The following is a 72089-nucleotide window of genomic DNA, read 5'->3' on the forward strand; positions in this document are numbered from 1 at the left end:
CGATCGCAAAACAATACATAAACGATAGACAAAGCATTAAAGCTTCAGAATAGGACAATCAGGTACGAAAAGACAAGTTTTCGAAAACGAAAAACTCCCCCCCCCTTAGGAAATAGCCCACGGCCATAAGGAGAAAAGAGCTTCGGCTCTTTTTCTTCGATCAAATCAGTTTACAAGGTAGTTTTAGGGTAAAACTAAGGCAAAGAAACTGTCAGAACAATTTTCGGACAATCGGGCCGAAATACGACTACGCAGGGGCATTTTGGTCCAAAATAAAGGCTCAAAACTTCAAAGTTATCAGTTCTGAAAACAAATTTGACAGCAACGATCCTCATGACATCCGTGACAACAAATCCTAAAGGCACGAAGTCAGATTAAGTCTTTTCGACAATAAAGTTTCGAAATGTGAGACAAAAAGAGTTTTGAGTCAATTTTTCAGATCCTGAACAACTGAATCGCAATCAGAGTTTACTGACAGAGGTTTTAGACTCAGGGGAACATAAGGAACATAACCCAAGCGAGAAATCAGAGAAATCGGACAATTTTAGAAAAAGCTCAAAACTTAGAGCACAGAAACGACTTCAGAAACGCAACAGAAACAACAATCAGAGGTAGGAATCGTGTTAGTTACCTTGATACCTAGAAGTAGGGACGAACTGCACGAAGATTGGTCAAGGTTTCGCGAAAATCTCTCCTCTCCCTCTCTCTCTACAAACCGCGGCCTTGATGGGTGAAAATGAAGAGGATTTTGCTTTTTCGCCTATTTATAGGCAGGCGAAATCGCGGGAAAATGAAAATTTCGCGATTCCGATTTTTGCAGCACGATCACCGTGGAATTCTAAGAGAGATTCTGGCGTCAGAATTCCAGAACTCAAAACAAATATCTAGGATTTGGGAAAAACGATATCGAAAAACTCAAAAGCGGTGTCGGTTAATCTGCCCCGAAAAACTACTTTTTGCTGTGATGCTCGAACGACAAAACTTCCAACGGAAGAAAGATTGGAAACGTCGAAACAAGTCTGGCAGCGCGGACGGAATCTTCGTTAGAAGTCCCGAATAGAAAAAATCTTCATCCATTGCTCGAAAATAGGGTTTCGAAGCAAAGAAATTAGCGTCGGCGGACATCCGAAAAGTGAAACCTATCGTGCGTACAGTCCAGAGTTCCGAAATGAAACGCTGGTCGATGGAAAAATAAAGAGAATCTTTAAATTTTCCGAGAGTTCGAAATCTCACTCAAAACGTTGCTTTAAGAGCGAAATAGTCTATTCTGGACACGCTCGCCCTAAGGCAAGTGTGCAGACGACTCGCACTAACTCCGAAAAAAACTACGCAACATTCCTCAAGCAATTCCTGAACTTTCTTCTTCATTAATCTTCCTCAAATATCAAACTCCTGTCACGCTTACACTGATTCTACGCGTGAGTCGGAAACTAGCTTGTTCTGAAAATCCAGGTCTTACAATCTTCGCTTAAGCCGAATGTAGCCTCGCTTAAGCCAAATTACAGGGCAGTAGCAGTGGTTCTGGAAGACAATTTGGCTTAAGCGAGAAATGGTCTCGCTTAAGCTGAAAGACCTTACCTGAACATGAAGAAATCTCCTCGCTTAAGCGGAACCTTTTTCAGGTTAAGCGAAACTGTGCCCTGTTTATAAAAGGCTCGACCAAGATCAGAAAGAGATAATCTTTTGACCTATTTTGGACTTTTGAGAGAGAAAACTTCAGAGAGAAGAAGGGAGGAACTTTGGGAGCTTTGATTCACCATCCATCAAGCTGGAATCATCACCGAGGACGGCACGGATCATAACTTTCATCTTAGTTCTTCTTGTAAGCATAGCATCCATGTCTATGGATAGCTAAACTTCTCTTTGTTGGGATTGGGTGTAATACTTGACTTAAATGTATCTATCTTAGTTCTCTTTCATATGAATCTATTCTATCTCTTGATTTCAATGATATGATCTTGATTTTAATGCTTGTTTTAGCTTGATCAACTAGAACATGATTTGAGATTTGATATGTGAGTGAAAGCTACATATTTGAATTAGATTTAGGTTGTATCATCTAATTTACCTGATTGCTAGACATAGGGTTAGGTTTATTAGTCGCTTAACATCTGAACTCATTACGTTTTGCTTCGTTAGTTATGCGAGACATCGATAATTAGAGAAGTGAATCGTTAATCTGCTCATGTAAGAAATTAATGAGATAGATAAGAACTGATGTGATGAAATCAAGGATAAAATAGGTTGTATGTGTTGAATTATAGGATATATGAGAGTTGATGTGTGAACCCCAATCCCAACAGCTTTCTCAATCTGTTTTTAAACCCGTTTTTATTACTGTTTTATGTCCACAACATTTCTCAAAACAATCAACCAAACGTTTCTTGAACTCGTTGCTTAAGTAATTTAGCTAAAGAACGGCGTTGTATTTCCAATTCCCTGAGGACGATAAAAACCCTTTACTATACTACAATTGAATCTTGAAAGGGATTTGAAAGTAGTTGTGGTAAAAACCTTTCAACATCTGCATGCATGTGCACGAGCATTTACTAACAATAAACTATGAGATAGTTCCCTATACTTGCGAAACTTAGAATTATGAGATAGTTCCTTATACTTGTGAACCTTAGAACTAAACATAGTTCCCATATATGTGAATGATAGCTTAGTGAAGAACTTGTGATTGATAGGGTAGTATACCCTACTTATGATATGTGTGTGTTAGAAGTTGACCCTTGCTTGTTTGCTTGTTTGCTGTTTGTTGTTTGGGGCGCTTAACGCCTAGACAACAAGCATGCGTGTGATCAGTCGAGATGCGACCCTATATCTGCTTGATATGGACGATGGCAAGGATCGAGACATCGACTGCGCGACTGATGGTTCAGCTATGGGATTGGCGAGAGCAGAGGATGCGAGACGATATGATGCGAGCATTGGAGGAAGCCTTGGAGGGCACGCGGTCTATGAGTCGGGTATTGAGTGTGATAATTGAGTCTGTACTTGGGGGGTGAGCTGAGTTTTGGTTATAGGGTTCGAACCTAACCTAGAGACCTTCTTGTCGTGTTGGCTCGGGAGCGGTCGAACACTAGTTTAATCATTATGTTTTAATTTGAAAGAATCATTGTACGCTTCCAAAGCTTTTATTAATAAAATGAAGTTTATTCAGCATTTATTCTATCTTTTACTTACTGTCATTAAAAGGTTTTATTTCGACGAAAATTTACACACGTTTTTGGAAAAAGGTTACTAAAGTGACCCTCGAGAAATCGGGGCGTTACACAAACCATATGGATGAAGAATCATCTGGAGGACTATGGTCTGTCTCTGAAGAAGGTTCCTATTTACTGTGACAACACAACTGCTATCTCACTCAGCAAAATCTCATTCTACATTCAAGAACAAAGCACATAGAGGTAAAGTATCATTATATTCGAGATCATGTTCAGAAGGGCACTCTCTCATTAGAGTATGTTGATACTGACCATCAGTCGGCATATATTTTCACTAAGCCCTTAGCAGAAGATAGGTTTTTATTTATTCTTGAAAATCTGAACATGGACTTTTGTCCAGAGTAAGGTTCTCTTCAGAACTTCTGACCATGGTGCCTCTGAAATCATCAGATGTCACCTTTTCAGAAGGTACTCGATCAGAAGCACTTAACCCACTGGTTAAACTTCTGTGGTAGGCAACAATACACGTGTCACTTCATTTGTGACATAGTTCCTTGAGTCGCGTGGTGTATCTGCTATAATGATGATGCCTACTCTCCTCCACTATGCTATTTTCAGACTAATTATTTTACAACCGTTGATCTTGCTTTTACTTTTTGCCTCTTAAAATCTCAACGGTTACCATTAAATCCACTATACGCACGTTTCACACACGATCTTCCACACACTTACACAAACGGTTTTCAAAACGCTTGTGTGCATTGATTTTCATTTACTCTTCTCCCTCCAATATTCCCCTCTCTCTGAACCCTAAACCTCGCATCACTGAGAATCATGGGCAAATCAAGGAAATCAAGAGCAAGTGTTACTACTTCTTCCAAACTAACTGCCGAAGATCAAGAAAAGCAAAGATTTGAAGAAGCTCAGCAAATTCTGAACACGGCCAATGTGGTCACCTGCGTCAAGAAGGCTGAAGAACTGGTTGTGTGCAACGAAGCAAGAGTGGACTTCGACAACCTGGCTGATCATGGGTTTGATATCAGGGATCAAGTTGACTAACAAGGTTGGTCTGGCTATTTCAATAGGCTCTGTGGTCCTATTTATTACAAGTTAGTTGTAGAGTTCTGGAAGAATGCAGTCTGCAACGACTACTTTGTCGTTTCTCATGTATTGGATAGAAAAATTGTTATTTCTGAAGAATCCATTGCAAAATTGCTGGGAATGGAGTTCCAACAGGGCAAGAGGATCAAAAATGTAGATGCTAATGTTCCTGGCATGAGGAAATTAGTAAATAAAGCCATCTATGACAACTGGTCCTTGGAGAAGACAAAGTATGGCATAAAGGATTTGAAGCCAAAAATGAAGATCTGGCAGAAGATTTTCATCCACTGCATACACCCCAGAACGGGAGGAACTGATTACCTTAATGCAACTCAAAAGGTAATCATGTACTATATTTCTAAGGGTGAGCCCGTATGTCTTCCATTTCTGCTCTTCAATTATCTGAAGGAATGTGTTGAAAAGTGAAGAACTACTGGAATTGAGACCAAGAGGTCTATCTCCTACATTCCGTATGGCAGGCTGCTTTCAGATATCTTTACCCAGAATAAACTAGTCAAGACCTTGTCCGACCTTGGACTTCATGAAGATCTGGCCATGTCCATTGGAGATGCTCTCAATGGGACTAAGTAGAAGAGAATGCAGATCATTGACAAAGTTCAAGTTGAACCTGTTGAAGAATCATCTGATGAGGTTTGTCAGAAGAACCACCCTATTGATGACTACGCTCTCTGGTCCAAGAAGGATAATCCAGCCAGCATTCTGGAATATGTGAGAATGCTCAGAAGCAAAGGAGATCCAATCACTCTTGAGGAATTCATCAAGAATCTTCCTGATAGTCCTCCTGAGGTACCAACAAGGAGGTCCAAGAGAACAACCAGCAAGCCCTCTGATCGCAAAGGCAAAGGGATTCTGATAGAGAAGACCAAGAAGATAAAAGCAGCATCAAAGTCTGTAGTCATCAGGGAACCAATTCCAGAACCCTCTCCTGAAAGAAATCCAGAGGAGTCATCTCAGAAATCTCAATCTGATAGCTCTGAGAGCTCTATGGATTCTTCCTCTGGAAGCCAAGAAGAAGAAGTTCCACCTAGAAAGGATGTCAAGAGGAAAGCAATCATAGAAGAATCTTCTGATGAGGAAACTGAAGATGATGATGTTCCTCTGGTAAAAAGGCAAAGAATTCAAGCAACCCAAGTTGAGGAAGAAGTTGAGCAGGATGACTGTGAGATTATTGAAAATGTGCTCCAAGTCATAAGGGAATCAGCAGAAGCTGAAGAATCCACCGATTCTGATGTAGAGCCCATAGGCAAGAGGTTGAAACTGCCTCTAAAGGGTCCACTTCAGAAGAAGGAGTCAGAACCAAAGCAAGCATCTGAAAATGTTTCAGAGGTACAAAGAGAAAGGAGATCAAAGATAGCTTCAGATCCTACAAGGACTGCTAGACCCACCAAATCTACCATACTCAGAGAACCAAGTAAGGAATTTACTAAAAGCATTAACTTAGATTCTGCTTTAGTAGTTATTCCTGAACAACCTGTACCTATATCTACATCCCTGCCAACCTCAACCCAAACAGTTCTACCTCAAACAGAACCTCAAACACAAGCTCCCCACTCAAACATCCAAACTGCTACCACTTCCATTCCATCCATCCCAATTCAAACCACTTCCACATCCACCACGACTGAGTCTTTACCCCTCTTCAATTCATTCATCAAGGGTATCGCTCAGAGTGAGGCCACCTTGAGGGACTTGGTTCACCAATTCACACCCAAACCTTCATCCACCTCAAGAACCCTTCTGATTACAGAATCTGGAGAGATCCCTGCTGAGAAAGACGATGAAGATGAGGATGTTCAGATTCTGGAACCTCCCTTCAATGTGCAACCTATCCAGCAGGTAGCCTCCTACTTTGAAGATGTGCTCCCAGATGTTGTTGCTGAATCCTCCTATGTGTCCTTGTCTCACTACTCCAATGTAAATTCAAGAGATCTGAGCTTTACCTCACCTGAGAAGACAGCTACATCCAGGCAAAGGCAAGAGACAATTCCTGAGATTGAAAGGATGGATGAATCTGATCATTCAGGACAAGGACCAGTTCATGTGGATGAATCAATGCCTTCAAGGCAAATGAGAACTGAAAGCTCTAATGCATCAAGCTCTAATGCAGCCAACTCTCCTCAGCCTATCATGGATCTAGCACCTTCCTTCAGGCCACAAAATCTCATTCAGCTCATTCAGGAGTTCTCTGATGAAGCAACCAGAAGATTGCAATGGCTATATCAAGTAACTGATAATCAATTTGATGCATCCTTGGTTGATGGTTTGTGGTCTGCCTTCGGACGATGGTCAGAAAGTCGAGCTTCTGAGATTGAGAAGCAGCTCAGCAGAGAAAAACGTCTGAGAGTTCATGATGCCTCAGAGAGAGCTTATGAGCAGAGGCAGAGGGTGTTACACAAAGTGTGTGAACCCATGAAAGAGCAATGGCTGCAAGAACTCATGTTGTCTCTGAACGTACCTCAGAAGATGCTGATATGATTTCAGCAGAGGTTGCAGAGGATAGTGCTGAAGAGATCATTATTCATGAGGCTGCAAAGGTTGATGAAGTTCAGATGGAAGTACCTACTCAAGCTGCGGCAGAAGTTCAGGCACCTACAGATGTTCCTACTCAAGCTTTAGAACCAGCTCCACATCCAGAAGTTGCTATCATGGCTGCCAGAATTGATAGGATACAAGATGATCAACAGAGGTTGTTTCAGATGGTTGAGCAACAAGGACTTGTTCAGAGTGAACAAAGTCGGCAGATTCAGGAATCCTCTAGCAGAATGGAGACTATGGTGAAGTATCTGATCGAGAATCTTCCTTCTTCATCAAAGCCTTGAACCACTCTCATCTATCTTTCATGCATTTTTTTTTATTGTCTGTGTATTTATTTCATGTTTGACCATGTTTAATTCTGATTCACTTATTCAATGCACCGTCCATTTCCTTTAGTAACTCACATGCATTTATGATTTGATGAGTTTTATGCATGTTTTTCTGTTACTTCTCTTCCTTATAATCTGTTGCCTTCCTTCTTCTCCATCACACCTCAATTCACTTCAACTCAGTCAATTCATTCTCTTCTCAATCCAAAAAAATGACTTTTGTTGAATTGATCTTTGAACTCAAGACTCTGGTATTTGACCAGGTCTTTCCCTGGAGTGTTAATCTCTCTAATTCTCAAATCTCTCAAGCTCTTGGGATGATTGAGAATCTTTTAGACTGTTGGCTGACATCCCATCAAACTCACTGCCTTCAAAATCTTCAAGAAGTTCTGAACGACCTCCTTCGCCTGGCCTCTCGCTGGAAGGACCTTGAAGCTCAGTTCGAGGGCATCTGTATGCTTCTTGAACATGAAGAAGATCAAGAAGAAGAAGGTCAGGATGCTGCCTCCACTCCTGCTATCCGTGAAAGTGAAGCTCTGAAAGAAGAACTGGCTACCCAGTTAGCCTCCATCGATCAGGACATTCGTCCTTTGCATCTTCAGCTTCTTTCTATGAAGGAGTCTCGTGCCTTCTTATGTATCTAGGCCTTGTTCTCCTAGTCTTTTATATTCTCTGTACTCCTTCTTCGTTTATTAATAATAACAAGCGTCTTATCTGCATTACTATTTGTTGTTATTGTTTGCGTTTTTCACTCTTTTTGCTTATGACAAAAAGGGGGAGTACATAAAATGGTTTTTGATAAACTTTTTTCTTATATTATATAAAACTAGTAGAGGAGAATAAGTATCAAATACTTGTAGCACATAGATATTGCCAAGCGTCCTAAAATAAGGAATACATTTTGTTCAAATTTCTGAACTAATTTGCTTCTGACGCCTTATTCCAATAATACCGGACAATACTCTATGTTCTCATGTGATCTACGCCAGTTCGGAATCATCAATTTCTGATGAGTACACATCCCTCTAAGCGTATCTTCTGATCACATCACTAGACTCCGAATCTAGACTCTTCATCATTTCATCAAGTCATAGATTCAGGGGGAGTCAGGGGGAGACCCCAGCTCAGAATCAGGTGCTATCCCAGATTCAGAAGGAGCAATACAAACCGTTACACAAGGATAAGTTTAAACTCTAATCTCTTCTCTCTTGTGTATTCACTTTATTGATTAAGAATTATTCATCAAAATACTTGTTTTGTCATCATCAAAAAGGGGGAGATTGTAAGATCAAGGTTTGATCAGTGGTTGCATCTCTATATTTTGATGATTACATTTAAGGTTTTTGAAGATGAACAATTATGGTACTCTAACGTTTGCCTCTTATAGTTGTGACAAACAGGTTCTGATTCTGACCCAAGCCAATTCAATCAGAAGACGAAGACCCAAGAGTAGCCAAAAGAGAGTTGAAAAGCTTACCATGTTCGCTTAGAACAGTGGCAAATCCTTCAGAAGTTCTAAAGATAGAAACTCTCAAGAGGTATTGAAGAACCGAAGTCAGAAATTCTGAAGACCAGATGTTCCAGCGGAACGGTTCAGAAATAGAAGACTCAAGTTCTGAAGACCTGCAAGAAGTTGGCTCTGAAGACCAAAGCTATTCTAGCTCTGACGTTCAGAATTTCTGAGGAACTTGTTCAGAAGTAGAAGTTGCAAGGTCAGAGGATCCAAGCTTTCGTCTGACTCTGATCAGAAGCTTCACCAACGTTCATCTGAAGCACTCCAGATCATAAGTCAGCTGGTGAAAGGACAGGTAGCTGTCATAGTACAAATCGTACAGCCTTAGTTTGTCCACCACCTACCTCGTTCAGCCTAGCAGTCTGATATTATAAGATTGCCACTCCAACGGACAAAACCCTAGCAACGGCTACATCATATGCCTTGGAGTATATAAGGGCTGAAGATAGAAGAAAGAAGCTAAGAAACTTTGCTGATATTATCGAATTCATTCTAACCAATCTCTTAGCATTATTTCTTCACTGTTCTTAAACATCTGAGTTTACCATTAGCTTTTCAGAAGCAATTCTTGTAAACCCGAAAGCTTTTACAAACACTTTGTAAGTTCCTTGAGAGACCAAGGTTGGTCGGATATTGAGAATACTGAATAGGTTTGATTCAGTGTTTAGCTAGTCTTGAGAGAATCGTTAGATCAGCTTCTTGAGAGTATACTAGTGAGAAAATCAGTGTATTGTTAGTCACTTAGCAGGTTGCAAAGTTTAGTTGTAACACTCATTGATTTTAGTGGATTGCCTTCATCAGAAGAAGGAAGAAATCACCTTCACGGGTGGACTGGATTAACTTGAGCTTTTATCTCAAGTGAATCAGGATAAAATACTTGCGTGCTTTACTTCATATCCTTCGGCACCTAGTTCTTATCTTTGAGTTTGGAAAAAGTTCAAAAGTATATCTTTTATTCAAAAACTCTATTCAAACCCCCCCCCCCCCCCCTTCTAGTGTTTTTCGCACCTTCAGTTTCTGTGTCTTGGAAAAGACCATCCGATGTGGGCTATGTTTTTCATCTTCAAGCAAGCAAGGTTCCTGACTGGGAGCAATGGAAAATGTGTGCCATAGTGCCATTTTTTGTGCTGAATCGACTGTCTGCCCTGATTGTTCTCTTGGGCAATTGGGTGTTTGTGCTCCTGCCAACCAACATTCCTGAGTCAATTCTGCATCCTGAGAAGTTTCAAATGTCTAAGGGCAAAGCACCACTTCTTGAAGAAGGTGAATGTCCAGTCCCACCTCCATCAGGAACTGAACTTGTAGCTGAACAATCCAAGGCCCCCACGGAGGACGATGCTGATGACGATAATGAAGGCCAGGGCAACCAAGAGGGAAATGTTGATGAAGTTAACCAAGAGCAACCTCTGGCAAATCAATTTGTCAGCAGAGAGGATTTCGACATCCATCGGGATCACATCAATCAACTCTTCATACACCTCTCCTCCAAGATTGAGCGACTGCTTAATCGTTTTGACTAATGGTCACTTTCTATCTCACTCTTTTTTAAACAGTCTTAGTTATTAAACAATTGCACTTATGTTGTTAATTATTTATCGCACTGTTTAAGTATGTTATTCTATGCTATGCATGTGTCTTTCATTACTATATCTAGCATGTTAGCTTAGGCTCTGATATCACTTTGGCAATAACTTAGGGGGAGCAAAACTTAGAACAAATCTCTTATGAAATAGAAGCTAAGCAGAATGTATACCTTAAATACTTTCTTTTTGCAAACTATATTGAACTCATGCGGAGTTTATAATGTCTTTGGAAAACGGTTTTCAACTACCCTCTATCCTTTTCAATAAAAATTCTCATTATCAAAAAGGGGAGATTATTAAGTTCAAACGCATCATAACGTTTTTAAAATCTTATTTTGATCATAACAATTTTTATAGAATCATTTTTATTGAAAAACTAAGCTTATCGTAACACTTGGCTTTCAGGAGTAACTCAATTCTCGTTATATGCTTCAACGTTCAATCATCACAAAAAGAAAAGTTTCAGAAGTCACAAGACTGTTTGACAAGCAAACTCATTCAAGTCAAGACACATCTACTCTGACCGTCCAATGCCAACTCATCAGTCAGAAATATTGAAGACAAATTTTGAGCGCCAAAGACAAAGTTTGATTGCAACCAATTGATCTACATTCAAATCAAAGAGCAACCAATTGACTTGCATTCAAATCAAGTCATGTGAAGACTATATTGTTTTTGTTAAAGGCACGCTGACCAACATGAGAAAAGGACAAACAGTCAACATCAAATTTCCCAAATGTCTCATGTCTGAAAAGTAGCCCAAGTCTATTATCACCTACTAGCTGACAAACATCACATTTTTGGCTAAAGGATAGACTTGATTCTGAGCATGCATTCAATGAAGCTACCAACCGAAGCCATTTGAATCAACGGATGGATATCATCTCACAACGGCTAGAACAACGGTTGGATCATGACTCACAACGGCTACAACACTAGCAAACGAGTATATAAGGCATTCATGAAGATTGAAGACCAAGAGAATTAATTCTGAAAGACAAGAACTCAAAGCATTCATTCCAATCTTCTTCAAAGCTAAAAGCAAAAAAAAACCTTAAGTGTCAAATCCAAATCACTACCTCTGCAAAGTGAAAGAGAGAACCTCGTACCTTAAAAGAGTCAAACCTCTTTATTCCCTTCTCTCTTAGACTTAGAACTCTCAAGTGAACCAAAGTAAAATCTGAACCCAAACACTTAGAATTCCAATGCTATAAATTCTCTACCTATACTCTTGTTAGAAGAGAAACCTTGTAGAGTGAATTAATCCTGTACAGATTGTAGGAGAAGTCCTGAACAATACTTGTAGGAGGAGTCCTGTAGAATACTTGGAGGAGTCTGTGATAATACTTGTTGGAGAAGTCCTGGAAAATACTTGTACCGGAGAAGTCCTTGATACTTGCTAGTGAAAATCTTGGTGGTAGCCAAGTACTGGACGGAGCCCAATCGTTTAGGGTGAACCAGTATGAATCTCTGTGTGCTGATCGTCTGCTTTTACTTGCTTATATTTCTGCTGCACTAAAACGGTTTAAGAAAAGTTTCACTAAACGTTTTAAAAAGAAATTTTCAAGAACACAATTCAAACCCCCCTTTTCTTATGTTACTTATTTGCATCTCATATACTACTACCCCTAATTAGCATAATTTGGCAAAGGACAACAAAAACACCATTTGGAGTAGACACAAACAAGTTCCATTAGATCACACCAATGTAGCTAGACAGAGTGCACACATATCAGTGTCATAGAATTATGACAAACCAATAGTCAGAGTAAAACAGCCTAGTGCTGACCAAATACATCCAAAAGAAAATAAACAAATCGTAGAGTTGTACTTTGAGTGGTAGAGCTCTCAGATCCATACACATCAGCATCAGCAGTGGCTTCATCATCCTCCTCTCCTCGGTGTCAACTTCCTCCTCTTCTCTAGCTTCAACATCCTAATTTTCATCCACTTCATTGACTTCTACAGTAGGAACATCACTCATCATCCTGATGAGCTTATCCACATTGTGCTTCCTCACTTTGCTTGCTTGAATGGTGTCATGTAGGGTCTTCGAGATCTTAATTAATTCAGCTAGAATGTCCTCCTTAATGGATGCGGAAACTTTCTTGGAACCACTAGCACTTGCATTTCCCTTTGCAACAGACAGCATAATGTCTAGACCATGTGTCCTAGCAAACAAGTGGTAGTCAAAGTTAAGAGGTAAAGGCTTCTTACCTTGAGGCTCATCAGCCCTTAGAATATTTGGATGTTGTTGCAGAATCATCTCAGTCAAAAGACAGGGAAACAGGATAAGCAGCTTCACAACAAAAGACTCAGCATGCTTGATAGTCTGCTCAAACACATGAGTGCCAAAGTCCAACTTGGCTCCTGTTCCCACCAAGAAAATCAGTTTTGCCAACTGTGGAGTAACTTCTAAAGTATGATTAGTGGCCATCCAATTGGCAGCACCAATTTTGTGCAGCACAGCATACTTGGCAGTGAGTTGTCCAGAGGGTAGTAATACCTTCTTGGGCCATTTCTTCACCAGCCTTCCAGTGAGGGTACAAGCAACTTGATGGAGATCTGGCTCCCCCTCAATCACAACCTCAAAGCTTCTGTCCAAATTCTCATTGATAGCATGTGGAGAGAAGTTCACACATCTTCCTCTCACAAACACCTTCTTGTACTTTGTACTACCTTAATCATTGCAGTCAGAAGGGGTGTCGATGTCCACAATGAACTCCCTGATCAGTTGCTCATAACATCTGCCAAGGTCCTTGACAGTCTTCATCAAACCTGCTTGATTCAGATGATCCATGATCTCTTGAAGACCCATAGCTTCTTCACTCAGTTCCCTCTCCCTAGAAATTCTTCTATGAAACACAAATTTCCATTTCTGAGCAAACTCTGCATGATGGAAGGACACATTGTCCATAGGAGCAAATGGAACATTCAAGGGAACTCTTTTTCCCTTGACTCTCTTCCTTGAAGTGGTAGAGATGTCTGACAAATCTTGCTCGACATCCGGTTCTGAGTCTGATTCGGACACATACTTCCTCTTTTTGCTAATAGAAGCTTCAACCTTTCCTTTCTTCTTTTCCTTTTTCTTCTTCTTCTTAGGAACTTCAACTTGAGAACTTCTGTAAGTCTTCGGGGTATTGTGAGAAGATCTTTCCGACAAATCCACCTATAAGGACTTAGTAGGAGCTAACGTGAGTTGGGTGTCCCGACATGAGCCCATACGTAGCAGACTTAGGGTTAAGGTTTAGTCACACTATAAAATGCTAGACCCTTCACTCAATAAGATAAGTAATCTTTATTCTATACTCCAAGACAATACAAAACCCTAGATCTGAGAGCTCTAGGTCCTTGTAAGAACAATATATATCTTTCGTTTTCGAAAATAAAGGTTTAGAGAGGGGTTGAGAGAGATGAGGGCAATGGGGGGTGGTTGGGGAATGGGAAAGTGCAGTGAGATGACGTGTGGTGAGAGAGTAATAGGGGGTGGTGGAATTTTTTTTTGTAATTAGGAATATTTTGGGGTTTTTATAAAAAATAAAAAAATAGGGTGACACCAATACTGTAAGGGTGGCACCAAAATCGAATTCCATAAAATTATATGCAAAGTTTTATCCTTTTCCAAATAGATGAGCACTGGGTGTGGGACCTCATTTTCCAGCTTCGGAGGTAGGTCTTTTTGGCCAAAGAAATTGCCCAGTCATGGTAGTAAGAATTTAAATAGAACAAAAGCCATCCACCAAACAAGTAGCTGGAATAGCTCAGTTGGTTAGAGCGTGTGGCTGTTAACCACAAGGTCGAATGTTCAACCCCTTCTTCTAGCGCTATACTTATTCTTTTCCAAAATAAACATTTATATTCTTTTTTAATTTGGTTGTGTTCCATTGTCTAATGCTTAACATGTGATCTTGAATGTGCCAGTATCTTACTCTAAGACTACCCACAATGGTGTTGAAAGTGGGTAGTTGAAAATTGAAATGGGGTTTTAATGGTGTTTAATGTGGGTGTTGAAAGTTGGAAGGAGGAGAGAGGTGTTGAAAATTTTCAACACAGCTGAAACCTGCCCTCGGTGACACGTGGCACGGCCTGGTTGGCGAATGCCAGGCGCGTGCCACACACGCGCATGCAAGGCGCGTCTCTGCAGGCAGGTCCCAGGCGGTCCGGTGGTGGGACGCGTCGGTTGGGCACCGACAGGCGCGTGCGTGCCACGCGTCAGAGGAGAGAGAGAGAGAGACGGTCTGCAGGTGGACGCGTGTCACGCGTTGATTGGTCCGGACGATTTTCTTTTATCCTAATCTTTCCAACTCAATTATTTCATTAAAAAAAATTTTAAAAAATATAAAAAATTTACCAAAATTCATGATTTTTTTTTCTCTATAAATAGAGACTTTGTTCGTTTGATTTGGACACAGAAAAAAAAACCAAGTTTTCCATCATCTTATTCATCTTATTATCTTTCTACTATCCCATTTGCTTTGAAATGGATCCCAACAAGTACCATTTCAACACCCAGAATTCTTCTAACCAAATTCCCAACAATTATCAACATCCAAATCAATTTCCCAACAACCAAATTCCCAACAATTATCAACATCCAAATCAGTTTCCCAACTACCAAAATCCCAACATTTATCAACATCCAAATCAAATTTCCAACTACCAAAATTCCAACAATTATCAAGATCCAAATCAATCCAACTACCAAAATCACAACAATTATCAAGATCCAAATCAATCCAACTACCAAAATCACAACAATTTTCAAGATCCAAATCCATATCTCAACCAACGTCCTCATCCCCATCATGCATCTATGTTCAGATATCCATCTCCAACACCGCCGTCTAATGATGGTGCACCTGAATTTCCCGAGTTTTCAACACAAATGAATCTTGCTGGCATGACAGCTGGTAATGAAGCCACTCCAAATTATGAGGATTCAACTCCTACGAGCAGGAGAAGTCACTTACCAGCATGGAACACTGATCAAAATAAGGTGTTAATTAGTGGGTGGCTTAAATATGGAACAAACAGTGTTGTCGGGAGAAACCAAAAAGGAGAAACATTTTGGGGTCAAATTGCTGAGTATTGTAATCAGCATTGCTCATTCGATCCTCCGCGAGATGGAAATGCATGCCGAAACCGTTATAATTATATGAGCAAGCAAATAAATAAATGGATTGGCGCTTATGAAGGCGCTAAGCGTATGCAACGAAGCGGTTGGTCGGAGAATGATATTTTGACCCAAGCGCAAGAATTATACGCAGATGGGAAGAAGGGTCAATTTAATTTGATGGCAGAATGGGAGGCTCTCCGTGATCAACCACGTTACTGTAGTCAAGCAGGAGGAAGTGTTGGCTCAGGAAGTAGTGGATCTAAGAGATCTCGCGAGAGTGATGCATGTGGCTCAAACTCTATAGGATCGATTCCCCGTCCAATGGGTAGGGATGCAGCTAAAAAAAAGGGTAAAAAGAAGAGCACAACAACTGCCTTGGAGGCGATGGAGAAAGATTGGGCTGCATACAAACAAGTCAAGGAGATAGAGGTTGAACAATTGAAGCAGATGGCGGCGATGCAACAAGAGACTAATAGATTGAGGAAAGAGGAGACTGAAGCTAAGAAAATGGAATTATTTCTAAAGTTAAGTGAAGAGGAGCATCTCAGTAACCACAAGAAAGAGCTGTTGAAGCGGTTGTCCCAAGAGCTCTTTGGAAATTAATTGTCTGTAGTGTTTGCTTTAATAATTTGTAAGTGTTGTCGAGTCTGTAGTGTTTGCTTTATTATTTTTCGAGTGGTGTCAAGTCTGTAGTGTTTGCTTTAATAATTTGTCAGTGTTGTCTAGTCTGTAGTGTTTGCTTTAATAATTTGTCAGTGTTTTGTCAAGTCTGTACTGTTTACTTTAATAATTTGTCAGTGTTGTCAGTGGCTTTAATGTATGGGTTACCGAGTTTGAATATGCATCACTCAATTCGAATCTAGTCCTTATCCGATAATTAACTATAGTTCATATTATTTCGAATCCGTCAATGTCCACCATTCAATTTATCTATATATATAGACTCATAGATCCACCATTCAATGTATCTCTTCCCATCTACTTCAAATTTCACAAAAAATGGATCCACCAGAGTTTGATCTCGAAGCTTACCTTGAAAAAAGCAAGAGAGAGGACACTTATATACTCAACCACTTTAGGGAGCGTCGAAATCTAATATTGGAGGCTAGCGCACCTCGTGGTAGAAAACATCTCAGTAGAGATCATGCAGGGGCAAACCAAAGGCTAATTGTCGACTACTTTGCCAATGAGCCTACATACGACGATGGAATATTCCGTCGCCGGTACCGGATGCAAAAACATGTGTTCCTTCGAATCGTTGCGGACCTTTCAAGTAGTGATAGCTACTTCACCCAGCGAGTCGATGCAGCGAAGAAAGAAGGTATATCGCCCTTAGCAAAATGCACCACAGCAATGCGAATGTTAGCATATGGTGTGTCAGCAGATGCAGTCGATGAGTACATCAAAATAGGAGAGACTACAACATTGGAGTGTTTACGTAGATTATGTAAAGGAATCATACGATTGTATGAGCAAGAGTACATGAGAGCACCAACCCAAGAGAACCTGCAAAGAATACTACAGGTTAGTGAAATGCGGGGGTTTCCAGGCATGATCGGGAGTATTGACTGCATGCACTGGGAGTGGAAAAATTGTCCTAAAGCATGGGAAGGTCAATTTGCTAGAGGGGATAAGGGAACCACCACAATTATTCTTGAAGCAGTTGCATCTCCTGATCTTTGGATCTGGCATGCCTTTTTTGGATGTCCGGGAACGTTGAACGATATAAACGTTCTAGACCGGTCACCAGTGTTTGATGAATTGGAACAGGGAAACGCTCCACATGTGAATTTCATCGTGAACCAACGTCCCTATAATATGGCATACTATCTAGCTGATGGTATCTACCCTTCTTATCCAACTTTCGTCAAGTCTATTAGACTTCCTCAAACTGAACCCGATAAGTGCTTTGCAAAACATCAGGAGGGATGTCGGAAGGACATCGAACGTGCATTTGGAGTGCTTCAAGCTCGTTTTAAAATCATCCGTGAACCAACTCGCTTCTGGGACATAACTGATTTGGGTATCATCATGAGGTCATGCATCATATTACATAATATGATTGTTGAGGATGAACGAGATTCATATGCTCAACGTTGGACCGATTTTGAGCAAGCTGAGGGAAGTGGATCTAGTACACCGCAACCATACTCGACCGAGGTGTTACCCGCTTTTGCGGATCATGTGCGTGCTAGATCCGAGTTCCGTGATCCAAATGTCCATCACCAACTGCAAGCAGATCTAGTGAAGCACATATGGGCAAAGTTTGAAATGTATGATGATTAAATATGCTTTGTATCGTACTAATTACGTTATTTGTGTGTTGTGTGTTTAGTTTGTTATCTTGCATTTTAAGTTAAGCAAATAAAATGTATTATTGTGTGCTTAGTTTCTTTTCTTCCATTTAAAGTTAATAAAATAAAATAAATTATTGTGTATATTTTTTTAAAAAAATATTAAATTGTTAAGTGTTTTAATTTAATTTACGTTAAAAAAATATTACGTTAATTTAATTTAATTTAAATAAATAAAAAAACATTAAATTAAATTAAATCGATAATAGTTTATTTAATTTAATTTTTATCGTAAATTTTAATTTTATGAAATCATAAAAAGAAAAATATAAAATTAAATCAAAATATGAAATAAAAGTGGTGGGGTAGGGTGTTGAATGAAAAACCATTGGAGTGGGTAAAAGTTGAATGAAGTGTTGAACTTGAGAGAGAAGGTGATGTGGAGTGTTGGGAAGAGAAAAAGTGGAGTGTTGAGGGTGTTGAATGTTGAAACCATTGGAGATAGTCTAAGCTCACTTTCATTGCCTATCAGAGAAATATATGACAATGATGAATCAAGTTTAGCTCCCTCATCCAGAATCAATTTACCTCACTCAAACAGCAAATATATTTTATTTTGGTCTTGATATCTCTAGCTTACAGTAGAAATTGTGGTTTGGATCTGTCATTCATGTACCCCAAAACAGAAATTCCAAACGATGCTTCCCAAAAGCTTGATTTTCGTAAACAAGTAGTTCAACTTGTTCAGTGTAAAACCAGCAAATAATAATGCAATATTAAAACGCTAAAACTGGATGGGAAGTGCTTCAAGCTGCATGTGCTTGGAGTAAGCAAATAACTACAATTCCAGACCTACTTTGGCTAACAATTGTTCTAAACATGCGGAATTTTCTTGTCCATCTTACTATGAAGACATAAGAAAAATATCAAAACTGTTAATTTGGCTCTTACATAAGAGAACTAAGTGGTTAATTGCTCCATTAATTGCTATCACCACCACCTGTCCATTCGTTCCAGTCCTTGTCAACATGATTTTGTGCCCACTTGACAGCAACACGTGCAGCTTGTGGCCCTCCAGGCAAGCCCCGTTCACTTACGGCATCAGCCATGTCGGCGAAAGGATTAACCAAGAGTGTACCAGGACCTCCATACTCAGAATGTAAGAAACTGCCAAAAATCTGTTCAATTCAATGCACAATCGTCACAGAATTCACAGCCAGAAGGTGTACAAAGAATAAACTTCCTAGGGAATCAACAAATTGAACAGTCATTGGAGTTGGACCGCATCTAGATTGCAGATGAAATGTGTAACACATTCAAGCAATATCAAAAATCAACAGGCCCTTCCATTGACTTGAATATGGAAGCATATTGATACCATAAACAGATAAATTCCACCTTCTTTCTTTCTATTGTCTTTTCCTGGTTGTCCAGAATTCTTTATAATGTTAACTTCTAGTTTCATATAATTCTTTGAAAGATGCATCACTAAGGGTTTTCAAAATTTCTCACACTTATCCATGGATTAAAGAAGTGTGAGATGCATATCTTTGCAAACTAAACTATAACATGACACCGCCTATTTTACCCAACATAACAAAGTATACAGCCTCAGGAACTCTTCTGTTGTAATAAAAAGCCACCGACTAAGGTAGTGTTTGGTTTTACAGTGTTTACCATTTGAGCCTTTTTTTATTAAATTGAAAAGCCAATTTCCTCCATCCTAGGGAATAAATGAGAAAGGAGTCACCAGGCTCCATTTCAAACCAATTTTGCACGAAACCAACAAAGTAACAAACATGAACGCCCACTCATGCTTTCCTACTACAATAAATGTTTCGCATTCAAAGCAGGGTGATAAGGAATGCTTTTTAAAAGTGTTTAGCATTCTGACAAATCAGTCAATGTAATTTCATCAGTTAATCATTATCCTTATTGTCCTCTCCCCCAAAAAAAAGGTGTTCCTAACAGTCACAATGGGATACTACGTACTAGTATTGAGATACTATCAAATTAAGGGCAAATTACACTCACCTTTCCTGAGGTTTACATTATTGCACCAAACTCCTCTCTATTATTTAACCAGGCACTAACAACTCTTATTTTATTGACGACATTGAACAAACCTCCATTGAAGATTATCATTATTGCAGTAACCTCTCTTATTTATCATTGTAACACACAGCATTTCTCTATTATTCTAAATGGTGTATTTAGGAAATGTGGGAAGTTCATTTCGCAAAATAGAGGGAAGATCAGTGTAATAATGATAAATCTAGGTGGAGGTCAATCTAATTTGCCCTAAATCAAACTAAAACTCATAATTGGACTCAATAAAAAACAAAAAATAGCATCGAAAAATCTTGTGGGCAACCAAACAGGGTAATAGCTATTTTGGATGAACTTCTAAAAAAGTACCTATAGAAAGCAGCAAATACAATGTTGCTTAGCTTATGCATTTTATCATTTTCAGAAACAATCTCATTTAACTTCTCAATAAGGGCACCAAATATTTTAAAAAAAATCAAGAAAGATAATCCAAGCCAAAATCAAAGGGTAGTGGGCATAAAGCAGGAAACTAACTCACCTCAGTGCAAACTCCTACAACTTCGCCAACCGAATCTCCATAGATATCTCTCTTCGAAAGCTTATTGAGAAGGTGACTTTTGAACTTCTCCGTCTCCTGAAACAACAGAAAAAAAAATTAGTTTAAAAAAAAGTGGGAAATAAAATTAATTTGACAGAACCCATAAAATGAAAGAGAAAACTCACGGCATCTGCAAATTCAGGAATTGGGTCGGGGAATTTGTACTCAGCGGCTCTAATAACGAACCGTTTTGTGGATGAAAATGGTAAAGTTGCGAGCTTTCTTCTTCCGTTTACAGAAGGAAACAACGAGAAACGTTGTTTGCATTTGTTGTTAGGGGTTGAGGAGCACAAGGAACGAGACGAAGGAAACAATGAAAATTGAGTGGAAGAGGAAGAAGAAATGAGGAAGGGTGCTGCAGCACACGAAGTTGAAGTCATAGGGGACTGGCTGCCTTCTACTTCTTTATCCTGCTATTTGGAGCTCAAAAACACAATCTTCTTCAAGTGACACCTTTGAACTAACTGATGAAAAACCCACAGGGTACCCTAATTAAATGAACCCTTAGACCATTGTAAATGGTGGTCGATGAAAATGGGTGTTGAAAATTGTTGAAGATTGTTGATAGGTTGTAATGGTTGTTGAAGATTGTTGAGAGTGATGAGAGAGAGGAAAAATGTTGAAAATGTTCAACATTGTTGGATTGCCTGCGGGTGTGCCACGTGGCGCGAGGCCAATGGCCACCGTCAGGCGCGTGCATGACAGGCGTAGACAAGGCGCGTCACGCGCCTTGTCTGCAGGAGAGAATCCTTTTTTTTTGCTTTGACACGTGTCATTTTTTTGACTGGTTCGCCGGATTTCTTTTACCCTTATCTTTTGAACTCAATTATTTCATCAAAAAAAATATTTTCTGAAAAAAAAAATATACCAAAATTCATGATTTTTTTTTCTCTATAAATAGAGACTTGGTTCGTTTGATTTGGACACAGAAAAAAAACCAAGTTTTTCACCATCTTATTATGTTTCTATTAGCCTTTGTTTTGAAATGGATCCCAACAATCACCATTACAACACCCAGAATTCTTCTAACTACCCAAATAACTACCAAAATCTCAACAATTATCCAGATCCAAATCATTTTCCCAACCAACGTCATCAAAATCTCAACGATTATCAAGATTCAAATCAATATTTCTACTCACGTCCTCAAAATCGCAACAATTATGAAGATCCAAATCAATTTTCCTACCCACGTCCTCAAAATCCCAACAATTATCAAGATTCAAGTCAATTTTCCTACCCACGTCCTCAAAATCCCAACAATTTTGCACCAAATTCCAACCAGTCATCCTTTCATCCCTCTATGAGATATCCATCTCAAACACCCCCGTCTAGTGGTTATATGGCAATGGTGAATGAAAATTTTCCAAGTGTTGATGCACCTGAATTTCCCGAATTTTCAACACAAATGACTCTTGGTGGCATGACAGTTGCTAATCAATTCACTCCAAATCAAGAGGATACAACTCCTAAGAGCAAGAAAACCCACTCACCAGCATGGAGCACTGCACAAATTTTGGTGCTAATTAGTGGGTGGATTAACTGTGGAACAAGCAGTGTTGTGGGGAAAAACCAGAAAGGAGAAACATTTTGGAGAGATATTGCTGAGTATTGTAATGAGCATTGCTCATTCGATCCTCCGCGTGATGGAATTGCATGCCGAAACCGCTGGAATTATATGAACAAAATACTGGGTATGGATTGACGCTTATGATGCCGCTAAGCGTCAGCAAGCAAGCGGTTGGTCGGAAAATGATGTTTTGGCAAAAGCGCGGGAATTATTCGCCTGCGGCAAGAATGTTCAATTTACTTTGATGGAAGAATGGATACAACTCCGTGATCTGCCACGTTTTTGTAGTCAAGTAGGAGGAAATAGTGGCTCAGCAAGTAGTGGATCTAAGAGATCTCACGACAGTGATGCATGTGGCTCAACCTCTATAGGATCAATTCCTCGTCCAATCGGTAGGGAGGCAGCTAAAAGAAAGAATAAAAAGAAAAGTAGAGAAGCTCCCTTGGAGGAGGACAAAGGTTGGGGTTGGGATAATTACGAAAATATGAAGGAGAAAAAGCTTGTACGATTGGAGAAGATAGCATCGGTGCAAGAAGATAGTCATGAAGAATTTTACCGTCGATCTCGAAGCTGACCAATGAAAATAATGTCTAGAGAAAGAGCGGCATATCAAATTGTAATCTCTCTGACATTCTTGAGGAGAATGTCAAGTGCAAAGAAATCACATAATACTCTACAAAGCACATTGATCAAGGAAACAAGTACAATGTTGTCAAAATCAAGTTTTATCTTTTTTCTCACAAAAGGACTAGAACAAAGCTCTAAGTGCTACCAACCAACTGACAAGATGCACTTTGTAGCATTTTACCTCAATAAAAGGACATAGTGCATTTAATGCACCTGACGAGAATATCGTTCGATCCAACGACTATCAACAAACCCTATAAGCTCTTGATGTATAAAATGAGGACTTAAAGATTATCATAGGCAAGAAACGTAGCTTTAATGTCGATCAACTTCTATTCTTCATCAAGCAATCAAGAAAAGTCCTAACCTCGTATGAGAGAAATTACTAAGAGTCAAATCCATGTACCTAATTATCTCTAGATCAAGAACACAAAGTACTTCACAGAGTTGCGAGGTCTAATTTTTCTCCTGGAGGGTGACTTCTCCTCTTCATCTTGACTTTTCTCCTTGAGGGTGAGTTATCTTCTTGTCATCTTTAAGCGATGTTTCTTCAAATGATATTTCCTGAAGGGTATGACAGTAATTTCTTGAAATACAATTCATATAATATACATAGTCAGTTCATTTGCACTCTTGAACATTTCACTCTTGAAAATTGTTATCATTCAAAATAAGATAGACGATGCATTCAACATTTTAAAATTAACACACCCTCCATCTCACCCAACCCTTATATCTCTGATATTGAGCTAGAAAAAGCAAAAAGATCCACCTAATTCACTCGTATTTACAGTTAGTATGTTGGCTGTGTTATGGTCAAGTTAATTAGCTTTCCGGTATTCCGTAAATAGCATTTATAATTGATAACTTTCTATTGAATTGAGTGCAAGCGCTGGCGCATCAGAGATTCAGAACAGACATTCCTGATTTCCAATTGTTAGACAACAAAGATTCAGAACACTCAGTGTTAGATATGCTCATCTTGTAACCACAATTTTTTTAGTTCATGTCATTGTGTAGCACATGTTGGAATTTATTCAATCAAAATAAAAAGCGAAATCAAATCCACATATTTTGTTGCTTTTGGATCAAGATGCTAGTGTTGTAGGTTGACAACTATCTACAGTACAAGCCAAGATGTCCCTGTAATCCTTGGATATCTTGAAAGAGTCATAAACTTGTCCATCATTGCTCCTCTTGTACTCAAACAAAAGGTTTGAATGATCAAATGCTGTAAGTTTGACAAATCCAAAGTCATGGTCTTTGAAGATACTCCAAGTGGTGTTTATGGGGGAAAATTCAGCAAGAGATGCTCCTCCTCCTCCAACCACAGCATGTATTGTCCCATTCAAGGAGCCCTTATAGTTGTTCTTCTCTTTACTGGTGCAGATATTCTGAAGAAGAAAGAAAATCAGCAGTTACTTATAATTACTTTAATCTAATAATATGTTCTTCCTGAGCAAACTGACTGTCAATGAAGCGACAAAATAGACAATCGCCTGCTATTGATAACCCTGGTAGAAACTAGTGTATCTATGAAGTTAAGGGAATACCTGATATATTGGGCATGTTCTTTCATAGTTATGAACATGTCCATACATGGCTATGTCGACCTTATACTTTTGCCAGAGAATTTGAAGGTCTTCCCTTCCCATTGGTTCTTCGAACGAGCCTTCTGCCACATAGAACCCTGCAGAAGAATAACCAAGCACCCTATGGGCAAGGAATATCAACCATGGCTGTTTTTGTCTATCAACCGATGCTAGGCACTCTTCTATGAACTCATACTGCTCTGTTCCTTTTCTCCAATCAAGTTCTGTGTTAGCTATGCAGAATCTGAACATGCCATAGTCAACGGTGTACCTGGAAAAGTAATTTAGTTTCCAAAGGAAACATCTTCATTGGGAATTGGTCTGTAAACTCAAGAAGCTGGCTAAATTTTCTTATGAACAATCTTTAAAATGTTAACGAAAAGGTTTTTTTTTTTGTTGGATCACATATTTTCTTATGAACAATCTTTAAAATGTTAACTAATTTTTTTTGCATTACTATGTAAGCTTTATGGTTTGAGAAAATGTTAAAGCTTCTATAAACAACACAAAGCATATATAGTCTGTACAAAAGATTGAACTTATCGACATTTTGTACCAAAATTTTTCTCGGTTCTCAGCAGGAACATAGAACATGGTCTGAGCCAGTACACCACATTCACCACCGGAATCCAAGGTCCCATAAAATGATCCACTTCCTGGCCAGTCACGTTCATGATTGCCACTAGAAGTACATAATATGAAACCATAAATTAGAGAGTGAAGAGTAACTGTGAAGATACAAAAATCAATGGCATAACTTGACAAACCTTGCTGTCATGTAAGGCACAGTTGATGCAATTGGCTCAATCTGTGCAGTAAACTGATCCCATTGTGAAAGATATCCATTAGCATAGCATATATCACCAATGTGAAAGACAATATCTATGTCGTCTAAGTCTTTGATAATCTGCTTAGTAGTGATGAGTGAGCCAGGCTGGAAATTGTTATATTCATTGGAGCCATCAGCTTCTGCCTGCTTGTGGAATAATAAAATGAACAATTGTTATATACCAGAAATTTAAATCAAAAGCAAGAATACTTACATATTTTCCGGTTATAATATTTAGACAATGCACAATATATTTCATTCATTCAACTCAGGAAAAGAGCCAAAATAAGTGATCATATATAATGGGAACTAAACTAACAAAGGATGAAATATCAAGGAAAGAAGTAACAAAGAGATCAAATATACTGATCAATCTTGAAAATATAGCATATTTTATCAATTTGTAAATCCAGAACACACAACATGGTTATAATTTATAAGGTCCATAAAAACTACCTTTCCCATATCGCCAAATATGACTACACGTTGTACGGAATTTTGACCAGGATAAGGAGATGCTTTAAACTGATATTCTTTACTCCAAATTATTGTACCGTTAAATAATCTGTGCCCCAGCTTGTATAGGTACCTGCAAGTATGAAAAACAAATCACAAGATTAGGGCCACAGACAGTAAGCTTCAGTTAATAGACTCTTAACATGTTGCATCTGTCGTCACAAATAAATATTTGAACCACAGGTACGAAGTAATATTGTGCTTGGTTTTTGATAATAACAGAAATCGTGTAGGGAAAAAAATGTACATTTGGTGCTTGTCCTCCTTTCTATCAAAGACACACAACATTTTAATTGCTTGATAGCGGAGATCTTTAGGAAAACTTCCCTCCATTAAGCCTTCATGCTTCCAATTCAACCAATCAGAAGGAATTACAAGCATCAAAATTTCAAAGATACAATGTTTTTGTTTTCACTCAACAAAGTTATTAAAAACAAGTTAAAAAAACTGGAGAAAAGAGAAAGAAATTGAGAGAAGAATGAATTAAAGAAGAATTTTTTTGAAGAAACTTGGTCTCTGATTCTCCGACTGGGAAACAGATAGAAAGAATACAACAGAAAGAGTACAGCCCTGGATATCGAGAAGTTAGTTCTCTCACATAACTTCCAACTGGTTACTTCCCTCTTAATTGTTATTTTACGTAACTATAACAGTTAAGATACAATGCTGTTACAGCAAACAACTCACAATAACAATCAACAACTAAGTCAAATGGAGGGTGCAGGGTAATTATCCCCTACAACTCTCTTACATTTTCTCTCTTATGCCCTAGTAATTGGGTGTCCAACCCTACCATTACCCTGAAGAAAAGCAACAGCTATTTCATCAGCTGTGAGAGGGTGACACAAGGTAATAAAATGAGTACTTGGTAAGTCTATCCACAAAAACCAATATAGTAGCATTGCCTTCAGATTTAGGCAATTCCCCAATAAAACCCACGAAAATATTAGTTCAAATCTGTGTAGGAACAGATAAGAGTTGTAACAACCTAGCAGGAGACAAATTATCATACTTGTTTCTTTCACAAATCTCACATGCAACCACAAACCCCTTAATATTTTTGCCTTCATCCCTTGCGAATATAACCACCATACCAATTCTTTTATATGTTCGAAAAAATACTGAATGACCACCAATAAGAGAAGAATGGAACTCCTCAAGAATACTAGAGATCCAAGAAGAAAGAAAGACTTTGATAAAACCAATCTACCTGAAAATATAGCTACTGCTCCTTCAAAATATACCTAGAATGTGAATCAGGATCCACAATTTAATACTGGACAATTTTCTGCCACTTGTCATCTCTTTGTACTTAATCATGCATCCTTAAAATTGAAATTGCCCCAAAAGAACTTTTACTTGATAAAGCATCAGCTACAGAATTGTCCATTCAAACTTTTCTTAAATGTTCTAATGATAAAATGTTTCCTAGCAGATATTGCTTCAACTTTTGCACGGCTCTCACAACAACCATCAGCTTCCTTTCCTATACATATTTTCTTTAAATTCATTCTGATAAAGTGGTACTTCGAAATGCTAAAGGTCTGGCTTCTTGTAATAGGACAGCCGCTAAACGAGTGTCTGGTGCATCAGATTCTCAGACAAATGTCTCAAAGAAATAAGGAACGGCTAATGTAGGTAAAGCAGTCATACCCTGTTTAAACTATTCATAAGTGTTTTGTGTTTTAAACTTGAGTCGATGGTCTCCCAATCTTGCCGTATTCCCTAACAACTCTTCTATAATAGCCTGTTAATCCCAAGAAACCCCTGAAACTCTTAAGATCTTTAGGAATAAACCATAACCACATAGCTTACAAATTCTTTGGGTCAGCTTCTACCCGACCAGTACAGATTATATGACCCAAATATTCCAAATTATCCTGACCAAAAGTTCATCTTTTTTTTCCATTCAACTTCAAATTATGCTGCTGCAACAGTCTCAACATACTGTCCAAATGGCCCACATGTATATCCATCTTCAACTCAACTTTACAGCAAATTACTTTGTATTTCAACTTTGTATCCATCTTCTACTCCATCTCATATTAGAATTTGGGAGGCATAACTCAACCCAAAGTCTAGCTCAAGAGTTGAGGGTTGCTCTACCCTTTATAAAGGCTATCTATGCCATATATCTAGTCAATGTGAGACTTCTAACACACCCCCTCTGGCCTAGGGCTGAACATCTGGAGCGTGGAATTTGCAGGATCGAACATCTGCAGGGTATGGGAGGTCTCCACCAACAAACAGATCTAGGTAAGGCTAAGATGTCATATTAGAATTTGGGAGATCTAAATCAACCCAAAATCTAGCTCAAGAGTTGAGGGTTGCTCTACCCTTTATAAAGGCTACTATGTCATATCTCTAATCAATGTGGAACTTCTAACAAAGGGGTTTCTCCAAATCCTTAGAAATGAAATTGTGGGCCGCTCCACAATCTATCAAAACATAACCATTTGAACACCTATATGGCCCAAAACTTTCAGTGATCTTCTAGCAGTAAATCCTACAATACTGTTCCCTCTTGTTTTTGTTGAACATAATTATGCATCAGTATGTAGTTCAGTTTACCACATATATGGTACATGGGTAGCACTCATTTCATTAGTTCATTGTAGTAAACACTTGCTGTAAATTTATACATCACGCATTATGTTCTACATGAATTCACAAAAATAAATTGGATTTTGAGGAATCACTCTATTGTATTAAATTTTGGGTACTACAGTTCCAACATGTGCATAAGCTAAGAGTTGCAGTAGATAGGAAGACATGCAAGACGAATAAAGACCCAAAATGAATGTAGTACGAGGAAAAGATAGAAGAATGGATTACGAGATTTGCTTAATATGGTTTGGTCATGAGTGAACAAGACGAATAGAGACCCAAAAAAGTTAATAATATGGAGGATAGCTTGATAAACAAAAGGTAGTAGAAAGCTAGAAGCTAAGGAAAACTATCGAGGGAAATTATTAAGAAAGGTCTTGATCTAAATGGTCTTTCCAGAAATAAGATTTTTGTAAGAACACAATTGCAGTATTTTGACCATGTAGTAGGATCCACCTGGGGGAGAAGGACTTTGTGGTTTCTGCTGTAGTTTTTAAGGTATTATTTCACTTTAAAGAAATGTTTATAGATCAGATCAAAAATATTTTACTATTAAGCAATAAAGTTGTTTTCAAGTACATAATTATTCCCATATAAGGTTATTTTAGTCTAACTTTTTGTTGTGAAAATCAATACTATATCAGCTTGGTTATGTATTAATTAAAACCAGGAACACTGCAAATAAATAATATCAGTTTCCAAGCAAGCAAATTCATGATGCTCATTAAGATACAACATACTCTCGGTTAGGCCATAAATCCTTAAGAAAACTGGTGTGTATGTATCCTGGGTCACGCCATCCAACAGTTCTTGCTGGTGCACCTATTTTGTCAAGATTAAAAAAATTAATACCAATTCCTTCTTCTTCTGAATGTAATTTGCAAGAACCAACCCATATTATACAAATGCCAAAACTGTCAAGATAACATGGTTTTCCAACCAAAGCATGAACTTTTCCTGAGCCTCAAATAATGATAAAAATGACGACTAAAAGTAAAGAAAAAGTTGCATACCACACATTGTGTTGCGATCAAAAGTCAGTGTACCAGCAGGAGATTGCACAAGCTTCCCTCCTTTTGGGCCCCATTCAACTAAAGGCTCAGCTTCACTGATCCCATATCCACTTGTCCAAGTTACAGTAATCTGTTAAAAGAATGTGGTCAATAATCTTTTGATAATCCCAGATTTTCTTAATTGACATATATAGACAAGCATTTACTGACAGATATCATTTGCTTATAAAAAAAAAACTGAGAGATATCATTGAATAGAAAGATTTGAAGTTGCAATTAGAAGAAACATATGCTGCAATAATGTGCCATGAGAATTATATCTGAACCTGGAAAGAAATGCTATTTTGAGGTTATATACAGAGGGAGCTTAAACTTACCTCATCCCATGTTTTCCCTTGTGCTAATCGTGGATATACTGGAGCATTTGGATTGATGAATAATATTTTATTTGACACTGCTATGAGCTTTGGCTGTCAAAAGTAATAAGAAAAAAAGGTAAGTATTCGAAAGATAAAGCTCAGAATAAAATCCATATTCCTGAACTTTAACATTGTACACAGAATTAATCAGGCCGAATACAGTTACGGATATAAACAGCAGAAAATAATAAATTAACCTAAAACAAGATTTGGGACAGGTTATACGGGAACAAAACTTTGTTTCTAAATAGAAGTTGCAACAGAAGTTAAGAAAATGTATGCATGCCCATGCAAGTGACTGTGTGGGGAATGAAAGAGGAAGAGGGAGAGTTATGGAACCTCTTCAGATGTTATAGAAGAAGAGCCATCTACGAGGTACCAGCAGAAATAGAAGATGGACAGTAAGCCCAAAGGGACATTGAGACATTGGCATCAAACACCTTTAACAGAAAATAAGTTTCATTAGGAGCTATATGATGAAAAAATAGTTCCAAATAGTTAAATTTTGATTGCTTTCTTGAACAAATATTTTTTAACTACTGCACGGTTTCATGATGAAGTTCCCACGAAGCAATTGGTCTCCGAGGGTTAGCTCAAGTGATAAGTGCTATTTATGGGTTGGGGGGAATGAAGGGTGAAGGGGTCAGGGTTCAAGTCCTGGTGAACAAACTAATTTACTAACATTACTAACTAACATTTGTCTATCAAAAAAACAAAAACGAAGCAATTGGTCTACACTATATGCTCACAAAATCAACAGTAATAAGAAAAGTTTGCAAAACAGAAAAAAAAAAACTGGAAAGGTTTAGTGAATTGGAAAAACTTATAATCATAATGCATCAATTAAGTCGTACAAGGAAACTTGAAGTAGAGTTTATATGAGAATACATTTGTTAGGCCACCAGTGAAAAGAGCAAATGAGAAGTCAGATCTCTGATTAATCAACTGAAGCTTCAAGGAACCTTTTCCAGTGTTCTTGTAACTGGGACTGGAGAAATTGGCATACTGAAACTGAAATCAGAAACAACAAAGGGACAATTTAAAATCAAACAGTTCAACTTTCGAGTCCTCTGTAGCTAAGGATATTATGCAGCCACACCAACCTTGATAGGCGCAGAGCACAACAATGGAGGATTCACAAGTCTGTTTTCTGCAGGGCAGGTAGAAGCACTGGAAATTGTGAAACATTTTATTCCCAATTAATGAAACTAGACACTTGAGATGCAACTTATGATTAAATATGAACAAGTTCATGATATGATGTAAAGAAGCCTACCTGAAGTTTGCAGGAGAAAATACTCCAATCCAATCATCTATTGTTGGCTTTGGATTACTATATTGCAATGTAACCCATTCAGTATTTTGTCCCTATAACATTCAAGGGTTGGCCATCATTTTCTGCTACCGAAACTTGTTTACATTTATGCAGGAAGTTATAGATAGACAGACACTAATGAATCTAGAACTAAACAGATAAATAAAGACGACTCTTAAAATTCAGATTAGGCCTAACTCTACCCCACAAATTAACTTAGGGATGATGATTGCTCTACCCTTTATAAGGCTTAATTAGGCATTAACACACCCCTCCCATGTACAGGCTGGAAATCCGGGGCGTGAAGTTTGTAGCCGGACTGAACATCTGCGGTTGACTTATTTATAGATCTAGTATAGGCTCTCGTACCATCTTAAAATTCTAGTAAGTGTTGGAAATTTTGGGATGAACAACGCGAACACCGAGCTGAACAACAACCTTGGTGGAATGGAAACAGCAACAACACGAACAGTACACCATCACGAACTAAAATCTGCAATAAAACAAGCTGAGTCGCGAAAATCAATTCGCTGTCTTTGAGAGTTTTATTCGGGTATTATCCCAAACACTCCCCCAGGATTAAACAGCCTCTTCCGATAAACTGGGTGACAGAACTAGCGAGATTAACTTAATAATATGCCCAGGATACAATTCAGATGGGAGATGAAGGGAGAGGAAGACTAGTTTTCTGCTATATGTGCTCATGAGAATAAGCTTAGTATTTATAGGGGATGATTTCACCAAATACAAGATAGTGGAATGCATAAATAATGGGCGGCAGAAATTAAATAGTGGGCGGCAAACCTTAATGAGAGGGTGGCAACACAATAAACAAGGTGATATAATCTATATTGGACGGTGGCATTTATAGTGGATGGTTAGCACATGTAAAATTTGGTTTTGAACTTTTGAAATACTCATTAATTTTCCAACAGTAAGACCTAACAGTGTCAATTTTCTAAGGTGGCACATCCTTGCAAGTCAATGTAAAATCAATCAAAAGCTCACCTTCAAGCCAAGTAAATCAGGAGTGGCTTTGATATAAGCGCTTTCATCAAGATCAAATATTGTGTTATGAATGGCAACTTTTGAAAGGGGCTGGTGCTCATCTGAGACTGCTCGCTGAAAGGTTGCAAGAATAAGCAAAGAGAAAAAGAGCATTTTTGACTTCTCCATCGCACAACCCATCATCTAAAAATGAAATGCAACCAATCAAAACGAATAAAGTAACTGCAATGGAATCAAGTAACTGAACTGAAGACATTAAAGATCAACCTTTGGCCACAAAAATGCCAGATTCAATTTGAAAAAGCACTTTTGAGCCTGAGAAACCAATCCATACTTCATAGTTCCTAGAATAAATAAGCAGCAGAAAAGAAAATTGAAAATCAACTTGGCATGCAAGAAGAAATTTGAAAGAAGTAGAGAGAGGTCACCTTTGGAGGAGAACAGAACGTGTAGTGAAAGCTCAGTAGTTTAAAATGTAAAGTGGAAGAAAGATTGCTTTGACAATATGCTGACCACAAAGGTTTCTAATTTATGCGTAAATTCAGGTAATAAAACTTTCGAATATCTGCTGGATGATTCTCCGCCCCCGCTGGCCTCAATGGGAAACCGAAATTTGTGACTTTTATTTTGCTAGTTGACATAATACCCTTTTAGATTTGCATAATCATAGTCCTCGTTAAGCATTTAGGCAATGTTTCGTTCAAAAAAAAAAAAAAAAGCATTTAGGCAATGTTATTGCCTTATTGGTGTAACCCCACGTTTATTCATGTTACTTTTACTGTAAAACTAGTATATTTACCCGTGCAGCATATTTCCAAACATATTAAAAATTGTTTTTAATATATTGGTTAATTTTTTTATATAAATGATAAATAAATATAAAAAAAATATTATATTTGATTAATGTGTTCAGGATAATGATAGAGTGCACGAGGATGAGGGCACGATGGGAGCACGACGCAGTTTTCGGCGGTTTAAAACCGCCAGAAATGTGTAACGTTTGCGGTTTTTTCTAGCGCTGAAACCGCCACTAAATGTCGCTCCTTCACTCTCGTGCATTAACCTGTCGTACCAAATAGCAGTGCTCATGTGTTTATGATGTAAGAATATAATAAATTACATGATTTTTTTTCATTTTTTTTATTTCTTTTATGTGATAGAAAAAATGGATCACATATTAAATTACATTTTTTTACATTATATAATTTTGATTTCATAATCACTAAATAAATACGGACATTTAAAAAAATCTAAAGGATGCAACAGATAGCTGATTCAGAGCATTTGAAACGGAGGCTTTGAAATGGGGATATGCGGAAAAAGATGAAGAAGCCCTCATGTAATTTGGGAATTGCTCTCTCTCTCTCTCTCTCTCTCTCTCTCTCTCTCTCTCTCTCTCTCTCTCTCTCTCTCTCTCTCTCTCTCTCTCTCTCTCTCTCTCTCTCTCTCTCTCTCTCTCTCTCTCTCTAATGTATAAAGGACTTGTTATCCAACAACTTGTTCATTTGGAAGCTGAATTTATCTATGTTGTGAGATTGTTGTGTTGATTGGATGCTTAGAAAACTTGACTTAGCGACTCAATAATTTAATTTTCTTTCTCATCGAAAAACTTAAACATAAAAGAATATAATCTATATATGTTCATTTATTCCAATTATCGTAAAAATTTCATATATATATATATATATAAATAAATATATATATATATAAATATATATATATATATATAACTATATATATATATAACTATATTGTTTGTTACAAAAGCAATTTCGAATATAGCAATATTTCATGTAAAACGTTTTGAAACATGTTTCTATGAAAAAATAATTAAACCCTCTAATTATTCTCCTTTAAAACAGCCGCTGCAATTCCTATCAAGAAAACATTTCAAATTTAAATTTCCTTATTTAAAAAAATGTGTAAACAATCAGAGTTGAGGGTTGCTCTACCCAAAGTATTTTTCATGTAAAATGTTCCTCTCTATAAGAGTTTTTATTATGTGGGTTGTTTTCATGTATTTCTTATATCATTCAATAAATTTTATGTTGTCAAAAAAATAAAAATATAAACTATATAAGTTAATTTATTCCAATCCTAGTGTGACAAATTTTTAGTATCTAATTTTCTTATTTATATATATATATTTACTTCTAACTTATGATTATAAATCTAAATTTGTATAGAAATTTAGTTTTCTTTTTCTTTAACTTGGAAATATTTTAATGTAAAAGTTCTTCCCTAGGGGAGCCATATTGTCATAATCAAGTTGTAATACTTCTGTATATATCCACTCTTAAAATTATTTAAAAAGTCTTGAAAAAGAACTAATATATTAAAGGCTAAAAAGCACTTTTGGCCCCTGATGTTTCAAGTTTGTGCAAATTCTGCCCCTACTCTATTTTTGTCGATGTTTCTACCCCTCATGTTTTCAAACAGTGCATCGTCTACCCCTCATGTTTTCAAACAGTGCACCGTCTACCCCTCCGTGAGGGGTAGATGGTGCACTGTTTAAAAACATGAGGGGTAGAAACATCGACAAAATAGATAGGGGCAGAATTTGCACAAACTTAAAACATCAGGGGCCAAAAATGCTTTTTAGCCTATATTAAAACATATTTTTTCATTAGTTTCAATTAAAAGCATTTCATATAAAATGTTCCTCCTAGCAGGAACTTTTTACTGTGCAATAAATATAGACTGTCGATGTTAATTTATTCCATTTTCCGTGTGATAAATTTTTAGTATCAAAATTTCATATTTTTATATATCTTGGAGATGTATCATATGATAATGGAGCTTTTGAGAGTGAAATGAATCATTATGGGCCATTAGATCTGATCTCTAAGACAAATAAGGTATCCTCTCATGACACCAACTTTTCAGCAGGAGAATACTTGCATTTTTCATTATGTTAAATAGACAAATAAGGTATCCTCTCATAACACCAACTTTCTTTAAAATTTCTCATGATTAGAAATACTCGTACATTAAATTCACCTCTCAATTTAACCTCATATTTACCAAGATCAACGTGTCAGAGATGATTTATATTGTGTGTGTTAGTACGCAACCTCAAGAAGCTGCAGCAAACCCACTAAACCTTCATCATTTTCTTAACTTCCTTGTATTTGGACCATTCCATCACCATTCACATCCACCTTCTTGATCATGTCTTTGCAATCTTCCAAGGTTTTGCCATCTCGTAAGATGTTATTATTAAAAGGAGAGGATGAAAGTACCGCTAGCTCCAACAAATCTAGCAACTTTAATGATATCAAAATATGAATCTTAATTGATACATTCATCAAAGAATGAAATTTACTAATTTTCAGAGTTTGTGCAGCTTTTCAAAATGGAAAAAAAAGTTGTATACTAACTTAGAAGAGGTAACAATAACAAAAGTAACTTTTAGACGGCATATGAGTGTGATGTCTCCATAGAAAGAATTAGAAGTGTTATATTCTTCGATAAACTTTCCCATATCCACTGATGCTGCTGAGGAAATTGGTGTAGCACTCAACATTATTTCTTTCATATTTTTCTTTATTTTTCCCGATAGAATAGAAATATTATTAAAGAGAAAAAACATGAGAACATCCTTCTCATTGAATAGGCATAAGAAAGTAGAAATAGTACACAAGAGCTAAAGAGAAAAAGAAGGAAAAGCAAAGGCTAAAGTGTAAAATCACTTGCCAAAAGATAAAAGGGACATTGAATTAAACTACAGCGAAGAAGAATTAGGAAATAAAACTTGATCCCAACCTTAGAAAGTATGACCGCAGCAGCATCAACCATCCAAAGAAATCATCATCATCGAAATAGCCACTGGATTCCACCAAGAATAAGCTGCTGGAAAGGAGTCAAGACATGTTGTAGCTTGGTATAACTCACAGCAAGATAGACACCAATATGTAAAGGCGCCAGTCAGCTCACTGCAAGATAGACAGCAATAAAAAGCACCAATCAGCTCATAAACAGACAGCACAGGAGTATATCAGACTTTTGCAAACTATGTCAAGTTAAGAAGAGTTTGCATTCAAGAAAGAAGCCCATATAGGGGAAATTCTATGACACCCTGTTTTGGCCAAGTAATCCGCTAAGCCATTCGATTCTCTTACAATTAACCAATCCAACTTAGTTAATTTCCAAGAAGAGTTTCCAGAATTTTGCTTGAAGGTTTTCACTTGTATTGCACAATAGTTTCTTAGTCAATTTCTTCTCTCTTCATCTTTTTTATACTCCAAGGTGAGGTATTGTATTCGTTGAAAGAATCTATCCGTTGAGGGAAATTCTGGAATTAAAGGAATTAAAGGAAAAGTGGCAGAATATATGTCGAACGACATACGGAGAAAGCATGAAATGATTCGTGGCGAGGAGAGTTCGTGACCTAAAAACGGGGAAAGGATGTTTTAACGAACAGCCTTAAGCAGTTGGGAGCTTTCGAGGATGGGGAATTTGACGAAGAAGCTGAGGAAGATCTAGTCTTTGTCGCTCAACGATGCCTCCGATGTTTTCGGAACATTATGGGGGGCCTCGATCCAGTAAAAGAGAAAAAGGGCGGTCCCGTGTCACAAGGTTAAGACCTCGAGATACAAGGGATGGACAATTACACGGAAGTACCGGCGGGCAAAACCGTCTTTGGCGTTACTCTTATAAGGGTGGAGACGCTTGCGCCCGGCGCGGGATTTTAGAGAAACCCAAGCGTGGGACCGCAGAGACTTGGGTTCTACATCGTAGAAGAAAAAGAAGTGGGTGATTGAAGGCTCAAGGCCGACCGCGTCGCCGTGGATTATATCCCCCGAGCTGCCCTAATCCAAGAGTACTAGCCTTACGTTGAAACTATTGATCCTTACCATGACCACTATGGGATCATCCTTGTGGGTCTTGATCCCTTCAAATTCAGTCGTTGACACTTCTATATCCGGATGCTGAAAACCAAACAGAATCTCTTGTACTCGGGGGGGAATTGTATAACCTTGGCAGGAAGAGCGCTCATCAGCTCGGCTTTGGTGAACTTCATTTCTCCTGAAAAAGGAAAGCAAAACGTTAGCGAAATTAAACGAATTAAAGGAAAAGTGGCAGAATATATGTCGAACGACGTAAAGAGAAAGCATGAAAGGATTCGTGGCGAGGTGAGATCGTGACCTAAAAATTGGGAAAAGATGTTTTCACGAGCAGCCTTTAGCAGTAGGGAGCTTTCGAGGATGGGGAATTTGACGAAGAAGTTGAGGATGATCTTGTCTTCGCCGCTCAACGATGCCTCCGACGTTTTGGGAACATTACGGGGGCCTCGGTGCAGTAAAAGGGAAAGAGGGTTGTCCTGTGTCACCAGGTTAAGAACTCGGGATACGATGGACGGACAATTACACGGAAGTAAAGGCGGGCAAAATCGTCTTTGACGTTACTCTTATAAGGGTGGAGACGCTGGCGCCCGGTGCAGGATTTTAGGGAAACCCAAGCGTGGGACCGCAGAGACTTGGGTTCTACAACATAGAAGAAAAAGAAGTGGGTGATTGAAGGCTAAAGGCCGACCGCGTCGTCGTAGATTATATCCGCCGCGCCGCCCTTATCCAAGAGTACTAGCCTTACGTTGAAACTATTGATCCTTACCATGACAACTATGGGATCATCCTTGTGGGTCTTGATCCCTTCAAAATCATTCCTTAACACTTCTATATCCAAATGTTGAAAACCTAACAGAATCTCTTGTACTCGGGGGGAAATTGTACAACCTTGGCAGCAAGAGCGCTCATCAACTCGGCTTTGGTGAAATTCATTTCTCCTGAAAAGGGAAAGCAAAACGTTAGCGAAATTAAAGGAATTAAAGGAAAAGTGGCAGAATATATGTCGAACGACATAAAGAGAAAGCATGAAAGGATTCGTGGCTAGGAGAGATCGTGACCTAACAACTGGGAAAAGATGTTTTCACGAGCAGCCTTTAGCAGTAGGGAGCTTTCGAGGATTGGGAATTTGGCGAAGAAGCTGAGGATGATCTTGTCTTCGTCGCTCAACGAAGCCTCCGACATTTTGGGAACATCATGGGGGGCCTCGGTCCAGTAAAAGGAAAAGAGGGTGGTCCCGTGTCACAAGGTTTAGACCTCGGGATACGAGGGACGGACAAATACACGGAAGTACCGGCGGGCAAAACCGTCTTTGGTGTTACTTTTATCAGGGTGGAGACGCTGGCGCTTGGCGCGGGATTTTAGAGAAACCTAAGTGCGGGACCGCAGAGACTTGGGTTCTACAGCGTAGAAGAAAAAGAAGTGGGTGATTGAAGGCTCAAGGCCGACCGCGTCGCCGTAGATTATATCCGCCGAGGTGCCCTGATCCAGGAGGCCTTACGTTGAAACTATTGATCCTTACCATTACAACTATGTGATCATCCTTTTGGGTCTTGATCCCTTAAAAATCAACTGACGACACAACTATATCCGGATGTTGAAAACCCAACAGAATCTCTTGTACTCGGGGGGAAATTGTACAACCTTAGCAGCAAGAGCGCTCATCAGCTCGGCTTTGGTGAAATTCATTTCTCCTGAAAAGGGAAAGCAAAACATTAGCGAAATTAAAGGAATTAAAGGAAAAGTGGCAGAATATATGTCGAACGACATAAAGAGAAAGCATGAAAGGTTTCGTGGCTAGGAGAGATCGTGACCTAACAACTGGGAAAAGATGTTTTCACGAGCAGCCTTTAGCAGTAGGGAGCTTTCGAGGATGGGGAATTTGGCGAAGAAGCTGAGGATGATCTTGTCTTCGTCGCTCAACGATGCCTCCGACGTTTTGGGAACATCATGGGTGGCCTCGGTCCAGTAAAAGTTTAAGAGGGTGGTCCCGTGTCACAAGGTTAAGACCTCGGGATACGAGGGACGGACAATTACACGAAAGTACCGGCGGGCAAAACCGACTTTGGTGTTACTCTTATAAGGGTGGAGACGCTGGCGTATGGCGCGGAATTTTAAAGAAACCTAAGTGCGGGACCGCAGAGACTTGGGTTCTACAGCGTCGAAGAAAAAGAAGTGGGTGATTGAAGGCTCAAGGCCGACCGCGTCGCCGTAGATTATATCCGCCGAGGTGCCCTGATCCAAGAGTACTAGCCTTACGTTGAAACTATTGATCCTTACCATGACCACTATAGGATCATCCTTGTGGGTCTTGATCCCTTCAAAATCATTCGTTAACACTTCTATATCCGGATGTTGAAAACCCAACAGAATCTCTTGTACTCAGGGGGAAATTGTACAACCTTGGCAGCAAGAGCGCTCATCAGCTCGGCATTGGTGAAATTCATTTCTCCTGAAAAGGGAAAGCAAAACGTTAGCGAAATTAAAGGAATTAAAGGAAAAGTGGCAGAATATATGTCGAACGACATAAAGTGAAAGCATGAAAGGATTCGTGGCTAGGAGAGATCGTGACCTAACAACTGGGAAAAGATGTTTTCACGAGCAGCCTTTAGCAGTAGGGAGCTTTCGAGGATTGGGAATTTGGCGAAGAAGCTGAGGATGATCTTGTCTTCGTCGCTCAACGATGCCTCCGACGTTTTGGGAACATCATGGGGGGCCTCGGTCCAGTAAAAAGGAAAGAGGGTGGTCCCGTGTCACAAGGTTAAGACCTCCGGATACGAGGGACGGACAATTACACGGAAGTACCGGCGGGCAAAATCGTCTTTGGTGTTACTCTTATAAGGGTGGAGACGCTGGCGTCCGGCGCGAGATTTTAGAGAAACCTAAGCGCGGGACCGTAGAGACTTGGGTTCTATAGCGTAGAAGAAAAAGAAGTGGGTGATTGAAGGCTCAAGGCCGACCGCGTCGCCGTAGATTATATCCGCCGAGGTGCCCTGATCCAGGAGTACTCGCCTTACGTTGAAACTATTGATCCTTACCATGACCACTATAGGATCATCCTTGTGGGTCTTGATCCCTTCAAAATCATTCGTTAACACTTCTATATCCGGATGTTGAAAACCCAACAGAATCTCTTGTACTCGGGGGGAAATTGTACAACCTTGGCAGCAAGAGCGCTCATCAGCTCGGCTTTGGTGAAATTCATTTCTCCTGAAAAGGGAAAGAAATTGTTAGCGAAATTAAAGGAATTAAAGGAAAACTGGCAGAATATATGTCGAACGACATAAAGTGAAAGCATGAAAGGATTCGTGGCTAGGAGAGATCGTGACCTAACAACTGCGAGAAGATGTTTTCACGAGCAGCCTTTAGCAGTAGGGAGCTTTAGAGGATTGGGAATTTGGCGAAGAAGCTGAGGATGATCTTGTCTTCGTCGTTCAACGATGCCTCCGACATTTTGGGAACATCATGGGGGGCCTCGGTCCAGTAAAAGGAAAAGAGGGTGGTCCCGTGTCACAAGGTTAAGACCTCGGGATACGAGGGACGGACAATTACACGGAAGTACCGGCGGGCAAAACCGTCTTTGGTGTTACTCTTATCAGGGTGGAGACGCTGGCGCCTTGCGCGGGATTTCGAGAAACCTAAGTGCGGGACCGCAGAGACTTGGGTTCTACAACGTAGAAGAAAAAGAAGTGGGTGATTGAAGGCTCAAGGCCGACCGCGTCGCCGTAGATTATATCCACCTAGGTGCCCTGATCCAGGAGTACTCGCCTTACGTTGAAACTATTCATCCTTACCATTACAACTATGTGATCATCCTTTTGGGTCTTGATCCCTTAAAAATCAACTGACGACACAACTATATCCGGAAGTTGAAAACCCAACAGAATCTCTTGTACTCGGGGGGAAATTGTACAACCTTGGCAGCAAGAGCGCTCATCAGCTCGGCTTTGTGAAATTCATTTCTCCTGAAAAGGGAAAGCAAAACGTTAGCGAAATTAAAGGAATTAAAGGAAAAGTGGCAGAATATATGTCGAACGACATAAAGAGAAAGCATGAAAGGATTCGTGGCTATGAGAGATCGTGACCTAACAACTGGGAAAAGATGTTTTCACGAGCAGCCTTTAGCAGTAGGGAGCTTTCGAGGATTGGGAATTTGGCGAAGAAGCTGAGGATGATCTTGTCTTCGTCGCTCAACGATGCCTCCGACGTTTTGGGAACATCATGGGGGGCCTCGGTCCAGTAAATGGGAAAGAGGGTGGTCCCGTGTCACAAGGTTAAGACCTCGGGATACGAGGGACGGACAATTACACGGAAGTACCGACGTGCAAAATCGTCTTTGGTGTTACTCTTATAAGGGTGGAGACGCTGGCGTCCGGCGCGGGATCTTAGAGAAACCTAAGCGCGGGACCGCAGAGACTTGGGTTCTACAGCGTAGAAGAAAAAGAAGTGGGTGATTGAAGGCTCAAGGCCGACCGCGTCGCCGTAGATTATATCCGCCGAGGTGCCCTGATCCAGGAGTACTCGCCTTACGTTGAAACTATTGATCCTTACCATGACCACTATAGGATCATCCTTGTGGGTCTTGATCCCTTCAAAATCATTCGTTAACACTACTATATCCGGATGTTGAAAACCCAACAGAATCTCTTGTATTCGGGGGGAAATTGTACAACCTTGGCAGCAAGAGCGCTCATCAGCTCGGCTTTGGTGAAATTCATTTCTCCTGAAAAGGGAAAGCAAAACGTTAGCGAAATTAAAGGAATTAAAGGATAACTGGCAGAATATATGTCGAACGACATAAAGAGAAAGCATGAAAGGATTCGTGGCTAGGAGAGATCGTGACCTAACAACTGGGAAAAGATGTTTTCACGAGCAGCCTTTAGCAGTAGGGAGTTTTCGAGGATTGGGAATTTGGCGAAGAAGCTGAGGATGATCTTGTCTTCGTCGCTCAACGATGCCTCCAACATTTTGGGAACATCATGGGGGGCCTCGGTCCAGTAAAAGGAAAAGAGGGTGGTCCCGTGTCACAAGGTTAAGACCTCGGGATACGAGGGACGGACAATTACACGGAAGTACCGGCGGGCAAAACCGTCTTTGGTGTTACTCTTATCAGGGTGGAGACGCTGGCGCCTGGCGCGGGATTTTAGAGAAACCTAAGTGCGGGACCGCAGAGACTTGGGTTCTACAGCGTAGAAGAAAAAGAAGTGGGTGATTGAAGGCTCAAGGCCGACCGCGTCGCCGTAGATTATATCCGCCTAGGTGCCCTGATCCAGGAGTACTCGCCTTACGTTGAAACTATTCATCCTTACCATTACAACTATGTGATCATCCTTTTGGGTCTTGATCCCTTAAAAATCAACTGACGACACAACTATATCCGGAAGTTGAAAACCCAACAGAATCTCTTGTACTCGGGGGGAAAATTGTACAACCTTGGCAGCAAGAGCGCTCATCAGCTCGGCTTTGTGAAATTCATTTCTCCTGAAAAGGGAAAGCAAAACGTTAGCGAAATTAAAGGAATTAAAGGAAAAGTGGCAGAATATATGTCGAACGACATAAAGAGAAAGCATGAAAGGATTCGTGGCTATGAGAGATCGTGACCTAACAACTGGGAAAAGATGTTTTCACGAGCAGCCTTTAGCAATAGGGAGCTTTCGAGGATTGGGAATTTGGCGAAGAAGCTGAGGATGATCTTGTCTTCGTCGCTCAACGATGCCTCCGACGTTTTGGGAACATCATGGGGGGCCTCGGTCCAGTAAATGGGAAAGAGGGTGGTCTCGTGTCACAAGGTTAAGACCTCGGGATACGAGGGACGGACAATTACACGGAAGTACCGACGGGCAAAACCGTCTTTGGTGTTACTCTTATAAGGGTGGAGACGCTGGCGTCCGGCGCGGGATCTTAGAGAAACCTAAGCGCGGGACCGCAGAGACTTGGGTTCTACAGCGTAGAAGAAAAAGAAGTGGGTGATTGAAGGCTCAAGGCCGACCGCGTCGCCGTAGATTATATCCGCCGAGGTGCCCTGATCCAGGAGTACTCACCTTACGTTGAAACTATTGATCCTTACCATGACCACTATAGGATCATCCTTGTGGGTCTTGATCCCTTCAAAATCATTCGTTAACACTACTATATCCGGATGTTGAAAACCCAACAGAATCTCTTGTATTCGGGGGGAAATTGTACAACCTTGGCAGCAAGAGCGCTCATCAGCTCGGCTTTGGTGAAATTCATTTCTCTTGAAAAGGGAAAGCAAAACGTTAGCGAAATTAAAGGAATTAAAGGAAAACTGGCAGAATATATGTCGAACGACATAAAGAGAAAGGATGAAAGGATTCGTGGCTAGGAGAGATCGTGACCTAACAACTGGGAAAAGATGTTTTCACGAGCAACCTTTAGCAGTTGGGAGTTTTCGAGGATTGGGAATTTGGCGAAGAAGCTGAGGATGATCTTGTCTTCGTCGCTCAACGATGCCTCCAACATTTTGGGAACATCATGGGGGGCTTCGGTCCAGTAAAAGGAAAAGAGGGTGGTCTCGTGTCACAAGGTTAAGACCTCGGGATACGAGGGACGGACAATTACACGGAAGTACCGGCGGGCAAAACCGTCTTTGGTGTTACTCTTATCAGGGTGGAGACGCTGGCGCCTGGCGCGGGATTTTAGAGAAACCTAAGTGCGGGACCGCAGAGACTTGGGTTCTACAACGTAGAAGAAAAAGAAGTGGGTGATTGAAGGCTCAAGGCCGACCGCGTCGCCGTAGATTATATCCGCCTAGGTGCCCTGATCCAGGAGTACTCGCCTTACGTTGAAACTATTCATCCTTACCATTACAACTATGTGATCATCCTTTTGGGTCTTGATCCCTTAAAAATCAACTGACGACACAAACTATATCCGGATGTTGAAAACCCAACAGAATCTCTTGTACTCGGGGTGAAATTGTACAACCTTAGCAGCAAGAGCGCTCATCAGCTCGGCTTTGGTGAAATTCATTTCTCCTGAAAAGGGAAAGCAAAACGTTAGCGAAATTAAAGGAATTAAAGGAAAAGTGGCAGAATATATGTCGAACGACATAAAGAGAAAGCATGAAATGATTCGTGGCTTGGAGAGATCGTGACCTAACAACTGGGAAAAGATGTTTTCATGAGCAGCTTTTAGCAGTAGGGAGCTTTCGAGGATGGGGAATTTGGCGAAGAAGCTGAGGATGATCTTGTTTTCGTCGCTCAACGATGCCTCCGACGTTTTGGGAACATCATGGGTGGCCTCGGTCCAGTAAAAGGTTAAGAGGGTGGTCCCGTGTCACAAGGTTAAGACCTCGGGATACGAAGGACGGACACTTACACGAAAGTACCGGCGGGCAAAACCGTCTTTGGTGTTACTCTTATAAGGGTGGAGACGCTGGCGCCTGGCGCGGGATTTTAGAGAAACCTAAGTGCGGGACCGCAGATACTTGGGTTCTACAGCGTCGAAGAAAAAGAAGTGGGTGATTGAAGGCTCAAGTGTACTACTCGATCAAAACTTGATCTTTTATTGAAGGTATGAAAAACGGTAGAAAGGGGGGGTTTGAATAACGTTTTCAAAATAAAACTTCCACCTTAAAGATTTTAACAAATCTTTCGAGAACTAAGTGCTTAAGATAAGAGATAGAAAAGCACACAAGGATTTTTATCCTGGTTCACTTGATAAATCCCTCAAGCTAATCCAGTCCACCCGTTAAGGTGATTTCTTCCTTCTTAGAATGAAGGCAATCAGTAATCAGGTAAGTGTTACAACTGCACTTGAAACCTTCAAGTGACTAACAATTACACTGACTTAGCTCACACTAAGATTCACTCTCTTAGTCTTCTCTAGGATCCGATCAAACTTGATCTCCTAAAGGTAACTAAACAACTGTTTAAGAAAGAATGTTTACAAAGGATTTGCTTCTGAAAAGCTAATAGTAAACACAATGAATTTCAGATGAAAGAATGCTTAGAAGGTTTTGAATATAGCTTGCGCGTGAGTAATTCTTCCAAACGCATCTTTCAATCTTCAGCCTCTATTTATACTCCAAGGATTAGGGTTTGAACGCTGCATGGAAATGCTACCGTTGGAGGGCAGTTCTGGAAATTCCAGCTTCTGCTGTGGCTGAGAATGTTAGGTAGGTCGTCAGGATAGTACATTTGCTTTTGTACTTGGATAGTGACTTGACCTTTAAACCTAGGAGACTTCTGATTAGGGGAATGCTTCATGTTGGAACTTGTGAAGCCAGTTGATCAGAGTCAGAGGGAAAGCACAGATCCTCTGACTGTTGTATCTTCTGATTCTGAACTCAGAGGGAAGTACATGGTCGTCAGAGTCATCTTGCTTCTGGACATCAGAGTTTCCACTTTTCAGCTTCTGGATCTTCAGAGTCTTCTACACCATCAGAACCTCTGAACCTTCAGAGTTTCTTGGTTGTCAGAACTTCTGGATCTTCAGAACTTCAAGTGACTGAGTCCATATCAGAGCTTGTATGACTTCAGATCTTCTGAAGCATTTCTACTGTTCAGAGTGAACATAAATGTTGCGAAAGCGTTGCTTGGGTCACTCTTTATGCACAGTGCTTCTGATTTGTGTGAGATTAAATTGGGGTCAGAGCCTGTAAATAGCACACTCAGAAAAACACGTTAGAGTACCATAATTGTTCATACTAAAATGTTAACTTGTAATCATCAAAACATAGAGTTGTACTACTCGATCAAAACTTGATCTTACAATCTCCCCCTTTTTGATGATGACAAAACCAAGTATTTTGATGAACAATTCTTAAACAATAAACTGAATTCACTCAGAGTTTAGAGATATAGAAGAAGACTTATCCTGATGTGAATAGTTTATTTTGCTCATTCTGAATCCAAGTCACAGCTTGATTCTGAGCATAGCTCCCCCTGAATCTAAGACTTAATGAAAACGTTAGAAATGTCTAGATTCTGAGCTAAATAATGTAAGAGATCAGAGTGAAGGCGCATGACATAGATGAAATAGAATAATCAGAGCGCATAAGTATTCAGAGTCAACGATAAGTGGTATCAGAGTCAATTGAAATCACTTCAGAAGAAGTGAAATGTATTCCTTGTATTTGCCCAGTGACACATCTATGGTCATAAAAGTGGAACTCTTAAATTCTCCAAAATAAATCACACTTACACATCAAAAACTAGGTGTACTCCCCCTTTTTGTCATAAGCAAAAAGTATGGGGTGTGAAAAACTCAGCTTGAAGTACAAGGTACTCCCCCTCAGAGAAGGTCTGAGTGAAAAGATAGAGAAATAAACGCTGTAGGAAGGAGAGTTACGCGAATTAAGGAAGGGAGTTAATGCAAAATAAGAACGTTTTGAAGGTGTGAAAAACGACTAGAAGGGGGGGGTTGAATAGCGTTTTCAATATAAAAACTTTCCCCTTAAGATTTAAAGTAAATCTTTTCGGTTTCTCTAAGATAGATGGTGCAGCGGATAAAGATAGAGAGAAGAGAAAAGCACACAAGTATTTTATCCTGGTTCACTTGATAAATCCCTCAAGCTAATCCAGTCCACCCGTTAAGGTGATTTCTTCCTTCTTAGAATGAAGGCAATCCACTAATCAGATAATTGTTACAACTGCACTTGAAACCTACAAGTGACTAACAATACACTGACTTAGCTATCACTAAGATTCACTCTCTTAGTCTTCTCTAGGATCCGATCAACCTTGATCTCCTAAAGGAATCACCACTAAGATTCACTCTCTTAGTCTTCTTAAGGATACTGACCTACCCGGTCCCTTAAGGAAAATCAAACAACTGTTTGAGGTTGGTGTTTACAAAGGTTTGCTTCTAAATAAGCTGAGTGTAAACCAAATAAGAATAGATGAAGAAAGTAGAGGCTTGAATCTTTTCTTGTATTGCAGCTCTTTGTTTTCTCTCGCTCTTGCTTTCTTCTTTTCTTCAGCCTTTTATAGTCCAAGGTGCAAAGGATATTTCTGTTGAGAGAATATGACCGTTGGAGGGCATTTCTGGAACTTCCAGAACCTGCAGTGGCTGAACTTTGGTAGGTAGGCATTTCAGAATAGTACACTGCTCTTGTACTTCTCGATAGAGACATTTGCCTTTAACCATTGACTTCTGATCAGAGTTATGCTTCGTGTTGGAACTTGTGAAGCTTGGTGATCAGAGTCAGAGGGAAGCTTGGATCCTCTGACCTTCGTAACTTCTGCTTCTGGACCTTCAGAGCTTCTGAACCTTCAGAGCCTCTGGTCCCTCAGAGCTTCTGGTCTTCAGATCTTCTGATCCTCAGATCTTCTGATCCTCTGATCCTCTGATCCTCTGATCCTCAGATCCTCTGATCTTCAGATCCTCTGATCTTCAGATCTTCTGATCTTCAGAGCTTCTGATCCTCTGATCTTCTGATCTTCAGAACTTCTGTTCTTCAGATCTTCTGATCCTCTGATCTTCTGATCTTCAGAACTTCTGACGAATATATCTTCTGGTGTCAGAATCAGAACCTGTTTGTCAAAACACTCAAGACAAACATTAGAGTATCATAGTTGTTCATCCACAAATAAATACTTGTTATCATCAAAACATAGAGTTGTACCACATGACCAAATCTTGATCTTACAATCTCCCCCTTTTTGATGATGACAAAACCATGTATTTTGATGAACAACTCTAAACAAATAAACTGAATACACTCAGAGTATAAGGTATCAGAGTTAAAACTTATCCTGATGTGTATAGTTTATCTTGCTCCTTCTGAATCCAAGACTCGTGCTTGATTCTGAGCTAAGCTCCCCCTGAATCTAATACTTAATATCAACGTTAGTAATATCTAGATTCTGAGCTTAATAAAATAGGAGTTGTCAAGATACTATAAGTTCTCCCCCTTTTTGTCATAAGCAAAAAGAATGAAGGTGGAGGGAAAAAAAATAGTAAGAGCATAAGACGAAATACTCCCCCTCAGAAGGAATACCAAGGGATACTTGGCTTCTGATTAGCATATCTTCTGATGAGAGCAGAAGTGTGGTTCTGGTGACATCTCCGTTCTGGACAAAATTTCATCTTTAGATACTTCAGAATGAGAAGCTAGGAGCCTACTCTTCTTCTGATGACGCAAGTCAGAAGTTGTAGTAGCATCTTCTGATGTTGTTGCTTCTGGTTCGTCAAGTTCTGAGTCTTTGTTACTTTCTGAACCGGTCATGCTCATCTCTACAAGATTTTTCAGCTAGCTTTGACTTGACCAAATCTTACTCTACTGATGCCTCCAAGATCAACTTCACCTTCAGGTTCAAGTTTTGGATCTTGGGACATATGCCTTTCTCCCGTCATGTGTTGCTTGCATCCACTGTCCAGGTTCCATGGTTGGAGTTTCGATGGACCTATTGAAGATATCTGCAACATATATAATCTTATCCCTAGGTACCCACTTTCTGGGTCCTTTCTTGTTAGTTAGCCCAGAAGTTCTGACAACTTTGGGTCTTTCAGCAGGATAATATACAGGAATTTTTGCATGATATTTAGACATGGAGAAAGATCCCTTTTTACGAGGGTTTTTAGCAACTTCAGCAGGTACAGGGTCAGGCAATATGGTACCAGAGGGAACAAAGCATTCATACAAAGATTTAGCTTTAGGCACAGAGGGCTCATTTCTAATTGGTTTAGAATACCCAATGCCACGCATTCCATTTCTGCTCACGCCATAGATCAATGAAGCCATCAAGCTTCTATCTACGCTTTTAGCCAGGAATCTTTGAAAAGATTTTTCATACTTAGATTCATGCTTACTATCAGAGGCATCGCAGGCAATAACTTCTTCTAACTTAGCAATTTGATTCTTAAGCACAGAGTTAGAATTAATCAAAGCATGATTATCATTTTTCAAATCAGAAATAATTTTCTCATGTTCAACAGAAGTTTCAGAGGCAGCAGAGAAATTCTTTTTCAACCTTTTATGCTTAGTCAAGAGAGAGTTATATTTATCCATAATTTCAGACAAAGCATCTTTAAGTTCAGAGGTTAAGAAAGAATCAAATACCTCATTTTCATTGTCAGAGTCTGGATCTCCTTCTGATGCTGAGTCAGAGTCAACAGCTTCCTTTGTCTCTGCTCCTTTGTCTTTGACAATAGCTATGAGTCCTTGGACTTCACCATCAGAGTCAACATCCTCTGACTCTGATTCATCAAATGTCACCATCAGACTCTTCTTCGTCTTGAAGTGCTTCTTTGGCCTTTTGTCCTTTGATGAACCTTTGTATTTGCTCTGCCTGTGCTTCCAGATGCAGTTGAGCTTTCTGGATATCAGAGTCAGCTCATCTTCATCAGAATCTTCTGATGCTTCTTGGAGAGCCTTAGCCTTTTCAGATTTGGATTTCAAGGCAATAGACTTCTTCTTGTGATCTTGATGTTCAGCACGCTTTAGTTCATGACACTTCAGTATGCTGATGAGTTCTTCTAAACTCATATGCTCAACATCTCTTGTAAGCTCTATTGAAGTCACTAAAGGCATCCAGCTTTCAGGAAGACTTCTGATGACCCTTATGACATGATCTTTTGTAGTGTAGCTTTTGTTGAGAGGTCTTATTCCAGCTACGAGCAACTGAAGTCTGGAAAACATATCCTCAATGGATTCGTCAGGTTCCATTTGGAAGGATTCATACTGCTTGATTAGAGACAACGCCTTTGTCTCTTTCACTTTCTTGTTTCCTTCATGAGACATCTGCAAGGATTCAAAGATGCCCTTGGCGGAATCACGATCAGTAATTTTCTCATATTCTTCATATGAAATGGCACTTTGCAGAATAGATCTTGATCTGTGATGATCTCTGAATTCCTTCTTTTGATCTTCACTCATCTTCACCCTTGGGATCTTTACACCATGTTCATCAACAGGAGGGGTGTAGCCATCAACAACAAAATCCCAGAGATCAGGATCAAAGCCAAGAAAGAAGCTTTTGATTCTATCTTTCCAGAAATCAAATCTCTGACCATCAAAGATAGGTGGTCTTGCACTGTATTGATATTTGCTTGTAGTAGTGGTGGAATCCATGAGTTTTTCACACTGGCCCGGATCTACTGAACACTGTTAAGTGTGGTAATCAGAACTTGCGCTCTGATACCAATTGAAGGTGTGAAAAACGACTAGAAGGGGGGGTTGAATAGCGTTTTCAATATAAAAACTTTCCCCTTAAGATTTAAAGTAAATCTTTTCGGTTTCTCTAAGATAGATGGTGCAGCGGATAAAGATAGAGAGAAGAGAAAAGCACACAAGTATTTTATCCTGGTTCACTTGATAAATCCCTCAAGCTAATCCAGTCCACCCGTTAAGGTGATTTCTTCCTTCTTAGAATGAAGGCAATCCACTAATCAGATAATTGTTACAACTGCACTTGAAACCTACAAGTGACTAACAATACACTGACTTAGCTATCACTAAGATTCACTCTCTTAGTCTTCTCTAGGATCCGATCAACCTTGATCTCCTAAAGGAATCACCACTAAGATTCACTCTCTTAGTCTTCTTAAGGATACTGACCTACCCGGTCCCTTAAGGAAAATCAAACAACTGTTTGAGGTTGGTGTTTACAAAGGTTTGCTTCTAAATAAGCTGAGTGTAAACCAAATAAGAATAGATGAAGAAAGTAGAGGCTTGAATCTTTTCTTGTATTGCAGCTCTTTGTTTTCTCTCGCTCTTGCTTTCTTCTTTTCTTCAGCCTTTTATAGTCCAAGGTGCAAAGGATATTTCTGTTGAGAGAATATGACCGTTGGAGGGCATTTCTGGAACTTCCAGAACCTGCAGTGGCTGAACTTTGGTAGGTAGGCATTTCAGAATAGTACACTGCTCTTGTACTTCTCGATAGAGACATTTGCCTTTAACCATTGACTTCTGATCAGAGTTATGCTTCGTGTTGGAACTTGTGAAGCTTGGTGATCAGAGTCAGAGGGAAGCTTGGATCCTCTGACCTTCGTAACTTCTGCTTCTGGACCTTCAGAGCTTCTGAACCTTCAGAGCCTCTGGTCCCTCAGAGCTTCTGGTCTTCAGATCTTCTGATCCTCAGATCTTTTGATCCTCTGATCTTCTGATCCTCAGATCTTCTGATCCTCTGATCTTCTGATCCTCTGATCCTCAGATCCTCTGATCTTCAGATCCTCTGATCTTCAGATCTTCTGATCTTCAGAACTTCTGTTCTTCAGATCTTCTGATCCTCTGATCTTCTGATCTTCAGAACTTCTGACGAATATATCTTCTGGTGTCAGAATCAGAACCTGTTTGTCAAAACACTCAAGACAAACATTAGAGTATCATAGTTGTTCATCCACAAATAAATACTTGTTATCATCAAAACATAGAGTTGTACCACATGACCAAATCTTGATCTTACACGTTTACCACCGGCCACGGGAGTAAAGAGAAGTTTCAGTTACCAAGGACTTAACCTCGAGAAACTGTAGGAGCAATAACTTCCAAGGAGAGAATGAAGCTTATATAAAGCGATTTAGAAGAGGGTAAGCTTCACAACTCGATCAATACCATAAAAGGAAATGGCATCATACATGGTCGCACTGGAAGAGCTCAGAAGGAAGGCCTTCGAGGAAGACATGTTCCTTAACATCCGGCACCCAGATGGTACACGAACAATACATGAGCTGACAAAGACATTGCTTGAAGAGGACCTTTGTCCAGAGCTGGAGAAGGATCTGAAAGAATTCCTTGCCTTCGTGGAGGAAATTCAAGAACTCAGCCAGCTTGAGCTGAATTTTTTGGAAGAGAAAGAGGCAGTGGAAAGAGGAATCAAGACTATAGAAGATAGTCTGGAGAAAACCGAGCTTAGCATCAAGCTAGGCAATATAGAGTACGCGCTTGAGCGGCTGGAGAAGGAGAGAGCAGATCAACGCCGGGAGTGCAGAAGAATGAGGAAGGATCCTCCATTCTAGTTGTAGGGAATAAAATGTATGATGTAAAAGCATAATTGATATGAATAAAGAAAAGAAAGTTTGCAATCACAAAGTTATAGATATATATATGTATGTGCAATGATAAACGACAACTAACAAAGCATAGCAAATAATGCAATTGAAACAAAATAAAGTAGAAATAAAATTCAATTAAGTTAAGAAGGAAAACGAAAGAAATCCTAAGACTAAGGCTTGTCAGAACGACGCAGAAGTTCTTGAAGAATTTGCTTCATGTCCATCAGCAGAGTCTCATGAGTATTGAGACGTTGTTCCATGATGTCAAGTCTGGAAGAACTTGGCTGTGTAGAGCTAGAAGGAACATTCTGAGCAGATTGATGAGCTGGAGTGGAATCAGAAGCAACAAGAGTGAAGACCACTGGTGCAAGAGCTTGACATCTAAGAGCTTCAGCTTCAGCTTCAAGTCTCTCAACTTCTAATCTTGCATGTTCAGCTTGTGCAGCTGCTTGACGTGCAGCTTCCTCTGCTTGCTCTTTCTTTCGTCTGGCCTCTTCAACAACTTCAAGTAGCTTATTTCTTTGCTGTTGTTCATGCAGAGCCACTCTTCTATTAAACCGCTGCCTAGCAGCCTCAATCCTCTGATCCCTTTCTGCAGTGAGATGACTCATCATAACAGGAACCTGAGCAACTAACCAAGTACTCAGACTATTCCATTCTTCAGCAACAGAGTCAGCGTTCTCACTCAGGTCAGTGTGACCTTGCACATTGCGTAGCATCAATGAAGCTTCATGATTAAAAACACTGATGCACTCAGAGAGAGAGAGGTTGGTCTGAGGTATGTGTAGGGAACAATGGAGAGGTTGGTTTCAGGAGAGGTTGGGTGGTTGCTGCTGTTTGCCTCAGAGGCACCTTGAGGAGAGCCAATATCAAAAGTTTGGACATTTGGTTCAGAGGCTCCAAGGTTTGGTTCAGAGGTTTCAACCTGAGGATGTGGTGATCTAACCGAGGAGTGGTTAGACACAGAGTTTTCTGGTTCTGGTTGAATGGGCTCTTGATGAACTTGGTCAGGTTGGACTTGTTGGGCTAAAGGATCTGCTTCATGCAAAGGGTCAGCCTGGATAGGATCATCTGGGTCAACTAGACGTTCTGGTCTAGGTCCAGGGTATCTCCTAGGGCTTGGTACTGTAAGGTAGTACTCTGGAATGACAGACACTTTTTCTTTCCTAACTTCCATAAATTTACGATGTGACTTAGAGTTGTTGGAAGGTGAGGAGTCAGCAACGTTGGTAGGAAAGGATACAGGCGTATAAGCAGTTGAGGAATCTGTATCAGTGGTTCTAACAACCGGACGTTCTGATGCTCTGGGGGCAGAGTGATCAGACGTTCTGGGTTCATGTTCTGGTTGTTCAAGAATGATGGGTTCAGAGGTTAATGGGTTGTATGGAATGGTAATGGGAGAGGTTGGTTCATCTGGACGTGGAGTCTGAAGCATAGTCCACAGAGGTGCTTCTTCTTGGGAAGGTTGAAAAAATGAAGACCTTGGTGAATTGGGTGGAGATGTGGTTTGGGCAGCTGGTTGAGACTCTGGGATAGTAGTGAGTTGGGTGGATGTGCGTTTAAGGAGGGTAGAGATGGGGAGTGCATCAATTGAATTTAAATCATCATCAGATTCAATGACAGCAGACTTACTTGATGTACGCACGGCAGACCGAGTCACTCTAGCAGAAGTCTCCATTCTGATGACTGCAGCAGCAGGTTCCACACGTGTAGGCTTCTCCACAATTCTGACTTGTTTCTTCTTCTTCTTGGGAGGAGAAGGACCATCTTCATTATCACCAGCATCACCATCATCAGGTTTGGTGGTTTCATCATGCTTCCTCTTAGGCTTGTCAGCCTTCTTTTTCTTCTTCAGAGGAACATCAGACTCCTCAGAAGATTCCTCCAAGACCATTTTCCTCTGAACTTTCCTCTTGGGAGGAGAGTCAAACTCTGGAGCGGGTGGCAATCGTCTGAAGAACTCATCTACATCAATCTCAAACCCTTGTTGCTTCAGATCATCAAGGTAGCACAAAATAGCTTCTGGGTTGTCTGCTTGGGTCCACAGAGGGAAATCATTCAGAGGCACCCTTCTTTGTCTTACTTCATCAGAAGTATCTTCATGAGCAGGGGCTATCTTCTTCTTGACCAATCCCATCTTCTTCAAAGATGTGGCTGTGAAGACATCACTAACTATTGTAGACAGATCCTCTGTGCATCCTGCCTTGATCAGATCTTCGACGAATTTACTCTCAATGAAGAGATCTGAAAGCAGTCTCCCAAAGGGAATGCACTTGATGGTAGACTTGATGGAGGCAGTGGTTCTGGACTTCCTGATGCATTCTTTCAGGTAAGAGAACAAGAAGAAAGGAAGGCAGATCTTCGTCTTATCTTGAATGAAGAATAGCATTGCCTTCTGGCAGAAGTTGATGTAATCAGGAGAGCTACCCTTTGGCCTCTGATTGATGCAGTGAAGCAGAATCTTGTGCCATATTCTGAGCTTGGGATGAAGATCCACCACCTTGTAGTCGCTCTTGCCAGGTTTGTAGGTGGTGTAAAGAGCCTTGTTGGTTTCATCCTTGGTTCTGGGTTTCAACTTCGATTCTGTCAATTGGAATCTATACCCAGTTCCAGTGTTTGCACCCAGCAGATTCACAATGGACTTCTCAGTGATGATTATCCTCCTTCCAGCAATGTAGGAGACCACTTGTGTATCATCACAGTCCGCGTGTTTCCAGAATTCCTTGACGAATTTGTCATAAATTGGACCTCTAAGCCTGTTGAAATACTCTTCCCATCCCTGAGCTTGAACTTCAGGACGTAGGTCATACCCATTTGCAGCTATATTATCCAGGTCGAATCTCCATTCAGCAAGCACTTGGAGTTCTTCCGGAGCATAAACGCAGTGAACGGCACAGCCACGTTCTGCAATTGGAATCATCTTCTCTGAAGCTTGACCTTGATTTGGATTTTCAGGACCCAATTGGCCTGTAGCTTGACCTACTACCATATGAGGAAACCTGGTTGCATCTGCAGCTTCGTTTCTGGTTTGTCTCACCATCGTGAAGTCGGTTGAAAGTTTTGGGTTGAAGGAGAAGGATGAATAGAGAGAGAGAGAGAGATCGTGGGTAGGAGGTTTTGAAAAACTGAAGAGAGAGAAGGTAAAACCGTAAGTGTAGGGGAACGTGTGTGTATAGTGGGTTTTGACAAATAACCGTTGTTGATTTAAAAAGCAATTTAAAATCAACGGTTAAAAATTAAAGATAAGATAGTAACAGTAAATACACCTATCACACGCAGGAGAGAAGCACATCAACACTCATTACAACAGACTGTCAGCACGGGCACAAGGAACTATGTATCATAGATACTGACACACGTTTACTGTCTCAGCTTCAGAGTCAGCATCAATGGGTACATAAACTCTGATAGAGTTACCTTCTGGACTAGACATCTTCTGATAAAGAAGCATCATAGTCAGAGGTTCTGATCCATCTTCATGCTGGACAAAAGTCCATATTCAGATTTTTCAGAATGAAATTAAATCTATCCTCTGCTAAGGGCTTTGTAAAGATATCTGCCCATTGGTGGTCAGTATCAACAAACATCAGAAGAAGTACGCCCTTCTGAACATAATCTCTAATAAAGTGATACTTTACCTCAATGTGCTTTGCCCTTGAATGTAAGATAGGATTCTTACTCAATGAGATTGCAGCAGTGTTATCGCAATAGATTGGAATATTGCTCTCAAGGATTTGATAATCCTCCAGCTGATGTTTCATCCAAAGCATCTGAGTGCTGCATATTGCTGCTGAGATATATTCTGCCTCTGCAGTAGATAGTGCAATGGTTGATTGCCTCTTGCTTGCCCATGAGACTAAGTTGCTTCCCAGAAATTGACAATTTCCAGAAGTGCTTTTTCTCTCTGTTCTATCTCCAGCATAATCAGCATCACAATAACCTGAAAGCTTATACTCTGATGTTTTCTTATACATCAAGCCAAGGCTAGTGGTGCCTTTCAGATACCTTAGGATCCTCTTAACAGCAGTTAAGTGGGTTTCCCTTGGATCTGATTGGAAACGAGCACATAAATGAACACTAAACAATATATCTGTCCTAGATGCAGTTAAGTATAGAAGTGATCCTATCATACCACGATAGAGCTTCTGACAAACTTTACCACTTGCATCTTCTTTCTCCAGAATGCATGTAGGATGCATTAGAGTCTTGGCCACTGTAGAATCCAGCATATTGAACTTCTTCAGAAGTTCTTTAGTGTACTTGCTCTGATGGATATATGTTCCTTCTGGTGTTTGATCAACTTGTATTCCCAGAAAGTACTTGAGTTCTCCCATCATACTCATCTCAAATTCAGCCTGCATCATCTAAGAAAATTCTTTGCATAGAGATTGATTAGCAGAACCAAATATAATATCATCAACATAAATTTGCACAATTAAGATATCATCTTTGTAAGTTTTGCAAAAGAGAGTTGTATCTACTTTACCCCTTACAAACTCATTCTCCATAAGGAATGAGCTGAGTCTCTCATACCATGCTCTGGGAGCTTGCTTAAGACCATAGAGTGATTTCTTCAGCTTGAACACATGGTCTGGGTTCTTCTCATCCTCAAAACCTGGGGGTTGATGAACGTAGACTTCCTCTGATATGTATCCATTTAGGAAGGCACTCTTAACATCCATCTGATGTAGAATTATGTTGTGATTGACTGAGAAGGAGATCAACAGTCTGATTGCTTCTAGTCTTGCTACTGGAGCAAATGTTTCTGTGTAGTCTATTCCTTCCTGCTGGCTGTAGCCTTGAGCAACTAGCCTTGCCTTGTTTCTGACTACATCTCCTTTCTCATTCAACTTGTTTCTGAACACCCATTTTGTTCCAATTACATGCACACTTTGAGGCTTCTTCACTAGGCTCCAAACATCATTCTTGCTACATTGATTCAATTCTTCTTCCATGGCCAGAATCCAGTCCTTGTCCTGAAGAGCTTCATCAATTGACTTTGGTTCAATTAAGGACACCAATCCTTTCAGACTAAGCAGGGTCTCTTCAGAGGGTCTGAAGGCTGATCTGGTTATGACTGGTTCGTCTTTGTTGCCCAGAATCAATTCCTTAGGATGAGCTGCAGTGATTCTGCTCTTCTTCAGAGTTTGTGAATCAGAGGGACCAGCTTCTTCTGGTTCATCTTCCTCTGGCTCAGCTTCCTCTGGAGCTTTGCCTTTGTTAGAAACACTTATACTTAAATCTGCAAATTTCTCAACTAGCTTTGACTGGTCAGAGTCAAGCTTATCGTCAAATCTAACATGAATAGATTCTTCAATTGTTTTAGCATCAGTATTATAGAATCTAAAACCTTTAGATCTCTCAGAGTAACCAAGTAATAGACATTTAGAAGACTTAGCATCAAATTTATGCAATCTATCCTTAGTATTAAGAACATAACAAACACAACCAAAAGGATGAAAGTAAGAAATGTTGGGTTTTATGTTCTTCCACAATTCATAGGGAGTCTTATTCAGAATTGGTCTCACAGAGATTCTGTTCTGAATGTAACACGCTGTGTTTACTGCCTCTGCCCAAAAGTGCTTAGCCATGCCAGTTTCTTGGAGCATGGTTCTGGCCATCTCCTGAAGAGTTCTGTTCTTCCTCTCAACAACACCATTTTGTTGAGGAGTTCTGGGACAAGAGAAATCATGTGCAATTCCATAGGAATCAAACAGACTCTCAAACTTGTCATTCTCAAACTCTCCACCATGGTCACTTCTGACACGCACAATCCTACAAGCCTTCTCGTTTTGCACTTGGGCTATGAAGGTAGAGAACACAGCATGAGACTCATCCTTGCGGGTTAGAAATTTTACCCATGTCAAGCGGCTATAGTCGTCAACAATGACCATCCCATATCTCTTGCCACCTATAGACTCAGTTTTCACTGGTCCAAACAGGTCGATATGCAGAAGTTCCAACGGCCTTGAGGTTGAGACAACATTCTTTGCCTTGAAAGGGACTTTTGTGAATTTGCCTTTCTGACATGTGTAACACCCCGATTTCGGTGGCGTCACTTTAGTAACCAAAAGTAAACTTAATGCGGAAATACGTGAATATTTTTTTTTCGATATAATAACTAAGACAAGACTGAATTAAATAAAACCCAAATGCGAAAAGCAATAAAACTATTATCCAATATATATTTACAACCCCCGCTGTAAGTACCCAACCTCGTCACGAGTAACCTCCAGTGACGGAAAGTAGTAGAAAAGAACGCCCGTAGGCAAAAGGTATAATCCAAAAGAAAGGTTAGGTGTCTGCAACACTGTCCCTCAAAATAAGAATAAGTCAGCCCAGATGGCCTGAAACAAGACCTCTTAAGTCCAACCAACTCTCTGTGATTCCCGTAAAGGAACCACACAAAAAGCTATAGGTGGGAAACTACCCTGTCCCCAAAGAAAACAAATGATGTTCAGAGCTAAGACTCTACTCCTACACTAATCCCATCTCGAGGAGCTCACACCAGCACTAAAACCTACATGCTAGCATGATCGTCGTCCGAATTCGAAATCCAGAACGACCTAGTCTATGTACACCATCCGTCCTCCGCTCACTATCGCGATGCGCTCCTGTTCTAGCATCCCAACTCTAGTTTCCCCCGAAGGGTGAACCGTCGTGAACCAGTCCGCCAAAGACATCTGACAAAGGGCGTTTGTCCGCCAAAGCACACATAGAAGACGCGAGGGTCAACTCCAAAGAATTACATAAATAATAGCACCAATAGATATAGATAAGAGAATAGCCACTTAGGCTTATAGCTAGGGATAACATCCTAGGGTTGCATATTCCATAATGAACTTAACAGCAATAATAACAATTAACATGTTCCAAATAGGATTAACAAATAACAATCACACTCGACAACTAAATCAGTATGCATGAATGCAGGATGATTAGTCAAACAACGTCTCCGACTCTCACTCGACACGTCGCCACGTGTTCTAGGTAAATTAAAGTCTCTAAAAGCTTACCCTAAGGTAAAGTCGATTCTGCGACAAAAGACACTTCTTCACATCAACATAGTAACTCATGATGATCTCCGGATCATCCGACTCATCTCAATCCGATGGTCACAACTGCTCAACAAGCAAAGAGTATCACATACTCGGAAACTACCGGTTTCCCGGACTTATCCCCAGGATAGCCCAACAATTAGGCATGTCAAGTCGATCCAACCCCTTGGGTTGAACATACGGACTCGCACACGCAACTCCCACAATTAGGCATGTCGAGTCGATCCAACCCATCGGGATGAACGTACGGACTCGCACACGCAACAAATGACAACGCCAAGTCGGTTCACTCAAAGGAGTCGAACATACGGACGTTGCGCGTGTCCAATGACTATCGCCGAATAGATCCAATCCATCGGATTGAACATACGGATCCGCGCGTGTCGAAAAGTTGTCGCTGAATCGATCCAATCCCTCGGATTGAACATACGGATTCACGCGAGGTAAAATGGCAATCGCTGAATCGATCCAATCCATCGGATTGAACATACGGACTCACGCGTGCCTGAGTGACTACCGCCGAATCGATCCAATCCATCAGATTGAATATACGGATTCTCGCGTGTCAACAATTATTGCCGAATCGGCCCAACCCGTCGGGTTTGGACATACGGATTCGCGCCGCAAAGTCGAAGATACGCCCAACAACATAGCTGCTCCAACAGCACAACCACAATAGCTGCTCCAACAGCACAACAACAAACGCTGCTCCAACAGCACCACAACATCTACATACTCGAAGCCCCTCAACTTTCTCAATGCTGGGATCCGACGACACTTCTCGTTTTCCAAAACTATGATTTGCATCCAAAGCTTCCTTCCGAGATTATTACCATTACTTAAAGATTTAGAGGTTGTTTAATGTCTTATGAGTTTTCTTTACAAAATAATTATCCTTTTAGTCTTATCGCGAATCCTATAAGTTCTCGGGATCTCCTAATCCCCAAATGACTCCAGAGAATGTCTCGATCCATAAACATCGTAACAAGGCCCGAACTCCGTTCGTCCCGTCAAACTTTCTCAAGCTCTCAAAATAAAATCGGCATGACCTGCCCGTTATTCTCACTCCTCAGTTCCACAGATATATGTGCAATAGCATAGTTAAATTAGCACAATACAACAAATAAAATCTATGCATCAACACATCCTAAATTAACCACGTAGCACTTAGCATATATAGCAGATATCGCACATCCTAGATTAACCATTTAGCATACGATATCAAGGCATCATGAAATTAACAAGCTCGGCCGAAGCCTCAGAAATCATTTCAGACATTTAGTAATTAAGTGCATAACACATAAATCAAGTCGAATTCGTCGACACCTAAAGCATTATCTAGTAAATTCAGAGAGTAACCCTCACCTTAGCCAATTTCCATACTAAGGTGCAACTCCGATCCGATTACATCTTTATTTGCATATGTTGGCTCGATTCCTCCCATTGTGTAGCTTCGATGCAAGGTGCTTCCGTTCATCGTACGAAAATCAAGTTTCTGAAACTTGTCGGCGAAGAGTCGCCAGACAAAGTTGCGGCTCACGGGGTTGACGGAGGAACTGTCGCCGGAGACATAAAGGAAGGTTGTTCCTTCATCCTTTCGCGGCCAGAAACTCAACGGCGCTGTCCGTTTCCCCAAAGAGTCGACGGTTTGCCCAGAAAGTTCAGCCGAAGGTCGACGGTGGTTGTCGGGGTCATCGAATAAAATGACCCAAATACGAAATTGAAGATAGGGTTTTGCTCTCCTCGCGGCAAGGATCGTCGCAGTACACTCCGTTTTTCCATTGGTCGGCGGAGTTGACCGGAAAAAGCTCCTGAAGGCGGCAACGGCGGCGGTTGACGGCGACGGAACGGCGATCCGGAATATGGGTTTTGTTGTGGACGTCGCAAGGGTTCTAAAGAAGAAACATGTGTGCGTGGGCAGCAAGGAGGAAAATGGTGATGAGAAGATTGATGATGTGCGTGGGTGCTGCAGCTTTTGGAAAATAGGCAGAAGAAGAAGTAGAAAGAAAAGGAGGAGGGACATAATATATATAGAAGAAGAAGTAGGAAATGGGTCAAGGAAGAAAAATGAAGAAAAAGTGTAATGAGAGAGAGAGATGTCGACAGAGTGAGTGAGGGAGGATAAGGAGGTTTAGATATTTAGGAAAGATATTTGTAAACTGGTATAAATTGATTTAGACACTGAAGAATTTAGCTCACAAAGTTAAGAGAAAAATATATAATGGATATATAACTATACTAAAAATTATGAGGAACTTTATGAAATAGTAAAATATAAATTATGATCACTTTGAGCAAATTAAAATGATCCATTAACCAAGAAATGAGTAGATATATATCAAAGATCGGATAAGGATGAATAGGTATTTATCAAAGATTGGATAAGGATGAATAGATATTTATCAAAGATTGGATAAGGATGAACAGATATTTTGTAAAGATATTTTCAAAAGATATTTTGTAAACCGGTACAGATTTGTTTAGATATCGGAGGATTTAACTCATAGAGTTAAGATAAAAATATGAGTGATTTCCGATTCTTCCTACTGATTCCAATGTATTCTAGACACGATATTCTCCCCGCTGAATCTTCTAATTCTTCAAAGAAATATCGGTATGATTTTTGGTTTTCGAGGCTTGTTTTTAATGCTATATATAGAGGTTGGCAAAACGCGGGAAAATGAAAGTTTCGCGAATCTGATTTTTCCGGCTTTATTCTCCGTGAATTCTAAGATAGGTTTTGGCGACATAAATCTAAAACTCAACATAGGTTTCCTTGTATTTTAGGTGGCTAATGCAAAGTCGGTGTAAAAACTATTTTACCCGATAAGTTACTTTTTACATCGAATGTCGGAATAGAAAACTTCCTTCTGAAGAAAGATTGAAATCATCAAGAGAAATGGGTGTACGCATGTGGAATCTTCATTTGATGTTCCGAATAGAAAAAGTCTTCATTGTCGGTTGATTTTAGGGTTTTGAAATACCAGGGTTTCAGTTTCGGCAAACTTCCGAGGGTTGGAATCGGACGTTCGTAGATTCTAGGGTTTCGCCTCGAAACGATGGTTATATATGGAATAAGAGAAGTTCTAACATTTCTCTGAAGATTTTTGGACTAAATTCCTACAGTGTTCCAAGGGTGGAACATCTTTGGAAATTTTATTCCTATAGTGTTCCAAGGGTGGAACATAGTCTGATTTCCTAAGGTTCTTGTCCTTGGTTTTAAAACGAATATTAGTCGTGCTATAACTTAGATCGACTTCGATACAATCCTTTGACTTTTCCTGAACTTTCTCCTTCATAAATTTATTTCATTTGGTAGACTCTTGTTCAGGTTTCCCTTCACGATACATCAAGCCTAATCGTAAATGGAAATCTCTTCCACTTATTCTAAGCTTAAAAACTTGGGTCTTACATTACTACCCTCCAAAAAGAAAGTTTCGTCCTCGAAACTTAAGATTCAGTAAAAACTCCGGATATTATCTCTTGATCTTTTCCTCCAATTCTCATACAGCACCGTCCGTGTCTTTGTTCCAAATAACTTTTACTAAAGCACTCTGCTTTCCCCTCGATTGTTTCACTCTTCTAGTCCCAATGTTGACCGACGGCGTCTCAAAAGACATATCGTCCTTTAACTCTCTGTTGTCCGGTTCGACCACTTGAATCGGTTCTCCGTTGAAAGTAATATTTGTTGGCATTCGTGCAATCGCACAACCTTAACCACTTGCTCCTCTGCCCTTGTTCGTCCAAAATACTGATTAGGAACTCGGTACATCTCTATGTTCCGGATTGAATGCTCAACTTGAGTCTTACTACCTTGTGCATGACAAGACTCATTCTCCTTAATCATAAATTCATCAACCCCTCATAAGCTAATCATCCTCTTGATATCCAACAATCCATTATTGTCGTCTTTGTCCTCAAAACCTTCCTCACTCAAACCAGTTTACACTTACTGAAATCCCAAACACTTCACACAGATCAAGACTTAACCTCTAGAAGGTCAAATCATAACTATACCTCAAGGGACTTAACTAGTCGTTTTATCATCTGATCCTCCAACCTTCTGAGGTTTAACTACTATCATAACTGCTATCACCACTACATCCCTTACTCACACACGATTTCCAACTCCCCAAGTCAATCTTAATCATAGGATTCTTATTCAACTGAGCAAAATTCACTTGCTAACTCTATCAAGCATCACCGAAATGCATAACAAAGTTCCATTCACTGTTAGACTCTGAGTAGCTTGTCCAACTATGATAACTTCAAGTATTCATCTTAATACTAACACTTTCCTTCTTGTAACTTGATTACCATCTTGTCGATAAACTTCTTAATCTCCCAATCAAATTATGACAAACTTCAAGTCCTATACACTCATGACAAGAATTAATAGACTTAAAACCTAAACCTTTTCCAAGTTTGGATCTCTGATGCTCTGTAGCTCTCCAACATTTCCTAAAAGAATATTCATCTCTTACAACGACAACTCCTTCCCAAAGAAAATCAATTACTTAACACGAACTTTCCTCCCAAATCCGACTAATCCTCGATCAATTCAAATTCATCTTACACATCCTTCTATCAAAGTCCATATCCAGCTCTGATTCCGAATATCACCCCCTTAATATTAAGTTGATCAAGCCTAATACATCGAAGGTGAAATTTAGAAAAACCCACTGGAACAGTCAATGAGTTCCTATCATCCAATAGTCACAAATACCCTGACCTCACATCCTCAACGATTCCGCTACGGAACTACACGCCCTCGACATCATACGTATACTATCCATAAGAAATCTCTATGAGATTCATTCTTCAGCTTCTAGTTTCCTTTTAAACGCATTGGTAGAAGACTACTTTCTAAGCTTAGCGTGTTATTCTAAACCTCGTGTAACTTCTATAGCTAAAATACGAGCTACGGTCAAATAAGGTGTTAATAGGCGTAATAACTATAAGGTCAAAGCTCAAACAAACAGTTAGTACTCATCATAAGATAGCATCTCCATAACTATACAATATGATTAAGCAATAACTTCAATCAATTTTTAAGCGAAAAATCGCTTGCAGACAATCAATTTTCACTCTTTGCAGAGTCACACAACCTACCACAGAAGACCTATTCCCCAACAACTCCCGAAAGACTCGACAAGCTCTGATACCACAATGTAACACCCCGATTTCGGTGGCGTCACTTTAGTAACCAAAAGTAAACTTAATGCGGAAATACGTGAATATTTTTTTTTCGATATAATAACTAAGACAAGACTGAATTAAATAAAACCCAAATGCGAAAAGCAATAAAACTATTATCCAATATATATTTACAACCCCCGCTGTAAGTACCCAACCTCGTCACGAGTAACCTCCAGTGACGGAAAGTAGTAGAAAAGAACGCCCGTAGGCAAAAGGTATAATCCAAAAGAAAGGTTAGGTGTCTGCAACACTGTCCCTCAAAATAAGAATAAGTCAGCCCAGATGGCCTGAAACAAGACCTCTTAAGTCCAACCAACTCTCTGTGATTCCCGTAAAGGAACCACACAAAAAGCTATAGGTGGGAAACTACCCTGTCCCCAAAGAAAACAAATGATGTTCAGAGCTAAGACTCTACTCCTACACTAATCCCATCTCGAGGAGCTCACACCAGCACTAAAACCTACATGCTAGCATGATCGTCGTCCGAATTCGAAATCCAGAACGACCTAGTCTATGTACACCATCCGTCCTCCGCTCGCTATCGCGATGCGCTCCTGTTCTAGCATCCCAACTCTAGTTTCCCACGAAGGGTGAACCGTCGTGAACCAGTCCGCCAAAGACATCTGACAAAGGGCGTTTGTCCGCCAAAGCACACACAGAAGACGCGAGGGTCAACTCCAAAGAATTACATAAATAATAGCACCAATAGATATAGATAAGAGAATAGCCACTTAGGCTTATAGCTAGGGATAACATCCTAGGGTTGCATATTCCATAATGAACTTAACAGCAATAATAACAATTAACATGTTCCAAATAGGATTAACAAATAACAATCACACTCGACAACTAAATCAGTATGCATGAATGCAGGATGATTAGTCAAACAACGTCTCCGACTCTCACTCGACACGTCGCCACGTGTTCTAGGTAAATTAAAGTCTCTAAAAGCTTACCCTAAGGTAAAGTCGATTCTGCGACAAAAGACACTTCTTCACATCAACATAGTAACTCATGATGATCTCCGGATCATCCGACTCATCTCAATCCGATGGTCACAACTGCTCAACAAGCAAAGAGTATCACATACTCGGAAACTACCGGTTTCCCGGACTTATCCCCAGGATAGCCCAACAATTAGGCATGTCAAGTCGATCCAACCCCTTGGGTTGAACATACGGACTCGCACACGCAACTCCCACAATTAGGCATGTCGAGTCGATCCAACCCATCGGGATGAACGTACGGACTCGCACACGCAACAAATGACAACGCCAAGTCGGTTCACTCAAAGGAGTCGAACATACGGACGTTGCGCGTGTCCAATGACTATCGCCGAATCGATCCAATCCATCGGATTGAACATACGGATCCGCGCGTGTCGAAAAGTTGTCGCTGAATCGATCCAATCCCTCGGATTGAACATACGGATTCACGCGAGGTAAAATGGCAATCGCTGAATCGATCCAATCCATCGGATTGAACATACGGACTCACGCGTGCCTGAGTGACTACCGCCGAATCGATCCAATCCATCGGATTAAATATACGGATTCGCGAGTGTCAACAATTATTGCCGAATCGGCCCAACCCGTCGGGTTTGGACATACAGATTCGCGCCGCAAAGTCGAAGATACGCCCAACAACATAGCTGCTCCAACAGCACAACCACAATAGCTGCTCCAACAGCACAACAACAAACGCTGCTCCAACAGCACCACAACATCTACATACTCGAAGCCCCTCAACTTTCTCAATGCTGGGATCCGACGACACTTCTCGTTTTCCAAAACTATGATTTGCATCCAAAGCTTCCTTCCGAGATTATTACCATTACTTAAAGATTTAGAGGTTGTTTAATGTCTTATGAGTTTTCTTTACAAAATAATTATCCTTTTAGTCTTATCGCGAATCCTATAAGTTCTCGGGATCTCCTAATCCCCAAATGACTCCAGAGAATGTCTAGATCCATAAACATCCTAACAAGGCCCGAACTCCGTTCGTCCCGTCAAACTTTCTCAAGCTCTCAAAATAAAATCGGCATGACCTGCCCGTTATTCTCACTCCTCAGTTCCACAGATATATGTGCAATAGCATAGTTAAATTAGCACAATACAACAAATAAAATCTATGCATCAACACATCCTAAATTAACCACGTAGCACTTAGCATATATAGCAGATATCGCACATCCTAGATTAACCATTTAGCATACGATATCAAGGCATCATGAAATTAACAAGCTCGGCCGAAGCCTCAGAAATCATTTCAGACATTTAGCAATTATGTGCATAACACATAAATCAAGTCGAATTCGTCGACACCTAAAGCATTATCTAGTAAATTCAGAGAGTAACCCTCACCTTAGCCAATTTCCATACTAAGGTGCAACTCCGATCCGATTACATCTTTATTTGCATATGTTGGCTCGATTCCTCCCATTGTGTAGCTTCGATGCAAGGTGCTTCCGTTCATCGTACGAAAATCAAGTTTCTGAAACTTGTCGGCGAAGAGTCGCCAGACAAAGTTGCGGCTCACGGGGTTGACGGAGGAACTGTCGCCGGAGACATAAAGGAAGGTTGTTCCTTCATCCTTTCGCGGCCAGAAACTCAACGGCGCTGTCCGTTTCCCCAAAGAGTCGACGGTTTGCCCAGAAAGTTCAGCCGAAGGTCGACGGTGGTTGTCGGGGTCATCGAATAAAATGACCCAAATACGAAATTGAAGATAGGGTTTTGCTCTCCTCGCGGCAAGGATCGTCGCAGTACACTCCGTTTTTTCATTGGTCGGCGGAGTTGACCGGAAAAAGCTCCCGAAGGCGGCAACGGCGGCGGTTGACGGCGACGGAACGGCGATCCGGAATATGGGTTTTGTTGTGGACGTCGCAAGGGTTCTAACGGTACTAACCTCGCTGTGAACAGAGATCCGATGACACTAGAATCGAAGATCGAAGATTACGGCGTCGGCGACGTCGGTTTCGCTTCGTTCTGCTCACGGTGGCTTCGTGAGGGGGAGGACGTGGTGGCTTGCACGTGGTGGGTTAGTGACGGTGGTGGCTTGTTGCAATGGAAAGGAAATAACATGAGAGTAGGAAAGAAAGAAAGAAGAAACATGTGTGCGTGGGCAGCAAGGAGGAAAATGGTGATGAGAAGATTGATGATGTGCGTGGGTGCTGCAGCTTTTGGAAAATAGGCAGAAGAAGAAGTAGAAAGAAAAGGAGGAGGGACATAATATATATAGAAGAAGAAGTAGGAAATGGGTCAAGGAAGAAAAATGAAGAAAAAGTGTAATGAGAGAGAGAGATGTCGACAGAGTGAGTGAGGGAGGATAAGGAGGTTTAGATATTTAGGAAAGATATTTGTAAACTGGTATAAATTGATTTAGACACTGAAGAATTTAGCTCACAAAGTTAAGAGAAAAATATATAATGGATATATAACTATACTAAAAATTATGAGGAACTTTATGAAATAGTAAAATATAAATTATGATCACTTTGAGCAAATTAAAATGATCCATTAACCAAGAAATGAGTAGATATATATCAAAGATCGGATAAGGATGAATAGGTATTTATCAAAGATTGGATAAGGATGAATAGATATTTATCAAAGATTGGATAAGGATGAACAGATATTTTGTAAAGATATTTTCAAAAGATATTTTGTAAACCGGTACAGATTTGTTTAGATATCGGAGGATTTAGCTCATAGAGTTAAGATAAAAATATGAGTGATTTCCGATTCTTCCTACTGATTCCAATGTATTCTAGACACGATATTCTCCCCGCTGAATCTTCTAATTCTTCAAAGAAATAACGGTATGATTTTTGGTTTTCGAGGCTTGTTTTTAATGCTATATATAGAGGTTGGCAAAATGCGGGAAAATGAAAGTTTCGCGAATCTGATTTTTCCGGCTTCATTCTCCGTGAATTCTAAGATAGGTTTTGGCGACATAAATCCAAAACTCAACAGAGGTTTCCTTGTATTTTAGGTGGCTAATGCAAAGTCGGTGTAAAAACTATTTTACCCGATAAGTTACTTTTTACATCGAATGTCGGAATAGAAAACTTCCTTCTGAAGAAAGATTGAAATCATCAAGAGAAATGGGTGTACGCATGTGGAATCTTCATTTGATGTTCCGAATAGAAAAAGTCTTCATTGTCGGTTGATTTTAGGGTTTTGAAATACCAGGGTTTCAGTTTCGGCAAACTTCCGAGGGTTGGAATCGGACGTTCGTAGATTCTAGGGTTTCGCCTCGAAACGATGGTTATATATGGAATAAGAGAAGTTCTAACATTTCTCTGAAGATTTTTGGACTAAATTCCTACAGTGTTCCAAGGGTGGAACATCTTTGGAAATTTTATTCCTATAGTGTTCCAAGGGTGGAACATAGTCTGATTTCCTAAGGTTCTTGTCCTTGGTTTTAAAACGAATATTAGTCGTGCTATAACTTAGATCGACTTCGATACAATCCTTTGACTTTTCCTGAACTTTCTCCTTCATAAATTTATTTCATTTGGTAGACTCTTGTTCAGGTTTCCCTTCACGATACATCAAGCCTAATCGTAAATGGAAATCTCTTCCACTTATTCTAAGCTTAAAAACTTTGGTCTTACAACATGCTTCACAAAGAGCGTCTGAAGAGAACTTCAGAGTTGGCAAGCCCCTGACAAGGTTTAGCTTGCTCAGCTGAGAAATCTTTCTCATACTGGCATGCCCTAACCGTCTATGCCATCCATTGCTCTTCATTAACAGACAGAAGGCACTTCACATTCTGAGCCTCCAACTCAGATAATCTGATCTTATAAATGTTGTTCTTCCTCTTGCTGTTAAATAAAACAGAGCCATCGATCTGACTTACAGCCCGGCAGGACTTTTGATTAAAGATAACATCATAACCCTTGTCAGCTAATTGACTTATAGACAATAAGTTATGAGTTAAGCCGTCTACCAATAGAACATTGTCAATGCATGGACTACTATCTACACAAATAGTACCAGTACCAACAATTTTACCCTTTTCGTTGCCACCAAAGCCAACTTCGCCACCAGGCTTATGTTTTAGCTCTTGGAACATACGCCTTTCTCCCGTCATGTGACGTGAGCATCCACTGTCCAGATACCATGATTGGTGTTTCAGTGGAGCTATCAAGGATATCTGCAACATAGATAATCTTATCCTTAGGTACCCACTTTCTGGGTCCTCTCTTGTTAGTTACCCTAGAGGTTCTGATCACCTTGGGTTTCTCAACATGATAATGTAAAGGAATTTTTGCATGATATTTAGACATGGAGAAAGATCCCTTTTTAAGAGGAGGTTTAGCAACTTCAGTAGGTAAAGGATCAGGCAATATGGTACCAGAGGGAACAAAGCATTCATACAAAGATTTAGCTTTAGGTATAGAAGGCTCATTTCTAATTGGTTTAGAATAGCCAATGCCATGCATTCCATTTCTGCTTACGCCATAGATCATTGAAGCCATTAAGCTTCTATCTACGCTTTTAGCCAGGAATCTTTGAAAAGATTTTTCATACTTAGATTCATGCTTACTATCAGATGCATCGCAGGCAATAACTTCTTCTAACTTAGCAATTTGATTCTTAAGCACAAAGTTAGAATTCACTAAAGCATGGTTATCATTTTTCAAATCAGAAATGATTTTCTCATGTTCAAAAGGAGTCTTAGAAACAACAGATAAGTTCTTTTTCAGCTTCTTATGCTTAGATAATAAAGAGTTATACTTATCCATGATATCAGACAAAGCATGTTTCAGTTCAGAGGTTGAGAAAGAAGCGAATACCTCATTTTCATCGTCTGAGTTAGGATCTCCTTCTGATTCTGAGTCAGAGTCAACAGCATCCTTTGACTCTGCTCCTTTGTCTTTGACATTGGCCATGAGACCTTGGACTTCACCATCAGAGTCAACATCCTCTGACTCTAATTCATCAAAAGTCACCATTAGACTTTTCTTGGTCTTGAAGTGCTTCTTTGGCCTCTTGTCCTTCTTCAACTTTGGACAGTCACTTTTATAGTGCCCTGATTCTTTGCACTCAAAGCATGTGACTTCCTTAATTGAGGACTTCTTCTGACCTGAGGATTCAGACTTTCCTTTGGCCTTTCCAGCGCCTTTGTACTTGCTCTGCCTGTGCTTCCAGATACGGTTGAGTCTTTTAGAGATCAGAGTCAGCTCATCTTCATCAGAATCTTCTGATGCTTCTTCAGATTCTTCTGCTTCAGCTTGAAGAGCTTTTGACTTTTCTGCTTTAGCCTTCTCAGATTTGGATTTCAAGGCTATTGACTTCTTCCTCAGATCTTGCATCTCTGAGCGCTTCAGCTCATGGCACTTCAGTATGCTGATGAGTTCTTCTAAACTCATACGCTCAACATCTCTCGTAAGCTCTATTGAAGTCACCAAGGGCATCCAGCTTTCAGGAAGACTTCTGATGACCCTTATGACATGATCTTTTGTTGTGTAGCTCTTGTTGAGAGGTCGTATTCCAGCTACAAGCAACTGAAATCTGGAAAACATTTCTTCAATGGACTCGTTTGGCTCCATGATGAAGGATTCATACTTTTGGATCAAAGACAACGCCTTTGATTCTTTGACTTTCTTGTTTCCTTCATGAGACATCTTCAGGGATTCAAAGATGCCTTTTGCATACTCACGATCTGTAATCTTCTGGTACTCTTCATAAGAGATAGCACTTAGAAGAATTGCTCTAGCCTTGTGATGTTGTGAGTAAAGCTTCTTTTGATCTGCAGTCATCTCTGACCTTGGGATCTTCTTGCCTTCTTCATCAACTGGACGCTCATAGCCATCCACTATAATATCCCAGAGATCTGCATCAAAACCCAGAAAGAAACTTTCAAGTCTATCTTTCCAATACTCGAACCTTTGACCGTCGAACATGGGAGGCTTTGCATTGTAACCATCTTTTTGAGTTTCACTGGTGGTAGCCATTTTTTTTCACACTGGCCCGGATCACTGAACACTGTTAGGTGTGGTAATCAGAACTTGCGCTCTGATACCAATTGAAGGTATGAAAAATGGTAGAAAGGGGGGGTTTGAATAACGTTTTCAAAATAAAACTTCCACCTTAAAGATTTTAACAAATCTTTCGAAAACTAAGTGCTTAAGATAAGAGATAGAAAAACACACAAGGATTTTTATCCTGGTTCACTTGATAAATCCCTCAAGCTAATCCAGTCCACCCGTTAAGGTGATTTCTTCCTTCTTAGAATGAAGGCAATCCACTAATCAGGTAAGTGTTACAACTGCACTTGAAACCTACAAGTGAGTAACAATTACACTGACTTAGCTCACACTAAGATTCACTCTCTTAGTCTTCTCTAGGATCCGATCAAACTTGATCTCCTAAAGGTAACTAAACAACTGTTTAAGAAAGAATGTTTACAAAGGATTTGCTTCTGAAAAGCTAATAGTAAACACAATGAATTTCAGATGAAAGAATGCTTAGAAGGTTTTGAATATAGCTTGCTCGTGAGTAATTCTTCCAAACGCATCTTTCAATCTTCAGCCTCTATTTATACTCCAAGGATTAGGGTTTGAACGCTGCATGGAAATGCTACCGTTGGAGGGCAGTTCTGGAAATTCCAGCTTCTGCTGTGGCTGAGAATGTCAGGTAGGTCGTCAGGATAGTACATTTGCTTTTGTACTTGGATAGTGACTTGACCTTTAAACCTAGGAGACTTCTGATCAGGGGAATGCTTCATGTTGGAACTTGTGAAGCCAGTTGATCAGAGTCAGAGGGAAAGCACAGATCCTCTGACTGTTGTATCTTCTGATTCTGAACTCAGAGGGAAGTACATGGTCGTCAGAGTCATCTTGCATCTGGACATCAGAGTTTCCACTTTTCAGCTTCTGGATCTTCAGAGTCTTCTACACCATCAGAACCTCTGAACCTTCAGAGTTTCTTGGTTGTCAGAACTTCTGGATCTTCAGAACTTCAAGTGACTGAGTCCCTATCAGAGCTTGTATGACTTCAGATCTTCTGAAGCATTTCTATTGTTCAGAGTGAACATAGATGTTGTGAAAGCGTTGCTTGGGTCACTCTTTATGCACAGTGCTTCCGATTTGTGTGAGATTAAATTGGGGTCAGAGCCTGTAAACAGCACACTCAGAAAAACACGTTAGAGTACCATAATTGTTCATACTAAAATGTTAACTTGTAATCATCAAAACATAGAGTTGTACTACTCGA

General features: G+C 40.1%; 3 protein-coding genes and 1 non-coding gene across 11 annotated transcripts; 1 reads left to right on the forward strand and 3 right to left on the reverse strand.

The window, feature by feature from the left end:
* Positions 1–12188: 12188 nt before the first annotated feature.
* On the reverse strand, positions 12189–13169 carry LOC130712669 (uncharacterized). Its single transcript, XM_057562488.1, has 2 exons — positions 13031–13169; positions 12189–12931 (listed from the first exon to the last, which is right to left on the reverse strand). The coding sequence occupies exons 1-2, from the start codon at positions 13167–13169 to the stop codon at positions 12189–12191; spliced, it is 882 nt and encodes a 293-aa protein (XP_057418471.1).
* An 833-nt stretch (positions 13170–14002) lies between these two features.
* TRNAN-GUU (transfer RNA asparagine (anticodon GUU)) lies at positions 14003–14076 on the forward strand. The gene has a single exon. It is a non-coding gene; the product is annotated as a tRNA-Asn (tRNA).
* Positions 14077–18351: 4275 nt separating this feature from the next.
* Positions 18352–20866, reverse strand: LOC130715650 (protein PLASTID REDOX INSENSITIVE 2, chloroplastic-like). The gene is made up of 3 exons (XM_057565768.1): positions 20435–20866; positions 20250–20345; positions 18352–18840 (listed from the first exon to the last, which is right to left on the reverse strand). The coding sequence occupies exons 1-3, from the start codon at positions 20687–20689 to the stop codon at positions 18643–18645; spliced, it is 549 nt and encodes a 182-aa protein (XP_057421751.1). The 5' UTR covers positions 20690–20866; the 3' UTR covers positions 18352–18642.
* Positions 20867–23411: 2545 nt separating this feature from the next.
* On the reverse strand, positions 23412–32439 carry LOC130710386 (probable inactive purple acid phosphatase 1). Of its 8 annotated transcripts, XM_057559620.1 has the most exons (14): positions 32234–32439; positions 32073–32149; positions 31806–31988; positions 30759–30850; positions 30586–30652; positions 30371–30493; positions 29441–29533; positions 29064–29193; positions 28791–28872; positions 25384–25516; positions 24866–25071; positions 24655–24780; positions 24060–24369; positions 23412–23900 (listed from the first exon to the last, which is right to left on the reverse strand). In XM_057559620.1, exons 2-14 carry the CDS (start codon positions 32142–32144, stop codon positions 23595–23597), a joined length of 1923 nt encoding a protein of 640 aa, XP_057415603.1. In that variant the 5' UTR covers positions 32145–32149; positions 32234–32439; the 3' UTR covers positions 23412–23594. The 8 variants fall into 8 exon arrangements, with proteins under 8 accessions (XP_057415603.1, XP_057415605.1, XP_057415610.1 ...); XM_057559622.1 differs by lacking the exon at positions 32073–32149 and having other exon boundaries at positions 32234–32438; XM_057559627.1 differs by lacking the exons at positions 32073–32149; positions 32234–32439 and having other exon boundaries at positions 30586–30632; positions 31806–31944.
* Positions 32440–72089: the final 39650 nt, after the last annotated feature.

This window comes from Lotus japonicus, chromosome 4, assembly GCF_012489685.1.
Source record: "Lotus japonicus ecotype B-129 chromosome 4, LjGifu_v1.2".
NCBI lineage: Eukaryota > Viridiplantae > Streptophyta > Magnoliopsida > Fabales > Fabaceae > Lotus > Lotus japonicus.

What these genes read in the sequence shown, in the direction of transcription:
- LOC130715650 (XM_057565768.1), bottom strand. Translation starts at nt 20,689, where the DNA reads ATGACTTCAACTTCGTGTGCTGCAGCACCCTTCCTCATTTCTTCTTCC. An exon ending in TTCCTGAATTTGCAGATGCC is followed by an intron (nt 20,346 to 20,434) that starts GTGAGTTTTCTC and finishes CTGTTGTTTCAG; the next exon opens with GAGACGGAGAAGTTCAAAAG. An exon ending in TTGTAGGAGTTTGCACTGAG is followed by an intron (nt 18,841 to 20,249) that starts GTGAGTTAGTTT and finishes TGAATTGAACAG; the next exon opens with ATTTTTGGCAGTTTCTTACA.
- LOC130710386 (XM_057559620.1), bottom strand. Translation starts at nt 32,144, where the DNA reads ATGAAGTATGGATTGGTTTCTCAGGCTCAAAAGTGCTTTTTCAAATTG. An exon ending in TTTTCTCCTGCAAACTTCAG is followed by an intron (nt 30,653 to 30,758) that starts GTAGGCTTCTTT and finishes CACAATTTCCAG; the next exon opens with TGCTTCTACCTGCCCTGCAG. An exon ending in TCACTGGTGGCCTAACAAAT is followed by an intron (nt 29,534 to 30,370) that starts GTATTCTCATAT and finishes TACTTTTGACAG; the next exon opens with CCAAAGCTCATAGCAGTGTC.
- LOC130712669 (XM_057562488.1), bottom strand. Translation starts at nt 13,169, where the DNA reads ATGGACAATGTGTCCTTCCATCATGCAGAGTTTGCTCAGAAATGGAAA. An exon ending in GGATCATCTGAATCAAGCAG is followed by an intron (nt 12,932 to 13,030) that starts GTTTGATGAAGA and finishes GCAATGATTAAG; the next exon opens with GTAGTACAAAGTACAAGAAG.